We start from the raw sequence: 72,089 nt of genomic DNA, 5'->3' as shown, positions 1-72,089 counted from the left end.
TAATCAAGGTTCGAGCAGTCATGAACAATAATATAATCAAGGTCATAGCATATAAACAATGAAATCACGATAAGGATAAGAAACAATATAATCAGAGCGCGGAAATAAAAGATACCAATGTCTATAATCCAAAAGAAAGAGAGTGAGTGGAAATCACTCCCTTAGTAGCAGCGGAAAGTAGATCAAATCATAGTTAAGGTTATAAATCCAAATCTCAAAGGAGAAATAACGAGATGAATATCTAAACAATTGTTTCCTCATTCTTATACAAAATGTCTTCATAAGTGTAAACATAAGAGACTAGGCACAGCCGCTCCCACACCAGGGTCGAACTAATCCTGGAATGTAACGTAATCACCGTCGGGATCTTCACAGTAATCCTCATGGTAGCCAGTACCCGGAGGGTAGCATGCTTCATCGGGGGTCGTCTCGGAGTAGGTGCCATCAAATCCTTCAGTACATGTGGAATAATCTAACAAAACATTTGCATAGAAAGGAATGAGTTCGAAAGAACTCATCAAGGCAATTATTCCATAATACATAAGTCACATGATCCAAAACATAACATGATGCAAGATGATATGAAACAAATGATGCAAATATGATTCTAACTCTATATATGCTAGTCTCTATGGTAGACATGCTTTAAGTCATAGCACCATACTTTTCTTGGGTAGGTCGGGTCATTCGGCTCCGGTAGGCTGTGGGTCCTGCATCCCTCAGGATAATCCATGGCTGGGGTTTAAGTCACCGCTCTCCCACATAACCATTTGGTATAAGTATTGGCGCATGTCACGGTAAAGCCTAGCCCAATGCAAGTCATCTACTCAATCGTATCAAGTCAGATCCGGATACTTCCATTCCTCGCCCCTGGAGATCCTTTCCGGTATCCTTCACACTAGAGTCAGCATAGTCCCTGACTATGGACTCATCAACTCTATTGGTCATCCACAAATAATAGATGGGAAGCTCTCACGTCCTCTCACGAGTTGGTTACCGGTCTTGAGCGCTCGTGAGCCCAAATCTAGCTATTTGCAACCCTACCAATCAATGGTCTCTAACAAGTATCTGCAATGTGATTTATGTCCTCTCACGGGTTAGTTACCGGTCTTGAGTGCCCACCAAACCACATTACTACCAGGGGTCGTTCGGTCTCAATACCCTTCCGATTCGGGTCTGATACAACAAGGACATCTAGCCAACACCACTAGACAAGTCCTATATATTGTAACAACCCCCGTATTTCTAACCCGAGATCCGTATTGCAGGTCCGAGAACCCGAAGGTCTAGTCGGGTAAATTTGTGGAGTGTCTGGATAGAAGTCCATGATCCATACCCTGAACCCATGGATCTGGATTCTCTGTCTGAAGAGCCTGCCTTGCTTGGTAGTTGGACTTCCGAAAGTCAAGTGATGTCTAGAGATGTTCGGAATGAAGGTAAGATCTCCCCCATCTCTTCTTTAGGGCTAGGTTGTACTTGGACATCAACCCCCTAGCAAAAGCACCCTTGTATGGCAAAATACATGGGGGCGGTTGCTAGTGGCGGTCAATCAAACCAAGAGACCGCCTGGAGCGACTGCCTGGTCTGTTTTCAGGGTTTTGCCCTATTTTTCCTCCTGACTTCTATAAAAGGTAACCCTCGTCCAATTTACGAATATTTTATTCGTGGTTACCGTTTTTGGAGGTTAGACGGCTGCGGAGAAGTGCCGAAAGCAGATCTGAAGTGGTGGTAGTGATCTGGAGACCAACCCTTCCCTGTTTCTGGTATTATGGAGTGAGGTAATGGATTCACCCTTCATCCTTTATCTCCTTTGTCTTTCAATTTCGTGTTAACCCATCCCCTCATCATGGTGGTTACCCTTTTGATCAATCGTAACTCTCTTTCCAATCTTCTTGATGTGATTCATCCGAAAACGAAACCTTGCTTTCGTGAAAAGGATAGATCCAGTCAAGGTGAGAGTTCTGGGTAATCCAATGATGGTAATTGTTAGGTTTCCTTTCACCCATTGGCTATAGGAGTGTTAGATTCGAGATTTAGGCCATGATCACTCGAAATCCGGATTGAAAACGGATGATCAGAAGCTTGAGTTTCGGATTGAAACTCTCTGTTTTTGGGGCGGTCACTAGTGGCGATCGCTCAACCTAAGCGATCGGCTGGTAAATAGTGACCAACTAACTTTTGGTTTTGATTCATTTTGATTCAATTGACTTATACATTATTGTAACCCTGTATATAGGTGTTCTCTGTTTGAAGAGAAAGTTTTATAATAGTTTACGGATTCCGTTTTACAGACAATTTACTTATATGTAGGTAAGGACATTCAATCCTATCTTTATGAATAGACTTAAACATGCTAGTCTAGTGTCTATTAGAATTAGTCTTTCATTATATAAGCTGCTGTAATCATGTTTTACATACTAATCTTGTTGTATTGCTGCTGTTTATCTTGTTTACATATATACTTTGTTGATTATGGATGTGATATACTGATGATGCTTAGTATGAGGTTCTGATGGATGAGGTATTCCTTTGGGATATCTTAGCTTGGGATATCAGAAGACTGTGGAATGGGACACATGCCTGCTGATGTCTCCAGCACTGTCATAACTATTGGATGACATTCTTAGGTAGTCTCTAGAATTGCATGGCTAGGTACCGCACATGCTACTACCCTTTCGGTAGGGGGATTGAAACCGGATGACCCATGATGACAGTGATGTGACGTTGGTCCACTGTTAGTCATGTAAATGGTAGGGTTGCATATGTTAGGGTTGGGCTCATGGACGTCCAAGGAACGGACCGGGTGTCGTGAGGAGTCATGAGAGCATTCCGCCCCAACAATATGTGGATGACCATAGGGTTATGGAATGAAATCCAATAGCGGTAGCCAGTCCGTGAGGATTCTCATTCCTAGGTTGCGAAGGATACTGAACCGAGTTGGTTGGTGCCATAGGGGATGTATTTGGACTTCATGTAGACATGTTATCTGTATGACCTTGCATTGGATTAGAAACCCTGACATGCGCCAGTACTCATTACCAATGGTCGTGGTGAGAGAGTGTTGACTTAACCCCAGTCATGGTTTGAAAGCCAGGTGTGGACTTTCCATTTTGCCCAGGATCCCTACAGAGGTAACCAGTCCTTGCTGGATCAGAGTGACTAGACTTACCCAGAGGAGGGTTGGTGTTATATCTTAAAGCATGTCAGCTATTAGAGACTTGCATAGTTATAATCATAGTATCATTCATACTTTGCACTCATTCATATCCTTTATGCATTTCTGCTTTATTGGATAATTGATGGGAATTGTAATTGTTCTTACTGAGTTCTCTATAACTCACTCCTTTATTTGTATATGTTTTCTTAGCCTACACAGATGGAGGAAATGTGTCGGAAGATGGACTGGTTTCCAATGAAAGAACCTTCCCGTATGAAGAGGATGTGGCACCGGCAATGGGAAATGGAGAAGCCTGTGCGAGAGCTCTTGCGAATGCATGGAGTGCGCTTATCTCACCCATTGATGGACAGAGACGAAAAGTTGCCAGGCAGTTCGCTCAACGTTTAGAGAAGAATTGGAGGACCCCTCATCTTGATAAACTTGAGTCTAAGTTTATAGCTTTAGAGAAGGAAATGGGAAAGAAAATAATATAACTTTTTGATTGCTTCCGCTGAACTCGTATTCATTTTGATTTATTATTCTTTCATTTATTATTTTTATTGGAGTATTTGGACTTCTGTAATCCTTTTAAATTCATTTATTGAATTGTTATTGCTCTTGATTGTCTTTATTATTGTTGATAAACTAAAACCGTGGATCCTGTGACGGATCACTCCCACGGGTTGTCGGGCGGGTAACCGAGACCGGCGTGTGGGGTGTGATATATATAACATCCAATAATCTGGGAAAGCGTCGATGGGCATTTTCGGTAATATCCCATACTATTCCCTCCGATGTCTAAGGACAAAAATGTCAAAAGGACATTCCCCAATCCCAAATCATACTTATTCAATCACATTCTCAATTTCATCATATCATAAATACATGATACTTCATCTTATTGAAAAATAAGTCATAACATCACATGATTAATCCTGCATGTAATTGACAAGAATGAATAGTCATGATAACCAAAGAGTATATAAACATGGTACTACTGTCTTAAAGTACATACATGAGTCATATGATGTTCAAATACAACAAAGAAGATGAATCTACTAAGTTGCCAACATCAATGTGAGATCCACATAGTCTATGTAATATGGTGATAATCGTCCTTACCTTGAGTCGAGATGAAGATAATCCAATGATCAAAAGAGAATGGTCCAAAGATGGTACTTAGACCCTAGACAAACATAAATGAAATATTAGAAAAGAAATCGGGAAAATCTAAGGTCGAACGGGTCCGAGCAAAAACACAATGCAACAATCAATTGCTTGACTGACTTAGTCGACCAAGCAGTCGACCAAGTGAACAGTGCGGGGCTGAATAGTGAATTTCGATTCCAAACTTATCTACCGGGGCTCAAATCACTCTGAAATTTGGAGGGGTTGTTAGGAACAGTATAAGTACACTATCTAGCAAGTAATTAACATAAATCAATGGTCTAATTAGGAATCCCCAATTTGAAACCCTAAGTTCTATGTACTAGAATCATAGTTTTCAAATGAATTCAAATGCAATTGCAAGGAAAGTTAGGGAATCAGCTAGGGGAAAGATAAGTAATAGATTAGAATCAAATGCTAGCATAGAATCAGACTTAGCATACTTTATAATTCAATTTAGGACAAGAAAACAAGTTGCTATGAAGAAAATCATGTAAATGTATAGACAAGAATCAAAATGGGAGCATAGCATAGGTAGAAATGAAAGGGGCTTATGCATTAGCAAGGAAAGTTCACATGAAGTGGTGGTTGCAAGGTTGTAGCACCATCTTCATGGTTTCAACAGCAAGTAAGAGAAGGGATTAGAGTAGAATAGAGAGTGAGAGAGAGAACACATACCTTGGAGATGATTTTGGGGATGAGAGACAATGATTGGCAATGATTGATGCAAGAATCCTTCACCACTACCAAGGGAATGTCTTGGGAAGCTCTCTCCACGTTCTCAAGAGACTAAATGAGTAGAATAGGGTTCTAATCACGAGGTTTACTTAAGTAGAGAGGAGAATATCCAAAAAGCATCAAATTCTCAGATTTGTAAATCCTTTGGTCAACTGGCCCAGTCGACCAAACTAGTACAGCAAGCTTTGGTCAGGGAATTGGAAGTCCAGATTGAGTCAAATTTGATTGGGCTTTCTCCTACAAGTCAATTAACAAGTCTAGATCAGAGTATTACCTTCGAATCAAGTCCGGAAGCACATTAGGTACTTCAACTAAACTTCCCCTCTTCTAGGTGTAGCTTCTCACCGAACACTGATAGTGCATCCAAGTAAGGGGCACCATCGTCAATGTCCATGGGCTCGGAACCAAACACCAAGTCTTCAACTAAAAGGGCCCACAATTCTCTCCTTTTTCCACTCCGGGTCTTTGGACCTACAAACATCCAGGATTCCAGGTCAGGGTCAAGGTTATGATAGGGCTGGATTTCACACAATGTGTGATTTTCATGGGGAGACCACGAGAGTGTCCGCCGAAGCATATGTGTACAACTATAAGGTTACAGAATGTTAACCTAGCACGATGTGTGATTTTAATGGGGAATAACATTCCTAGCTGAGAACAATATGTGGACCAATAAAGCACTAGGCATGAGGGAAGGTATCTGGATCACACGTAGAATGAAATGTAGATGACTTTGCATTAGCCTATGTTTATCCCTAACACACACTAATACTCATTGCCAATGGTGTGGTGAGACAACGATGACCAAATCCCCAACCATGGTGGATGTGATTGAACCCAACATGATGTGTTACTTCCGTGGGGGATCAAAGTGATGAGACCTTCACAGATGAGGCTAGTGTTGCAACATAATGTGTGTCAGTCATAGAGACTGCACTTGTTAGAGCTTAGGAGCATCTTTGCATATTCATACATTTTCTCATTTCATTTACATTTAAATATGTATATTACACATTGTTTCCTGTGTTGGATGCATATATACATATATTTTCTTTGGATTTAGTTGTAGGTTATGAGGACTGTGTTTTTTTAGAGAGTCCGCCGGCGGCGGAGTCCCATGAGGGACTAGCGGGAGAGGATACTGAGACATATGGTGAGTCGTGTCCCTACTCGGACTGCTCTTATGGAGTCCAACCATTTTGAGGACCAAGAGAAACTATATAAGAATGTGGTTGCCTTGATCTCTATTATCTATACACTTCATCGTGTTGTTAGGTGAGGGTGCTATTGTACTCTTAAGTACTTCCTCGATAACTTTGAGACTTCCGCTATTAAAGATTTACCTTTCCTTTGAACTTTGATTATAACTTTGATCATCTTTTGACGATGACTGTAATAACTTTGATAATTTGATACCTTTTTATTCCTTTGCTCTTGGATCATGCTATGTTGTATTGTGTGGTTATAGATTGGCTGTGAACCTAGATCCTTTAATATATATGTATCACCCCCACGGGTATTTGGATAAGTCCAATACCTGCTAGTTGGGGTGTGATAGAAGTAAGTATCAAAGCCTAGGTTCACGTACAATCTTAACTCTAATACTGTATAGCGGGGCACCTTGAGCCACCAATCCATAAGTGACCCAAATAAACTAGAAGTGAATAATAGGTACAAGTTTCTGACTTGAAACCAATAATGTGATAATTGGAGCATAATAAAGCTAACCCGAATAATACACTATAACATTATGAAGCTTAAAGGTCATGCAATGATAGTAATCAAGCAAAGCATAAAACACAATAATGTATACGAAACAACATAAATAAATGCATAGCTCTTAAGTTGTACAACCCAAAATAAAAGTGCAAGAGCATGAATAATCATGCATAATAAGTGCATAAAACATATCCATAACCAAATACAAGCCAAAAATAAATTAGCGATGACTGAGACTAGATGGGACAAAAGCGTCAGAAATCCTGAGGTGGTGGTGGTGGAGGCCTGTACTGACAAAGAAAGTTCTCCCAGTGGATCACTCGGTCTTGCACATCTATCAGCCACTGATACATGTCCCATTGGCAATCCTCAATGTCCACCGCGGCGCTACCTGCCCTCAATCCTCCCTAGAAAAGGAAAGTTTCCCATTGTGAAGGATCTCTTGTAGGTCCAACCAATGACTCTGGAGCCTCTCAATCACTAGAAGAATCACCCTCCTCCATGTGGCCCTTTGGTTGTATCTCCTCCTGTGTTGGTAACTCAGGTAAGTGAGCTACATTCTGAAGACTCATTTGAGAGATAAGTTGTCTCCCAATGTTATCTCCCATACCACCAACGAGCTCCTCAGTGTTACTAAAATCTATCGGAAGTAACGGAAGATTCGGGTTAGGAGACAAACGAATGCAAAGTTTACTACCATGGGTTTCTCGACTTGGTAGATCATTGCCTTTTGTATAATGTAAGAAAGGTCTATAGGATACCCCACATATAAGGGCTAAGGTGACAAAGGCCTGGATAAGTGAGATCTCATCTTGGTGCCTTCCCTGATTGGTCTAGAAGTGTTTGGCTAGGGAAACCCCTATCATATCTAACCCTATCAGAAGGGGAATTGAGACCAAGTGATCCGTGGCAGCAATGGGGATTTGTTGGCGCTCAAGACCGGTAACCAACCCGTGAGAGGACATGAATCACATTGTAGGGGTCATTCATTGGTAGGGTTGCAGTAGTAGACTTGGGCTCATGGGCGCTCAAGATCGGTAACCAACCCTTAAGAGGACATGAGAGCTTCCCGTTTACTATTTGTGGATGACCAATAGGGTTAAGAGTCTATGTAGTCGGGAAGGAGATGATGACTCTAGGGGGAAGGATACCAGAAATGATCATGGGAAGTGAGGAATGGACGTATCTAACCCTAAGTAGATGTGACTCAGTAGATGACTTGCATTGGGCTAAGTTTAACCCTGAACACACGCCAATACTCAGACCAATGGTGATGTTAGAGAGTGGTGACCTAAACCTCAGCCATGGAATGTCTGGGAAGAATGCAAGACCCAATTACCAATGGAGAACCCAAGATAACGGGAAGGTTGAGAGAGTGTGATTTGAGACTTACCCAAAGGAGGATGGTGCTATGACTTAAAGTGTGTTTGCCAATAGAGACCACCATATATAGAGTTAGAAGCATGCTTACATTCATTGTTTCATATCATTGCATTTATGTTTGCTATGGATTGTGTGAAGGTGTTTATTATGATTGAACTACTTGCTAAGTTCTTTTGAGGTTACCCTTCGGGGGACATGTTTTTAGATGCTTTTGCAGGAACGGAAGAGAACCCGTGCTTCGGTATGGAGGACCCTTCCCTACATGGTTCAACTACAAAAATCAATGGAGAAGATCATGACCAGTGGTGCAACCAGCACACAAGTTTGGACTATACTGATGACTCTTATTGACGGCAGCCGGCATCATTTTATTCGCTGATGGGATTGTGAGCTAGAAGCTGACCCGAAGTTACAAGAGCACAATCCTAAGGTGAAGAAGATGAAGACTGAAAAAGAAGAAGAGCCGACAGAAGATTTTGACTAGTTTACTCTTGTTCTTCTAGACTTTTATTTCTATTGTAATAGCTTTAGACTTTGCTTTAGATTTTCGATCTACCTTCCGCGTTTGTTGTGGGGTATATTTCCGCTATACCCTACATTTATCTTTTGATTGGTATCTTGTTATCCGCACTTTGATATTCTTTTGTGATCCTTCTGAGATCCTTTCTTGATTATTATTCTTAATTTATTTCAATACAGTGATTTGTCCTTGCTTTTGATCATATTATCGTGCTATGTGGGATATGATCGCCCTAAACTTGATCTTCGGGGTTGTGGATCACACACTTGGGTATTCCAAATAGGGTATCGACTAGGTCTGACCACTGTGCCTGCAAGACTTGGCCTCGTTTCTGTAACCACTCTTGTTGGCTTCCAGAACCTCCTCCACGGTGACCATCTCATAGCTCAAATTAAGCAGTTCTGCTAGAGTTTTGGGCTTCTTCTGCACAATGGATTGAACTAGACCTTCATTGGTTATTGCCCTTTTGAAGGCAGTGAAGGCCACCTTATCGTTAAGATCCTTTATCAAGATGGATAAATCATTAAAGCGTGCTATGAAGTCTTGGACGGACTCAGAGGAGCCTTGTCTAAAAGCCAAAAGATTGCCTTCGGTCTTTTCTTTCTTGATTCCACTCTTGAACCGAGTAGTAAAGGCATATCCCAGTTTGTTGAAATTGTGGATGAAGTGTTTAGGCAACTGAGAGAACCGAGTGGTTGTTGGGCCGATTAATGAGGCTGGAAAACATCTACACTTGATGGCATCAGCCCCACCACACATAGTCATGATAGAGTTGAGATGATTGATATGCACCATGGGATCTATTGTTCCATAATATACAATAAAAGAAGGGGTTCAAAAACCCGCAAGCAAAGGAGCTACCAAAATTTATCAGACGAAAGGGTCTTGTTAGAGAACCTATTGCATCTTGTCGGAGATTCTCTGGTCTTGCCAGCTCAAACGTTCGTTCTTGGCCTAGATCTGCTAGTAGAGGTTCTCGTCCCTCACGGATGCGGATGGCTTCCCATTATGCTCTTTCAAAACCTTTTTGCTTTTTGGAAGTTGCAGTCTTCCAACTAATGTAACAACCCCTTTAATTCTAACCTGAGATCTGTATTGCAGGTCTGAGTACCCGAAGGTCCAGTCGGAATAAGTTGTGGAGTATCCAGAATGAAGTCCATGATCTATACCCTAAGCCCATGGATCTAGATTCCACCGATGAAGAACTTGCCTTACTGGGAATCCGAAGAAGAACCTGTAGAAACCTTGATGGACTAGGAATGTGGATCACCAGTAAGAGACAAGATGTGATTGAAGATGTATGGAATCAAGGTAAAATCACCCCCACATGTTAGTTAGGGTTAGGTTTGAGTTGGGGATCAACCACTTGAGCAAAGCACCCAACTAGGGGGCGGTTGCGTAAGGCGGTTAATTGACAAATCAACTGCCCCAAGCAACCGCCCATGGTTGTTTGCAGAATTTAAACCCTATTTTTCTCCAGTCCATTATAAATAAGCAACCTCGAGCTTTTTACTCATTATTATATTCGAGATTCTGCTGTGGAAGGTTAGGAGTCAGAGAACACATGGTGGAATGTGAAGGAAGCATGATTTGCAAGGAAGATCCAATCCCTCGTCAGTTTAGCAAATCTTTCAGAGGTAAGTTGATCTCACACCCTCTACATTCTTTCTTTATCTCTTTGAATGGTGTGAATCCATCCTCCTTGATTGGTGGTAAGTTATTTTATGATGATCCTCTTCTCCATCAGTGATCTTGATTGGATCTTATCCAAAAACGGATCCTAGCATCCAAATAAAGGATGGATCTGATTGAAGGAGACGATGAGGATATTAAATCACTATAAAATTTTAGGGTTTTGGTTTGTGCTTGTGTTTAGGCTCCTTAAGGATGAAATTCAGATCTAGATGATCTCAAATCGGACTAAAATTAGGAGATCAAAAGTCAGAATTTAAGACTTGGAAGTTGTCTGGAATAGTGGAGGTTGCTTAGGGCGGTCGCTTGACCAACCAATCGCCCCCAAGCAACCGGCTGGTTCACAGCTAAGTCAGTCCAGTTGTTGCTCTGTTTTGACTCCTGTCTTTAATGTATTTTTACAACCCTATTCTAGGTAGTCTCTGAAGTTCTCTGGACTTTCTAATTGTGAGGTTCGATTGCAATTATAGTAGTTCTTACATTCTGACAGGTAAGGACACATTCTTGTATATATGATGAGATATGATCTATGATGAACTATTTGATTAATTGTATGCATCACTATTCTTATAACTTGTTGTAATGGTATGATGCAATGATTCATAGTTGAGTATATACTATGGATCATGTTTAGATGTATTTCAATTACTTTATAATGTTGAATGATTGATTATGTAATGATGAGTTGTAACTATGGCAGAGGGTATCCATATTGGGTATCCATTGCTTAGGATATCATGAGTTGTGATATGGGACACTGCCTACTGATGCCCCCAACACTATCATGGTTGTTGGATGACATACCTAGAAGGTCTAGAATGCATGGCTAGGTACCCATACATGGTACTACCCTTTCGATAGCGGAACTGAAGTCGAATGACCTGTGATGACGATGATGTGACTCTTTGTCACACCCCACCCAGCCGGATTCGGTCATACTTGAATACTCGTGGGGGTGATACACTGCAAGACCTAGGTTCAATGACAATTCCATATAACACATGATATAACATGAATATCGATAATGTAATTAATGATAATGATATGATATATGAATAATTATGATATTATGCTCCTAACTCTATCATGAGGTCTCTATGGTTGACACGCATTAAGTTTAAACACCAATCTCCTTTGGGCGGTCTCAGTCACTCTCCCTCAACAAGAGACGTCTATTGGGTTCTCTACGATTGTTAGGTAAAGTTCTGTCAAGCCATGGTTGGGGTATAGTCACAACTCTCTCACATCACCGTTTGGTATGAGATTTGGCGCATGTCAAGGATAATTCTAGCCTAATGCAAAGTCATACGGTCTCGTACTACATATGGTCCGGATTTCCCCCCTCATGCTTAGTGCCCTTTTGGTTTGATACCTTCCCACCTATGAATGGAATCCTCAACGGAGGCATCTGTTGGACCCCATTCCTTAACCCAGTGTTCATCCATATATAATGGACATGATGCTCTCCATGTCCTCTCACGAGTTGGTTACCGGTCTTGAGCGCCCAGGAGCCCTTATCTATTATATACAACCATACCTCTCTATGATGATAGTGGGCTTGCTTGACACTTAGGACCCAACCACTAACATCACGAGTTAACCGGCTTCAACACCCCTACCGGAAGGGTAGTAGTACTCATGAGGTCACCTAACCAAACATTTCTAGATTTGCCCTAGGTATGTCAATTAGAAATCAGAGAAAGCACCAAGGGCAACGTAGGAATGTGTCCCATACCACATCCACTGGTGTCCAATGATAAAAATGCCAAAAGGGCATTCTCCATTCCCCAATCAAAATCTAGGCAATCACATAAGGTCACTAGGGCAATGGGTGAACCCACAACCCTAGTTGGTAAATAGATATAAGAGAATATAAGTCTCAAAACCAATCCCACACACATTCTCATATCATCATTCAAACAATATTAAAAATGGAAGCAAACATACCTTCTTACCTTTCATTCGTGCAAAGTCCCACACATAATCACAAGATAATAAATACTAAAGCAAGGCAAGATATCAATAATGAATGTTAAACATGCAAGATAAGGTTAAGTATATTCCTCACCTTTCTAGTTGGTATAAAATGTTAAACATGCAAGATAAGGTTAAATATATTCCTCACCTTTCTGGTTGGTATAAGCTCTCCAAAGTTCCATAAAGTCAGATTCACGAGTTGGTGATTATAATCAAAATAAACCTAATCATGTAAGAAGATCAATAGACATAAATTAAAAGTCAATTGGGTTTTAAAAGAGTTCCCAAAATTATCCAACAAAAGCCTAATCTGCCAACTAGGTTCGAACCTGCCATTCTCAACCTAGTTTAGGCGAAAATCAATATTTCGCCATCGATTTGAAGTTGAATCGAAACAAAACTTTGGGAATGTCTAATTGGCAGCAATAGGGTCCTAACGGTACCTTCAATTTGATCCAATTCATTCTGGATCAAAAAGCCCCAAATTTGGCTCTCGTGAGTGCCCGCGCGGCGCCTCGAGAATCAAAACTCAAAATCGTTTGCAACGATTCGCACAAACCACTCACAAATTAAAGAGAAACATAAATAAAACTATTTGCAAGCATTCATTAGGCTTAACATGCAACAACTACCCAAATCCATCATTTATTGTGAAGAACACCTCATAAAACCAAGCTCAAAGAAGAGGGTTTGAGGATTCTTACCTTTTCTAACGATTCTGCAATGATTCGAGTGTCGGCACACTTCCGAATGATTAGGAATCTTCCCTCCCTTGGTTTCTCCTCCTCCTTTAGCCTCAGCCTCGTACTAGCCTTCTAAAATGCGAGTATGAGAGGATAGGAACTCAAAATAGGGGTTTAAACATAAAAAACCCGATTCTGCCCCAAACTAGGTAGAGGGGGTGGTCGACTGGCTGTTCAATCGGCCCAATCAACCAGCCTTGGTTGAGGGGCCAACCAAGGTCCGATTCAGGTGATTTTTGGCTTGGTGGAAAGGTCTTTTGATGATCTTCGATTTGATATTCTCCATCGCCAATCTACAGACGTTCCAAAATCACCCTTTTTACACCATCATGATTAATCTTCCCTCTTCCTTAAAACTCTAGGAGAGTTGTTGAGTCATCACAAGAGTCATCCACAATCATTGGGTCAATTTTCCATCCTTCGGGCTTGACTTGAATGGCCCACAGTTATTGTCAACTCGAGTTTCAGGTTTGTGGTTTTTTTTAACCATGGGTTAAAGGGTTAGAAATCTGGGGGATTTCACACTCTTTCTCATCCTACAACGGTAGCCAGGGGCCAACCAAGGTCCAATTCAGGTGATTTTTGGCTTGGTGGAAAGGTCTTTTGACGATCTTCGATTTGATACCTTATTCGCATCAATCGAATTCTCCATCGCTAATCTACAGACATTCCAAAATCACCCTTTTTATACCATCGTGATTAATCTTCCCTCTTCTTTAAAACTCTAGGAGAGTTGTTGAGTCATCATAGGAGTCATCTACAATCATTGGATAAATTTCCCATCCTTCGAGCTTGACTTGAATGGCCCACAGTTATCGTCAACTCGAGTTTCGGGTTCATGGTTTTTTTTAACCATGAGTTAAAGGGTTAGAAATTTGGGGGATTTCACACTCTTTCTCATCCTACAACAGTAGCCAGTTTGTGTGGAGATCCAGTGGTCCACTGTTGATCATGTATTGGTAGGGTTGTATATTAAGGTTTGGGCTTATAGACATCCAATGAGCAATTGGAAGTTGTAAGGGGTCATAAGAGCATCTGCCCCAACAATATATGGATGACCATAGGACTAGGGAATGGAGTCCAACAGAGGTAGCCAGTCTGTGAGGATTCTTATTCCTAGGTAGAGAAAGATACTGAACAGAGTTGGTTGGTGCTATAGGGGAAGTATCTGTACTACATGTAGTATGTCACTGTATGACCTTGCATTGGATTAGAAACCCTGGCATTCACTAGTACTCATGCCAATGGTCGTGGTGAGAGAGAGTGGACCTAAACCCCAACCATGGTTGATTGATGAGGACTGAACTCCTTGCCTGGGATCCCAACAGAGGTAACCAATCCGTTAGGGATTAGAGTGACTAGACCTACCCAGTGGAGGGCTAGTGTTATATCTTAAAGCATGTCTGCCATTTAAAGACTTGCATAGTTAGATTCATAGTTGCATCAATATACTTGCATATCAATCTTTATATATTTGTTGATTATCATGATACAATGTTGATATGTATGTGAGATGTGTTTCCTTACTAAGTTCTTAGAACTCATTCCTTTTTTTATGTTGCATTATATTATACAAATGGGTATACTGGATCAAGAGAAATTCGGTATGATTGGAATGACCCCTGTGAAGAGGTTATGGAGGCGCTAATGGGAAATGGATATGTACGTCATGAAGCAACCTGCGGATGCTTGGAGTGCAATTATAGCCCCCATTGATGGCAGGAGGAGGCAGATAGTGTGCCATTTTGTGAAGTTAGTGGAGGAAAGTTGGATGGCTCCCTTTATTGCAAAATTTTGAAGAAAAGATCATTGCCCTCGAGTGAACTAAAAGAATCAAACGGAATTAGTTTAACTTTTGCTTCCATTGAACTCTACAAATTTCGGAACATAATTACTTTATTCCTTTTTCCTGGATTTATTCCTTTGAGTATTGGACTCATGTAATTCCCTTTATTTAATTATTTGGATTATTTTTGCTCTTGATTATTATTGCGAGCATTTATTAACATTGATGGTAAACCGTGGATCTTGTGACTGTGAATTGCACCCACAGGTTGTCGAGCGGGACCAACACTGGCGGGTGGGGTGTGACAGCTAAGGTACTAGGAGAAGAGTGCTCGACTTGCTACATCCCCAACCTGTCTAAGACAGAATGGGGATTTCCTGCTTGTTGAACTCTTCTTTGTTCTTCTCTGATCTTTGCAAAGTTAGTGGGGAGTAAATTTACTCCAACTCCGTGGGCCCTGTCTTGTTGATCGACAAGGGAGGGACCATCGTCTTCAGAAGAGCTGCAGTAGGGTCTGTTGGAGGCATAAGTTGAGTGCACTGGGTCACCATCATCTGGAAAGTGGGCATCATCTCCATCATCTTGTTTTCCAGGGCTTGAGCCCTAACAAAGTCATATGTGGGGGTTGAGGTCTTTCCTTGAAAGGGAAATCCTCCATTGAAAATAGTTGTTTGTTCTTGGACTTCACGGGGTGGTGACAAGCGAACAACTTCCTTAGAAGTACCCCCTTTTGAGTATTTTGTTTATTTTTTCCACCACTTCGTCCACATCCTTGAGACTTTGAACCGTTATTATCAGAAATTTCCCCTACCATCGTCACTATAGGGTAAAAGCACAAGAAAGAGGTAAAAGACATTTCTTTCCCACAGACAAAGCCAAATGTTGTTCCAAAATTTGTCAACCACAGTTTAGCCACGAAGTAATCAAACTTAGTATCTATAGACCACAGAAAACACGTGAGATTGGGCCACCTCTGTGGACAGGAAGTCGCCTCCGATGGAAAATTCAGATTTTGGATAACACAATTCTTCATAGGGAGGAATAAGTGCCTGAAGAGATTAAATTCTCTTGGGTAGGTGCTGGAGTTAATGCCGGATTAACTGGGCTTGTATTTTTTTTTTTACTTAATGTAGCATAGTTTGGCTTAGCTTGCCTTTTTTTCTCCTCTAGAAGAAGGTTTAAATGACCGTTCTTATACTATAGAGAAGGTTCCATGGAGAAGATAGATGATAGTCGTTGGATGGCTTGATCCAATTCCCAAGGGGAGATCCAAGGTGAAAGTTCAGCTTGCTTGTGCTTGAAGCAATTGGATTCAAAAACCGTAAGAATGCTGAAAATATCTTTGACTCCAAATGTGACACTTTTGGCTCTGATCCTTGACAAAATAGTTGGAAGCAATTCCCTAAGAATTTTGGCTAGTAGGCATATTTGTTGATAAGTGTGCATCATTAAATGCATAGGTATGATGCATTAAATGTTGAATTTAATGCCTTAGCATGCGTACAGTTGTATAAGGATATCAACTTATCCAAATAGAATCTTGCTAACAAGTTGTGGCCACGAGATGTGTCAAGCAATGTGTCCAGAATATAACTACCGCCAAGCGGCTGGGCCAGTAACCCTTTTCCGAGGAGTGCTGAGAGCTTAGTCCAGAGTCAAGAGGCTAGTCCGAAAGTTGGATCCCAAGGAGATCTAAAGGGGCCAAACAAAGGACTAGGCCAAACCTGGTTGACCCTAGTTTGTATGGTCTACTCCAATTCGAAAGTCTAAAAAATAGTTTGATATAACCCCCACCAAAGAAAGCGTGAAAGAGCACGTTTAATAGAATGAATCACTGATTGGGGGTAGGAGGAAGCAATTTATCCACTATTCAGTGATGCTATAAATCACTGAACTGATGAGTGTATGTGAATCTTCCTACATAAGAAAGTGACTTTGCCTTCCATGAAGTTAATTGACTTTTAATATGGGAAATTAGCCCAGCATAGTCCGTCAGAGTGGGATGTTTGGAAGTAAGAGGGATTCCAAGATACCGTAGAGGAAAGGTCCTCACATGAAACCCTAGTGTGTTACAAATAGAACATTGAAGTTTAGTAGAAGTATCGGCAAACAAAATGACAGATTTACCTCGGTTATTTAAAACTTTTTTTTGGAGCGGGTAAGTTGATATTATGTGGGGGCGGGAATATTACTAATATAAGTGCTGCAGGATGGGTGCGAACCCAAGACCTCCCCATGGGAGTTTGTATTATTATTTAAGACTTTTTTTTTTTTTTGGAACTTGAGGTTCATCTGGGGATTTAGCTCCTCAGGGGGTGAGCTTTTTTTAAAATTAATGCCGCCGAGTGGGTGCGAACCCAAGACCTCCCCTAGGGAAGTTGAGTCTTTAACCGCTTTAACATACCACCTTTGGCAAATTATTATTTAAGACTTTCTTAGCATAAAACCCATCAAATAATCTCAACCCTTCATTACCTTTAAAGACACGTGTCATTGGCATAGATGTGGAAAAAAGTCCTTAATTTTGTTATTAAAAGGAAAAACAAAAAAAATAGGTCCGTAGCGCGGAGGAGCGAAAAGTTTCTGATTCCCGTTTGTTAGGGCGAAACACAACAGCAGATAATTCACTGCAGTCTACAGAGAGAGTACAAGAGCAATCTTGTTGGTTATTTTCGAAAGATTTCAATCAAACGGTTATAACTCAAAGGAACCATTGAAGAAGGTCTTCACGGATATTTCTAATTTTAAATTTTAAATTATCGACCACGTATCTCGTTCGAAGACTGAGAGGCAAAAACCTTTCGCTTTCGCATAAATATCGTCTCTCGTTAAACCCTCTCTGCCTCCGTCTTCCGTTCTCTTCTCCAGAGAAACCCTAATTTTTTCCCAAGGTTTATCTATAAAGGAGCATTCTTTATTGTATGTTAGGGTTTATCGTGTTACCTGGAGTGCCTGTTCCACTTGCAACAAAGATGAATCACCTGTTCAGGAAGTCATTTGCGATCGTTTCCTTGGGGTCGAAGCACACTCGAACTGGTTTGATCTCAGTAGAGTCAGTGCGTTTCTCTTCAGCTGCAGTAACAACTGGAAGTGTAAAATGTGTCGGTGAAATTCGTTCATCTTCGTGTTCTGAGTTGCCCGTAAAGCAAGAATTTGGTTTGGGTGTTAGAGATTTTCATTTTTCGGCTGCTCCTTTGGCATTTAGAGCTTCAGTAACCGCAAGTGCGCAGCATGCTGCGGTTGAAGATTTCTATGTTGAGGAGAGGTCTACGGGAAAGAAGGTTGGTGGAGAGACCGACGAGGGGCTTGAGATTGCTAAGCTTGGGATTGCTCCTGAGATTGTTTCTGCTCTCGCAAAGAAAGGAATTGCGAAGCTTTTCCCAATTCAGGTCTGTCACTTTTTATTTCTATAAAGTCTTTTACCGTACCTTTTGCGTTCATTGCTCTGAATCTGATTCCGTTTATAATTGATTACAAACAAAACCCTCTTCTTGTTCTCTAACTTGAATATCATTAGTTTTGGAAACATTTTTCTTACATTAACTGGAAATTTGGAAAGAACATTTTACTTCCATTATTTTCGTTTGTCATATTTTCTTTCTATTGCCCTGTATTAATAGTTCTGACGGTTTTCCCTGTTCTTTGAATTTTTCAGTTGTTATTATTATTATTTTATTTATGTTTATATTGATCTTTAAGGCGCTTAGATATCTTGACATTTAATATCATGACTTTGTCTTGACACGGTTGAACTTGTATTTCATTATTAGTATCGTGTAGGAAGATGTTAATGCATCACTTTGAAACTGGACAAATCACAGTTGATTAGTTGCTGTTTGCAAACATTGCTTCCGGAATTGAAAAAGAAAAATTTTAAATATGCAGTGGAACTGAACAAATTCGAACTCACAGATGATCAGATTACCCAATGAAAACCAAATATCAGACTTCTGCCCTTCTCAGACTGTCAGTTGGGTGATCTATGTTTCACATTTATTTGATAATATGATGCTTTTAAGAGATTTAGGTTTAACAATTCACTTTTGGATTCTGTTATGGTGTTTTCGATTTTCCAACTGGCTTATAGTGTGCCGTACAACAAACAACTAAACAAAGCACAGGCTGTTCTTTGGTTCTTGACAGAGGCTATACCATGTGTACACCCCCATTCCCCATACTTGTAAAATTTCAGCCCAGTCTAAATTTATACATGGAAAAAAATTAGGTCAAAAAGGTATAAAAGCCAAAGCTTGATTGTAACCTCTGCTGTGTCCAAAATACATGGTAGCAACGGAGAACACTGCCTGTTGTGTGGCCCTTGTACATACGAGTCCGGTATATTACCCCCCCCCCAATCTGTTGTAAAATCTAATATTCAAACAACATATATGCCTGTTCAACATATATCCCCATGTATGCACTTGGCACCAGCACACAGGGGCCTGTAAAATTACCATTCTGTCCTGTGCAGAAATCAAATATTCAATCCATGAATGTGCCCCTGCGCGCTTTGGTCCCCAGGCGGCTGTAGGGCTATGTGGCAGAGGCTGTTCTCTTGCCCGGAGATAAATTATTACAAGTTGGCTACAGAAATTAAATTTCACTACCAAAGCTGACATGCGGCTGATCCAAGATGTGCCCTAACTAGCCACGTCATTACTGATGTGGTCAAAATCAACTCGGACAAATCATAGTGCCTTGCTAATACCTCTGCTGTTGCTCTTTTGCCTTGATTCTTTAAGCATTAATTATCTACTTTTTTTTTTTTTGGAAAATAAGTTGATGAATCTGATAAGTTGTTTTTCTGAATTCTGCTTATGCTATGGTATGTTTGGCAACTTTTGCCGTGAATGTCTCTTTTAATTCTTAACTTCTTTTCTTTAATCTGTGATAAATCTCTATACCCTACTAGGCGCTAATGCAACTATATAAAATTTTTCCTCGGTTGTTTCATCTAGAAAGCTGTTCTGGAACCAGCGATGCAAGGCCGTGATATGATTGGTCGGGCTAGAACAGGAACAGGGAAGACACTAGCTTTTGGGATTCCTATCATGAATAGAATAATTCAATTCAATGCAAAGCATGGGTACGTTGCGTTCTGCGGTTCTGCCACAAACACATTATTTATATCAGAAGTTCTAGATAAGTTATGCTGATCTGATTAATTATTTAGGGAAAAGTGTTTTTGAACCAATTATTTAATTATCGCACTGTATCATGATACGATACCAAGACATGTCTTTTTTTCTTCGAAGAAAATGGTATTGATCGGTATTAAATTGTATCAGCCACTAATTGATGATACATGACGTACCGATATCCACCATATGATGAAAATATTTAGTATTGGTACGCATCCCATTGGGTTGGCTTTTGGTTTGTTATAGCACATTAAAGGATATGTGACTTTAGAAGTATCTCGTTCCTGAAACCAGAAAGTATCACCAGCACCTGGATAAACAAGCTTCCACCCCAACATCTTCATTCAAATTTCATGCTTTGGGTTTTTAGTCGTTAACAAATAGTATAAAGGAAACAAAACTGCAGTTTGGTTGAATATACAGAACTCCTATATTGCTTATTTATTTCTTTTGCTCAACAACTGTATCTATGTGTGTCCTGACCATATTGATATGTCTACGTAGTGTGCAATACATACCTTCTAGATATGCCTCTTTAAGTCACCCCCATTGACAGTATGCTATACCGATCCTACAAACTTTTCTGTGGACCACCAGAGTAGCCTAATTCCTGTAAAATTGAATATTTGTTAATCCAGTCTCCTTTTTAATATGTAAAAACAATGTGAGAGAACACATGTTAAGCTGGTGTTCTAGGGAACCCTCCCCAAAGTATTTATTAGGTTTTCAGTTTGGGGGGGGGGGGAGACAAGGGAGACAGGTGTGATTTGATTTATGTTCTTCCCCTTGTTATATGCTTATAAGTCAAGAAATTTTCTCTCATCTATTCAGACGTGGAAGAAATCCTTTGGCCTTGGTATTGGCTCCAACTAGAGAACTTGCTAAGCAAGTTGAGAAGGAATTCTATGAATCTGCTCCTAATTTGGATACACTTTGCGTTTATGGAGGTGTGCCAATATCAAACCAAATGAGCACTCTTGATCATGGTGTCGATGTCATTGTTGGCACACCTGGTCGCATTATTGATCTGCTGAAGAGAGGTGCCTTAAATTTATCAGAGGTTCAGTTTGTTGTTCTTGATGAGGCGGATCAGATGCTTGCTGTAGGTTTTGATGAGGATGTTGAGGTAATATTAGAAAAGTTACCCAAGAAGCGTCAAAGCATGATGTTCTCTGCCACCATGCCGAGCTGGATAATAAGGCTTACCCAAAAGTATCTGAAGGACCCACTAACTATTGATCTTGTGAGTATGCATTTTCATTTGCTTCATTCATATATCCTGTTGATAAATAGTGAGGGTGCAATAATTACTGTCGTCATTAATTGTAGAAGCATTGTAGTCTTCATAGTCATCCTTCTCCTCATTATCTTCATTTTCTATTATTTACTACATATCATATCTACGCACGAATATTATGCCATCCTTGCTGTGGCTGATACAAGAAATGTACTTGTAGTTTCTGGAACTGACTGCAGCAAGTTCCTTTTATTCTGTCAGGTTTATAGTTTAATAATTTTGTTGACTTCCTAGCATGAAAGTTTAGTATAGAAATTCACTCTGATTTTCTGAAATATCACTACGGGCCTGTTTGGTTACATGAATCCAGAGATTTCAAATCTCTGGATTCATGAATCTGAGAATTATACCTGTTTGGTTGTAAAAATCTCTAGATTCATGAAATCTAGAGATTCACCTTTTTACACTAAAAACGTGAATCTGTAGATTTATGGGTAAGAGGTGAAATCCAGAGATTTCAAAAAAGCTATACATTTACACATTCACAAAAATCACATCGATCAAATAGTTTTTTAGGATGAATCCACAGATTTCATTCCACAACCAAACATTTAATTTTATAAATTATGACTCCACAGATTTGAAATCTATAGATTTGAAATCTCTAGATATTTGAAATCTCCAGACTCATGTAACCAAACAGGCCCCACAGGAATGCTGAATGAGAGCATGGATATGTAGTCTTGGATAAGGATGCATTCTCCTTTTGTTTTCTGTAAAGTTGGTATAACAAGTCTATTGTTATGTAGTGTAAATAGGTTTATTGAGATTTTTTTCCTTCTCCTATTTATTTTCCATTCCCCCTTGGCTGAGGATCTCAGTGGGAATATCCGTGCTTGTTATGGTTATTACAAATTGATGCGCTTAGAAGTTTAAGTTTTATATCAATAGGGATGTCATTCTTGCTTGGTGTTGGCACTGTTAAATATTGTATAGTAGATGCAGTATCATTCAGTGGATGGTTGCTTGTTGTTTCTTTGTTTTATTTATTTACTTTTTTTTGGTTTGGAGGGGGGGGGGATGTCGCAGGTAATAGGTGAAATTTCAAGTTCCATTGATACTTTGGTTGCAGACTTAGTTGTAATGAGCTGTGTATCACTGTCACTGTAGGTAGGTGATTCTCATCAGAAGTTGGCAGATGGGATAACTCTGTATTCAATTGAGTCAGACATGTATGGAAAGGCGTCAATTATTGCTCCCTTAATAACGGTATGACTCCAGAATTTCTTCCTGTTTCGCAGTTTCATTTTTTTCTTTCCTTGAAGCAGCATCATTGCCTTGGTTGCTTTTCAGGAACATGCAAAAGGAGGAAAATGTATTGTTTTCACACAAACCAAACGTGATGCTGATCGTTTGGCATATTCTATGGCTCGCAGTCTTAAGTGTGAGGCTTTGCATGGGGATATCTCACAAAACCAAAGGGAAAGGACACTTGCAGGTTTTAGGGAGGGGCGGTTTAACATCTTAGTTGCTACCGATGTTGCTGCTCGTGGACTTGATGTACCCAATGTTGACTTGGTAAGGGGTTTTGTCATTCTGGTTTTGTGTTATAATGATATCATGTTATGTTTTGACCCGAATTCTTGTACCCGATATATTTTGGTGGCCAACCTGAATAACCCATTTGCAGAGATCTGTGGTGGAAGCAGATGGCCCAAGCTTGGAGCCCACCATTGATCTTGGTCTGTGGAGGTGGTGTGGGGGCGGAGCCCACCATTGATCTCGGTCTGTGGAGGTGGTGTGGGGGCGGAGCCCCCAAGGTACGGTACAACCCGACCCGTTTACCCGATTGGAGTCTCTCATATTTGCCTACGACATTATTGAGAGATTTGGATTTTCGATTAGGGTTTTGGGTGAGAGTTTTTGTAACGCCGTCCTTGGCAATTGGTTATGAGATTTCCTTCTGTTCTTCTTCTTCTACATGGTGAAAAACTCCTCTTCTTCGCTTGTGGACGTAGCATATCACATTGATGTGTAAACCACGTTAAATCTCTGTGGTTTTTTGTTTTTGTTTCTATTTTGATTTGCTATTTCGTGGTGTTTTATTTTTAAGATATCACTATGGCTTCTTCGTAACCTTATATGGTTGGAGAGAGATAGTGGGGTCCAGACATATTCAAGTTTCTAGACTTGCTTGATTTTTGAGTATACTGATGAGTGATAAAAACTAATGGAAATTAATGGCTTTTGATGGAGTTGCTACCATATGAATATGTATAGCATCACCGGACGAGTTAATCCTATGATAGAATTCTTAGCATTTCTTTGCCATATGACCATGCGGATACGCAATTTGGTGCATGTTGTTTTCAGAAATTCTAGTCCTTTTTTCTAGTCTTGGATGCTCAGTATATGCTCTAACTATTTGTGGTGGTTTTTAGTGTGACCAAGAGGTGTCTTCACTGTGGGATTTTTGTTTTGATGGCATCCTATGGTTGAATACATTGAAAGATATTCCCTTGCCTTCTGCAAAGGGAAGCTAATTGGAGGCTTATGCGCCATTTATGTAAAATCTAGGAAGCAAAATTGAAGCCAAAAGTGAAGAAGCTAGCCCTTTTTTTGGTTTCTTCTTTGTTTTTTGTTTTCCTTTTTATTTATTTATTTATTATTATTTTTTTGGATGCATGTAATGAGGCAGGCAATAGGACATAGTTCATGGGTTTGGAGCCTGTGCAGTGAAGATGTAGTTTGATGAGTTGTATGCATATACTGTTGTTCAACTAGTTATGTGTTGGGAGATATTCCGTAGTTTAAAGGCTCCTAGCTTGCTATGATCCCATCCCTCTTCTCCCAAAAGCGGCCATTCTGTATCCCTCTGTTAATGCACCGCATAGTTTGGCATGTTGCTGGTGCCTGTCGGGACTCCCTTCCCCTACCCCTCAAAACAAAAGGAAAGGGAAAAAAAAAGAGAGGCTTGTTTCAGTATCATGTGTTCTGGAGTCCTAGTTCTAGTTGTTTTTGTGTTGGTGGGTTTCTTTCTCTTCCAGTCTCTCGCACAAATGCACACATGTAATAGTTGCCTCTATTTTTCCTCCTAAATCTTGCCCATTTTGCAGTCTCGTTTTAAGCTTCAAATTCAATTTTGCTGACTTGTTTTAATTTCAGGTGGTACATTATGAGCTTCCAAATAGTTCGGAGATTTTTGTTCACAGATCTGGTCGAACTGGACGTGCTGGAAAGAAGGGAAGCGCTATTCTAATTCATACCGGTCAGCAGCTAAGGGCAGTCAAAGGAATAGAGCGAGATGTGGGATGCAAGTTTAAAGAGGTTTGTGCTAAATTCACCTCCATACGTGTATGCAATCACACCAACACTGAAAATAGCTAGACTTTTCACAGGGAAGCATCTCTATTGATTTGCCATCCTCAAAAAGTGATGGTGCTAAATTCTTCTTTTTTCTCTCTTTGTTTTCCCTCCTTTTTGCGGGGGTGGGTGGGTGTGGGGGTTGAGGCACTTCAAATGGGGGTATTATTTTTTTGTATGAATAAAAATTAAAAAAAAAATAATATCCCCACTTCAAGCAGGGGTACACATAGGAACTCTTTGGATTTTCACATATGCATACTTGTGAATATGTAATATATCTGACGATGACACCTCATCTTTTGTCTACAGCTTCCCAGGATTGCTGTTGAGGCTGGGGAGAGAGAGAGATTCAGTGAGATGGGTGGTGGTCGATTTGGTGACTCTGGGTTTGGTCGTTCCGGTGGTTCTGGGTTCAGCCGTTCTAATAGCTTTGGTGGTTCGTCATCTGGTCGTTTTGGTTCCTTTGGTGGATCAGGTTCAGGTCGATCTGGTGGTGGGGATGGTAGTTACGGTTCGGACCGCTATAGTGGTTCTGGTCGTTCTAGCAATTTTGGTGGATCAGGTCGTTCAAGTGGATTTGGGGAGTCTAGTCGTTCAGGTGGATATGGCGGATCTGGCGGATCTGGTGGATCTGGCTTTAGACGCTTTGGAGGCATGAGTTCTGATACTCATGATGAGTGATCAGCTGCAAAGAATTCATTTTAACTCATTGGAGGTTAGTTCATCCTTGCTTCCTACACGATATTATGAAAATGGTTCTGATTTCACTCTTTGCGAAGAGAGTGCAGGGAGGGGGACCCCTTGATGAGGAACTAAATGACTTTCGTTTGCCTGTTGTTTTTTGCACTTGATTTTGGTTATCAGTTATCATTTTTTATCAGTGCATTGGAAGCAGTTAAGTGGTGGTTCTTGGATGTTTTTCTAGGTCTTGTTTGAATAATGATAGATTGTTATGCTGCATGCGCTGTGTAACGCCAGAGATCATGATGCCTTGAGCACATGCATGCCATCCAGTAGTTGGACCTCGTGTGCCACTCCTGCTGGATTCAGGCTCTCAACTTTGAACGACAATTATTTAGACCTGGCTGGAGTTGGTCTCTCAAGATTCTTCGGAAGTCCAATTCCTTGATCCAGCTCTTGCTTGTATCTTCTTTATTTGTTACTAAATATTCTTAGATACATGTACCAGGATGGGCATCGTGCCCTAGTTAGTTGACAGCTCCACCATAATTAATATGTTATATCCATGTGGTGATGGAACTGGTTATGGTATTTATGTCATTTGTGTCCCAGATATGATTATGTAGGAGTTCCAATGGGTGATTCTCATGGTGGTAGGAGGTTGCATGTTGTAGCTATGACTCTGGAGGATCATCATATTATTTGTTGTTAGAAATTTAACTTAAATCAACCAAAACAGTGCAATAACAAGAAGAACTTAGAAGGAGAAAAAGAAATAAGAATTGATAGGAATCATCACATAAGCTTGCGATTCTAGTTTAGAACTCCTAGAATCGTAGCCGCTTATTTATATATATCTGTAGTCTAGATTATAACTTGATAAACAAACCATCTTGCCCTCTATAAAAGGAAATAAAGAGTACAACTTAAAGTACAAAATTTTTTAGTCTTCTTATTCTTAAAATCTGACCAAAACAAAAAGTTCTAAAAAGGGAAAGTTCTGAAATTAGTAACTAATAAAAAATAGAAACTATGCTTTCTAGAAACTCCCAAAACTTATGTAGCTAGGTTCTTAGATTAGAAATATTAAGTAGAGTTGCAACATTGTACACATTATTGTTCACATGAACAGTAAAACAACCCAAAACTTGCCTATACTTCAAACATTTGTCACTAATAATGAAAAATATATGGTTTTGGTGATCTTTGAAATTCTACCCTGAAAAGGGTAATCAGATAGTGCTGTTTATCTTCTTTTTCCATTGGAAACACTGACAATTAATGCCTTTTCTTCATGCTCTATTTTGTCTTCAGTGATCATTCCATTTGAATCAATTGAGCAGCAGCAGTGCACCAAAACTCTTGTCTTCTGTTGGTTTTTAATTTGTGCTTTGTCTTCATGATACAGATTCTTTATGGCTTTGAGTTGAAAGGAAGATGATTCCCCCCCCCCCCCCCCCCCCCCCCCCACAAAAAAAAAAAAAAAAAAGAATTGAATGGAAGATGTAGAGAGAGAGAGAAATGGGGCAAGTTAACACCTGCAAGATTTTTGTGGCGAACTCGGCTTGAAGTTTGATTACAAGAGTTTGTTGGCGATATCTTGTTCTCATCCTCTATCAAGGGAAGGCAAGTGACTAGAGTAAGAAGTACAAGGTTTTGGATAATTATTTGGTAATCTTAAATTCTTATGTAGGAGAGATTATTGATTATTGTATTCTATTACAGTTCTCAAAGTGTCTAAATTTTGAAAATGCGAATCACATCCCTTGTAAATTACATTGCTTCTACAGCATTATATTGCATAATATTTCTTGGGCTTGTTATCCTGTCTTTACCGTCTATGATATTTGTAGTTCCATATGGTTTGAGTGAAGTGTATGATGATCAATAGTTGATCAAGAGTTAATAGAAATTCACCTGCCCAAAACCCTAAGGTTGCATTTGTTTGCTGGAATAATGGTGGGGGTTGGAAAATTTTTGGATTTTTTTTTTTTTGGTCAACAAATAAAAGTCATAACATTAAGAAAAAGAGTGTAAGCCAGAAACATGGACGCCAGCAAAGAGACATCAACCATGAATAAAGGTGGGATATTCCATCAAGATCGAGAGAGGGAAAGACAACGTGCCCCCCTAGCAAGAAAATCAGCAAAAACATTGCTAGTCCTAGGAATAAAATTAAACAGAACCACAATAAAGTCTATGACAATCTTAAAAATTTCAGAAACTAAACTAAGACTAGACCAATCTAAAGAAGAGCTAAAGCCTTGGAGAGCCAAAACGACTGGTAGGCAATCAGAGTTTACTTGTATGTGAGATATTCCTAAAGATAGTGCAAGAAGTAGGCCATCTCTCACAGTTAGAAGTTCCGTTAAAGAAGCAGAAGGTCCAAAGTCACGGTTGCATTGAGCAGCAAGAGAATGCAGCTTCTTCCTCCCTTTCTAGTGTTGCACTCCCACGAACCATCCACAAAAAGTTGAAAACATATAGCATCTCCTAGGTGGTTTGCAACAATGAGCTACTCATGGAGATCTGGGACCTGAGGAATGTTCAAGAAGTTTTGGATATCTGCCAATAAAGAGGAGAAGTGATTCATAGTGCAATATATGGAAGTATCAATACCACGAAAAATAATTGCATTTCTAGTATTCCAAATACACCAAATTAAAGCATTCCAAATTTGGTTAACTCTATCCATATCCCCACGTCCCTTAAACTTTGATTGGATAAATTTCATCCATTCATGAAAATGTTCACATTTGAAATCATCCATATTAATACGGAGAGGGGAAAGTCCCCAACAACGTCTTGCATGAGAATAAAAGAAAAGAGCATGACCAACATTCTCAAGACAATGACCACAAATCAAACATAAAGCTCTTGCTCTCCTATTTTATCTTTAAATATTAAAAGTGTATATTGTTTGGTTGTTTGGAGTGTTTTTTAAAATTAAGAAATTTTTTCACCCCAAGACTTTTCAAAACCTGACAAAATGTGGTATTTTGTGGAAAAGTGCGGGACTCACAATTAACGTTTTTTCACATTTTCCTTTCCTTTCCTTTCTTTCTCCTTCATCCCACTCAAAAAAGCTTGGATCCTGCGCATTAAATGTGCAGGATCATCAAGCCGAAATTTCAATCGTAGGATCTGAAATTTCGGTCGAGATTTCGAAATTTCGACCGAAATTCCAATCCCACCGCCCAAAATGAATGGCTTGATGGTCCTACGCATTTATCGCGCAGGACCCAAGCAAGGTCCCATTCCACTATACATGGGTTTAAATGTTATTTTTTCCATATCTTTTTCGTCACACCACCTTTACAAACAAACACAGCTTAAATCACAGGATGTCCTCACTGGTCAAATCTACTGGATTGTTAATTTTTTTATTTTTTTTATTTGATTTGTCCTTATGGAATCAAAATGGAGTGAATTTTTGCAAGATAGCATTAGAGGTTACAGATGCTTGTTCTGATAATATCCCAAATCCCAATCATGTTGTTCGAAATCCTGTTGAACTCATTTATTAGGATTTGTAGACGACACTGAAACCTTATTTCTTCTGTTCGGGTGTACTTGTAGAAGAAATACTTGCTTTTCGTTACCTGGCTCTGCTTGTTCCCTCTGTTTGGAACAGATTAAGAACTTAAATTCCTATTTAAAGCATTGCACTAACAAAAAGAAATCATTGGAAATTATCAGTTGGTTTCTTAATACTAATTTGAAATTATCATTATCTGTGAAGAGTAAGAGAAATTAGCTTCCACGTAGAGGGATGGACATGCTTGGTTTCAAATTCCGAAAGAAATGCTAAAACACACGTTGAGCTGTAAATTTGGTTTTTCAGTTTCAACTTTTCTTCCTTTTTTCTCTCCAATCCACTCCTGATAGACCAAATTCTTCATTCAATCCCTTAACCCAGAATCTTGGATAATTCAAAAACGTGTTACAATTTCTACTCTTAGATTCTGTTCTTCCCTTCACCGTAAATTTTGGAAAATCTTTTACCTGGTTATATACGTATCTCTTCGTGTCAGAAGAAACTTAAAAACTGGAAAAATCGGAGACAGAAGAGAACCTCAGCCACCAACTTCACGTAAATAACTCATTGGATTACAGTGTAGACCACAGTTCAACCCTTTTCTCCTTGCTCGCTCTCATCTTACCTTCTCTTTTGGCATCTGTTCTTCCTTCTTTCCTCTGCTCCATTTCTCCTTCTTGGTGCGAAATCAAATCCCAGAGCAGTTATTGATGCAGGAGTGGAAAGAGAGAAGTGAAAGTGGTGGATATAGTCACAACGGAGTTGCAGAGAAGGAAAGATGTCTAAAGAAACCAGTTTAGCTGCAAATTTTTCGAGAGTAAATGGATCGATTTCGGCAACAAACAAGTCAAAAGAAGCAATGGTGTGTTACTCACCGAACATGATCACCACGAGTGGTGTCTGGCAAGGCGACAACCCTCTCGAGTTTTCACTTCCTCTCTTCATCTTGCAGCTCACCCTCATCGTTCTTACCACTCGTTGTCTTGGATTCATCCTCAAACCCTTGCGCCAACCTCGCATGATCGCAGAAATTGTTGTAGGTGTTAATTGCTCTTGGGTTCCTCTTTTAATTGTTCAAGCTATTTGGTATATCTGGAGACTTAAATGGAACTTAAATTCATTCAAGAACCCTGAGTTTTCCAATGTTGAATGAAATTCAATTTGAAGAACATAGAACAGGAAATGAAGACTACCCAAGTACTTATATTCCAAGTTTTCTTTTCCTGATAGTTTCTTGGTTGAATTTGGTCTTCAGGGTGGTGTGATTTTGGGTCCTTCAGTGTTGGGCAGGAGCACACGTTTTTCAGATACCTTCTTCCCCCTGAGAAGTGTGATGGTGTTGGAGACTATGGCCAATGTGGGTCTCCTCTACTTCTTGTTCCTTGTTGGTGTTGAAATGGATCTAACGGTGATTAAGCGAACAGGAAAGAAAGCATTTGCAATTGCCATTGCCGGCTTGATCTTGCCATTCATAATTGGTGCTTCCTATGGATTAGTCCTTATGCATATGGAGAAGGTTGATGGAACTAATAACAAATCTGTGGAACAAAATACTATCTTCTTACTCTTCTCTGGGGTGACCCTCTCTGTCACAGCATTCCCGGTGCTCGCCCGTATTCTTGCAGAGCTAAAGCTCCTTAGCACAGAGCTAGGGAGGGTGGCCATGTCAACTGCTCTTGTCAATGACATCTTGGCTTGGATATTCCTTGGGTTGGGTATTGCATTTGCAGAGAACAACAGCCCATCATTAGCCTCCCTTGCAGTTATCCTGGCCACAATTACTTTTGTTGCGTTTTGTTTCTTCGTGATCAGACCTGCCATTGGATGGATTATAAGAAGAACTCCGGAAGGCGAAAACTTCAATGAGTTCTACTTAAGTTTGATCCTCACAGGGGTCATGGTGTGTGGTTTCATTACAGACACCATTGGTACACACTCCATCTTTGGTGCATTTGTGTTTGGTCTTGTCATACCAAATGGTGCACTTGGGACTGCACTCATAGAGAAGCTTGAGGATTTTGTGTCTGGCTTGCTGCTTCCTCTCTTCTTTGCCATGAGTGGGCTAAGAACCGATGTTTCAAAAGTTGAAGGGGCGCAATGGGGTTATGCTTTCTTCACATTGACCTTGGCCAGTCTAGGCAAGGTTGGTGGCACTTTGCTCATCTGCCTCTACTATAAAATGCAAATGAGTGAAGGACTCACTTTAGGACTACTCCTCAACGCCAAAGGACTCATTGAGATGATTGTTCTTAATATTGGGCGTGACCAACTGGTAGGGTAATCCCTTTTCATTCTTACCTAAATTATATGTGTTCTTGATAATTCTTGTGTGATATAATTAGGTTATAAGCGAAGGTGCATTTGCAGTATTGGTGTTGATGATAGTGTTGATGACGAGTATCATTATGCCGGTCGTAAATGAATTTTATCGACCATCGAGGCGTTTCATGCCTTACAAGCGCCGAACTCTGCAAACATCAAACCATCACTCAGAGCTCCGGATCTTGGCTTGCATTCACACTCCTCGCAACGTTCCCACCATCATCAACCTCTTAGAGGCTTCTCATCCCACTAAGAAATCTCCCATCACTGTCTATGCCCTCCATCTAGTAGAGCTCACTGGCCGGGCCTCGGCCATGCTTATCGTCCACAACACTCGAAAATCAGGTCGACCTGCTCAGAATCGAACTCAAGCTCAATCAGATCACATCATCAATGCTTTTGAGAATTATGAGCAACATGTCGGTGGGGTCACGGTGCAACCACTCACTGCTATTTCTCCTTACTCTACCATGCATGAAGACATCTGCAACCTTGCTGAAGATAAGCGTGTGGCCTTCATTCTTCTCCCTTTCCATAAGCAACAAACAGTTGATGGTGGCATGGAAGCCACCAACCCAGCATTTAGAACTGTAAACCAGAATGTCTTGGCACATGCCCCTTGCTCGGTTGGCATCCTTGTTGATCGAGGCCTTGGTGGGACTGCTCGTGTGGCGTCAGGCCACACCACCCACCATATTGCAGTCCTCTTCTTTGGAGGGCCTGATGATCGAGAAGCATTATCTTATGCAACAAGGATGGCAGATCACCCGGAGGTGAATCTCACTGTGCTTCGTTTCTTACCTGGGGAGAATGCAATGGAGCCTACATTACCAGATGGTGACACAAATGAGATCAGAATCTTGAATGTTCTCACAGACAATGAAAGAGAGAGGAAACGAGATGATGAGTTCATTAGTCAGTTTCGTCTGAAAACAGTGAACACTGATGCAATTGTGTACACTGAGAAGGTGGTGAACAATGGTGAGGAGACAGTATCAGTGATACGTTCAATGGAGAACGTCTATGATCTATACGTTGTTGGTAGGGGACAAGGGATGATATCACCATTGACGGCTGGATTGACAGATTGGAGTGAATGCCCAGAATTGGGAGCCATTGGAGATCTGTTATCATCATCAGATTTTGCAGCAACTATATCTGTGCTAGTGGTGCAACAATATACTAGTGGTGATGAACTGGGGTCGTCGTTGCTTGACAGCCCCATGCCACAGCTAGATGATCGGGTCAGTATACAAAACCCAAATAGATTGCCACAAAGGGTTCAAGGACCTACCGGCCTTAGTGGAGGAGAACATCTAGGGAACACGCACCCAAGAGGCATGGGAAATGGGTGGTGACCTAACTTTTTTTTTTTTTTTGGGTGAAGGGTGGTGACCTAACTTGGTTGCTCTTGGCGTATCTTCATTTAGCCCCCCCTCTCTCTTATACACACACACAAACAGCTTTGTAAGATGACATAAGGAAACTGTTTTTGGATTTAATTCCCTCTCTCTCTCTCTCTCTCTCTCTCTCTCTCTCTCTCTCAAAAGCACACACACTCACTCTCGGTTAGGTTCTTCTACTAGGACTAACTTCTTCTTCTTTTGGCGAAAGAACTATTCTATCATATGGGTTGAAATTACAAGAAAATCAGAACCGTACCATTCAGAATTTACACTGTACAGTTCGGTTTCGATATTTACAAAAGCGGTTCGGTATAGTTTCAGTATTAAATTAGTGCAGGAAAACGATTTAAATACGGTATTTAGTGCAATACATTATAATATGTACCGATGCCACTTTTGTTATTAGTTTATTAAGATCCTAATGAAATTGCGATCAAACAATCGATAGAATATGATATTAACAGAAACAAAACAAGTAAATCTAAGAAGAGGAGTGTTAACGAAACGAAAAACTAAAATAGAGAATTAGGGATAGGGTAAAGGTAAAATGTTTTAATTGTAAAATTACATTATATTCCTTAATTTGGTACGGTATCAATTCGATACGATTTCGGTACATACCGACGATATGAATACCTAAAACCTGAACCGTACCGAAGAAATTCAGTTTCAGTATGTATCATACTGAATTTTGAATGGTGCAATACGATACGGTTAAACAGTTTCAGTACACAATTGACACCCTCTCCTTTCAAATACTAAAAAAGTAGACCTTCTCGAATATGATTCGTAATGAACTGATTTCCCTTACCAACCAAAATCAGTTTGTGGCGTATGCTACTAATTAAAATGTCATTTTTATTGCCATTTCGCTCGCTATTGTTGACTCTCTAAGGGCCAAAGGTTTCCTTCACACCATGATCTTCGAAAACTCACTTGCAGAGAATATAATAATCGACTCACGAGGTCACATACTCACAGCATTCATTTGGACAGAAATTTTCTTTTCATATTGCTCAAGAAAGTTCATTTGTCATTAAAAAAAAATTTGTATAATATTTAATGGGCTGCAAGCCATTTTAGAAAAATTCTTCTTACGTATCATTGTCTCACAGTTGATCAGATACCAAGACTCTTGAGTTAATAGAAGTTTTCAACTTAGATTGGGTCATCAGCTATAATAAACTATGTCTAATAAAAGCTTCAAAATAAGTCAAATTCAGTTTTTTTTTAAAAAACTATGTAACAGTTGTAACTTGTAAGAAACAATATATATAAATATATACACAGAAGAAAAGGGTTGGCATCTCCCACCTGATATGACTCCAATGTCATTGTGTATACATCGATTCAGATTATTTATATTCCAAACATATTAATAAGAATGCACCTAGCTATAATCACATTTTATGATATTTCATGACCATTTCTCTACTAATTAAGCTTATTGATATATTTCAGTATCAAATATAAATTTGAGTAATAAGCAAAATATTTTGTATATAGAGCTGAATGGGGGGTGATGATCGTATTTTCAACCATTGGATTAGAATAAAGAATTGTATGTTACATATGATCATGTCCATCCAATGGTTGAGAAGTATCATGACAATGTACATTTATGACCATGTATAAAAACCTTTCCTATAACAATATACTACATTTTATGTTATATCTTGTTGGGTTTAGTGATGAAAATCACTTTATCTTTTGTTTGAATTCAAATTTTGAATTTGGTGGGTCTCACTTAGTGTTTAACATGGGTAGGTGTTTGGTATCATTAAGAGGGCCTTGGGAGAGGTAAATGGAGAGAGAAAAAATGAGTTTCTAGTGACTTCTAAAGGGGTTTTTGTCCAAAAACGGGATTGGCTTTAGTGAGTCTTCTTCTTCTTGTGGTATTACAAGAAAAGGGTTTCTTCTCTCTTGTATTCTCTCCATCGCAACTCCATTGAAGCTTGAGCTTGGATTGAAGGGTTTCTTCAAGAGCTTAAGGTGGAAGGGTATTCTAAGGAGGTTTGAGAGGTTATGTGACCGGTTGAGATAACATTGTATCACACTCAAATCTTGTACTATTTTTTAAGATTAAAATAGTGAAATCCCTCCCCGTGGATGTAGCTAATCTCGAATATTTCGGGTTAGTGAACCACGTAAAATTCTTGTGTGTTGTTTGCATTTCCCTTTTCATTCTTGTGGTGATTTGTTGTTTATTTGTTTTGTATTGTCTTTCAATTTATATTGCACAAGATCCTTGGTTTATTTTGTTCATTTGGGTGATTTGTTTAATCATCCGGTTCCGTGGATTGGGTATTGTCTTCTACAATTGGCATCAGAGCATAGGTTTTGTGCATTTATTTTGAAGACAATGAGTGCTCATACATTTAGGGTGGAGCCATTTGATGGAAAAACAAATTTTGAATTATGGAAAATGAAAATGAAAGATTTGTTGATTCAAAATGGTTGTCACAAAGCATTGTTGGGAAAAGATAAAAAATCGGAGGGAATGAAAGATGATGATTGGGAAGAGATGGATCTCAAAGCCATGTCTACTATTCGGTTGAGTTTGTCCAATGAAGTTTTATTTAATATTGCACATGAAAAATCGGCAGCGGATTTGTGGTCAAAGTTGGAAAGCATCTACCAAACAAAGTCTCTCACAAATAGAATTTTCTTGAAGAGAAAATTATTTTCTTTAAGAATGAAGGATGCTTCAAATATTTCTAATCATTTGAATGAGTTCAACAATATACTTTGTCAATTGGAAAGTGTTGAAGACAAGATGAAGGATGAAGACAAGGCGGTGATTTAATTTACTTTGCACTCTACCGGAATCTTATGATCATTTAGTAACGACCCTATGTTGTAGTAAGGGGGATTCTCTTGACTTTGATTCGGTTTGTAGTACATTACTTGCCGATGAACTCCGGAAAAAAGCTTCGTTGGGAAGTTCTATGGAGGTGGGTTCAGAAGCTAATATGATAAGGGGTAGAAGCAAAGAACGTCATGATTCTTCAAAGAGTTCTTCAAGAAGCAAGTCAAGACATCGTTCTAAATCCAAGGGGCATGATGGCAAGTATAATTGTTGGTTTTGTGGAGAGAGTGGACATCTTAAAAAGAATTGTTTCAAAAGAAAGAAAAATGGTTTTAATTCCGAAAATGAGAATGGTAAAGAGATTGTTGGTGAATATTCTAAGGAGGCAAATCAAGTTGTGGCTACCACATCTAGTGTTATCGAAGATGAAGTGTTGATAGTGGGTTGCAATTCGGAATTTCACCAAAATTGGGTTCTTGACACCGGTGCTACACATCATATGTGCCCACACAAATCTTGATTTAGCACATATGAGCCATGTGAAGGAGGATTGGTGAAGATAGGAAATAACTCATCTAGTAGAACACTTGGCATTGGATCGGTACACTTGAAGATGTTTGATGGTATTGTTCGCACACTTGAAAATGTTAGACATGTTTCGGATATGACAAAATGTTTGATTTCTTTATCTACTTTGGAGAAGGAAGGTTGTAAATTTTCCGGAGGAGATGGAGTACTCAAAGTTTCAAGAGGTGCTCTTGTTATCATGAAGGGAATCCAGGTTGGTCTCTTGTACAAGTTGTTGGGTAGTTCTATTGTTGATGATGTTGCAAATGTGGCGGTTGACAAATGAGATGTTCCTCTTAGGTTGTGGCATCGAAGACTTGGGCACATGAATGAAAAATGTATGAAAATTTTAATGGAAAAGAAATTTATCCCAAATCTGAATTTTTTAGAGAAAGAATTTTGTGAGCATTGTGTCAATGGGAAGCATCATAAAAGGGCTTTTAAAGCGGGTATGCACACAAGTAAAGGGATTGTTGATTATATTCACTCGGATGTTTGGGGTCCATCACCGGATATGTCTTATGGTGGTGCTCAATACTTTGTTACTTTCATTGATGATTTTTCAAGGAAACTATGGGTGACAATTCTCAAGTCAAAGAGTGATGTGTTAATGGCATTCAAGAACTTCAAGGTTGAGGTTGAGAAAACAACCGGTAGGAGCATCAAATTTTTGAGGACGGATAATAGAATGGAATATGCAAAGAATGAATTTGGTAATTTTTGCAAGGAAATAGGAATTGTATGGCATCATACGGTTGTGCATACTCCACAACAAAATGGAGTGGCGGAACGCATGAATAGAACATTGATGGAGAGGGTTCGGGCTATGCTTAGCAATGCAAACTTTGAGAAAGAATTGTGGGCCAAAGCGGTGTTGATGGCATGCTATCTTGTGAATAGGTCTCCTTCAATGACTTTGGGTGGAAAGACTCCAAATGAGGTTTGGCATGGAACTCCTTGTGATTATTCGGATTTAAAATTTTTTGGATGTGATGCATATGCTTTGATTCCAAGTTGTCAAAGGAGCAAACTTGATCCAAAATCCAAGAAGTGCATTTTTGTAGGATATGCTAAGAATGTGAAGGGGTATCGATTATGGGATCCTAGTACTCATAAGATCATTATAAGTCGTAATGTACATTTTGATGAATCCTCTATGTTGATTAAGGGGGTGGAAAAGAAATGTGATGAAGAAAAATCAATTGTTGATGATACCCATGAATTTCACATGCAACCTACAAGTTCTTCAAATGAGGATGCTCATGATGAAAATGTTATAGATCTTGATAATCAAGATGTACAAGGAGAAATTCAAGAAGAAACACCGGTTGGTGTTGAAGAAGAAATTGTGGTACCTTTGGGAGGAAGGCCAACAAGACAAACTCGTTTGCCAGAAAGGTACAAGGATTGTGTTGATCCAAATACTCTTAGAGCTTTGGTGGCTTTAAATGAAGAACCAAGTACATTTCTTGATGCCATCAATGCGGATGATGCAAAGCATTGGAATGATGCAATGAATGAAGAGTTTCAAGCACTTCAAAAGAACAAGACATGGGATTTGGTGGAATTGCCAAAGGGAAGAAAAGCCATTGGTTGTAAATGGGTGTACAAACTCAAGAGAGGGGTGAATGGCAGGGTGAAAAGGTATAGGGCAAGGCTTGTTGCCCAAGGCTTTGCACAAAAGGAAGGTATTGATTTCTTTGAAGTCTTTTCCCCGGTTGTGAAGTTGGTGACTATTAAATTGGTGCTTGGACTTGTTGCTATGCATAACTTGGAGCTTGAACAAATGGATGTAAAAACAGCATTTTTACATGGTGATCTTCTTGAAGAGGTGTACATGAGGCAAACGGAAGGATTTGTTGAGAAAAGCAAAGGGAAGCTCGTGTGCAAATTGAGGAAGTCCTTATATGGATTTAAACAAGCTTCAAGACAATGGTACAAAACTTTTGACTCATTTATTTTAAGTCTTGGTTACAAAAGAAGTGAATATGATCATTGTTTATACATTAAGTTCTTTGATGATGGATCATATGTGATTTTAGTTTTATATGTAGATGACATGCTCTTGGTGTCCAAGGATAAAGCTAAAATTGAAGAGCTCAAAAGAAATTTGAGCAAGAGGTTTGAAATGAAGGATCTTGGTCAAGCCAAACAAATTCTTGGAGTTGAGATTCAAAGAGATAGAATGAATGAGACTTTATCACTTTCACAAAAGTCTTTTGTGAAGAAAATTCTTGGGAAGTTTGGCAAGTGTAAAGAAAAGGCGGTTTCAACTCCATTGGAATCACATTTCAAATTATCTTCCAATGATAGCCCAAATACGGAAGATGAAAAGACCAAGATGTCAAGATACCCTTATGCAAGTTTAGTTGGGAGCTTGATGTTTCTAATGGTGTGCACTAGGCCGGATATTGCTCATGCGATTGGTGTGTTGAGTAGGTTTATGGCAAATCCCGGAAAGAAGCATTGGGAGGCGGCAAAATGGGTGCTTAGATATTTAAGAGGTACTCTATCACATTTAGCAAAGGTGGAGAGCAAATTGAAGGTCATGTGGATGCTAGTTATTGTGATGATCGTGATAAGGGGCGATCTACAATGGGGTTTGTTTTCAAGTATGGAAATGGTCCAATAAGTTGGATGTCTAAGCTTCAAGTGACGGTGGCATTATCAACTACCGAAGAGGAATACATGGCGGCAACCGAAGCTTGTAAAGAAGCGGTGTGGCTTCAAGGTTTGATGGGTGAGATTGGCATTGAGTCAAAAGATATGCATTTGTTTTCTAATAATATGAGTGCAATTTACTTGGCCAAGAACCCGGTACATCACAATAGGACAAAGCATATATTGGTACAATATCATTACATTCGAGAAGTCATTGAAGACGGAAGGATCCAATTGTTAAAAGTTGGAACAAATGAGAATGTAGCGGATATGCTTACCAATGTTGTCCAAGGAGAGAATTTGAATTGGAGTCTATCTTCTCTTGGCTTCAAGAAACATGATTCAACAAGTAAGTGATTTCCATCAAAGTGGAGATTGTTGGGTTTAGTGATGAAAATCACTTTATCTTTTGTTTGAATTCAAATTTTGAATTTGGTGGGTCCCACTTAGTGTTTAACATGGGTAGGTGTTTGGTATCATTAAGAGGGCCTTGGGAGAGGTAAATGGAGAGAGAAAAAATGAGTTTCTAGTGACTTCTAAAGGGGTTTTTGTCCAAAAACGGGATTGGCTTTAGTGAGTCTTCTTCTTCTTGTGGTTTTACAAGAAAATGGTTTCTTCTCTCTTGTATTCTTTCCATTGCAACTCCATTGAAGCTTGAGCTTGGATTGAAAGGTTTCTTCAAGAGCTTAAGGTGGAAGGGTATTCTAAGGAGGTTTGAAAAGTTATGTGACCGGTTGAGGTAACATTGTATCACACTCAAATCTTGTACTATTTTTTAAGATTAAAATAGTGAAATCCCTCCCCGTTGATGTAGCTAATCTCGAATATTTCGGGTTAGTGAACCACGTAAAATTCTTGTGTGTTGTTTGCATTTTCCTTTTCATTCTTGTGGTGGTTTGTTATTTATTTGCTTTGTATTGTCTTTCAATTTATATTGCACAAGATCCTTGGTTTATTTTGTTCATTTGGGTGATTTGTTTAATCATCCGGTTCCGTAGATTGGATATTGTCTTCTACATAGCTGACCTACCTTTAATAGATGCTATTTTATGATTTTTGCAAGCTTAGGTCACCAAGTGACGCTAATGAAAAAAATTCTTGTCCTAGTCACTTGTATCTTTTCATACAACCAAAAAAAAACCACCTAGAAGATTTTAACAATTAAGAAAAGAAAAAATTGAGCTGGTGAAAAAATGCCTTCCTTTGCCCTGTGTTTAAAAAATAATAATAATAACATAAAATAAAATAAAGTTAAAAAATAAAAAGTAAAAAAGAAAGAAAGAAAGAAAGAAAAGAAGAAGAAGAAGAAGCAAAATAAAGTCTTTTAATCATTGACATTCGATTTTATTTTTGAAAAGTACATACATTTATTGGTATAGTTGTAAAGCCCATTATACCCTTATGTTCAAGTTTTATCAAATGCACGGCGGATGACGAACATCTATCATGATCTAATCCTAGGGTTTAGCATCTTTTTCAACCTTAACCATGGAGTGTTCTCTCATCCTTCTAATCTATTCTCTCTTCCATCTCAGGTCTTATCTCCTTGGCATACTCTCCTCAGCCTTTTTCATATTCGGCTCGGGCAGCTAGTGCAGGAAAAACATAGATGAATTTCCTAATCCTACAATATACTTGTATATTAGTACCCCTTCCAACACTGCCTTTTTCATTTTGTTTCAGTTGTGCATATGTTAGTTTCTTAGATTGATTCTCTTCCTTTCTAATTAAATTTTTTTTTATTGACATTATTTTTTTTTTGTCCTTTCTTTCATTCCACCTATTATGTCCCTATTTTTTGAGGAGATTGAGGATGCCTACAATTCAATATCTACTTCAAGAAGTATTGTTTACATGTATGAACTCAATAGTGACTCAGATCATTGTTGAAATGTCTTTCTTCAAATCTATGTAGAACTTGTTCTCTGTTACCTTTGGAAATTTGTCACTTACCTTGGCAATCATCTGCTTTGGAGATCTAACATTGCTGTAGATCTAACATTTGATCTGTACATAATTGATCTCTATTACCCTTGGAGATCTACTGTGGCAAATTTTTCCTTTGGAGACCTAAGACTACTACATATATGAAATTTTATTTTTTTTAATGTTGTACCCTAGCAGTTTTTACCCCTTAAAATATATTTGCCCTCAAACCTTTGTAGAAATTGGTCTTCTCAATAGTTGAAGATTCTACCTTTTTCTTTGGCATACTTCCTTGGAGATCTAAAGTTGCGACGAAGATGAGGACAAAGCAAGTGAAATCTATATATATATTTTATCAAAAAAATTTGAGAGGTGGACATAATCTATTTGCCATTAACAAAGTTTGAAGATCAAGTTGCAGACATTTACTTAGACATATGTTTTTATCCTATTTTGACCAAGTTGGATATATGTGATATCTAAGGGTGTCAATGGTGCTGTTTGGGCTTAATGGTTTCTAAATGAAAAACACCAAGTCCAAACACAGCTCAAATAACGGTTTCGGTTCGGTTTTGGTTTGGTGTGGTTTGGGTTTGGGTCGGCAAACGGTTTATGCTAACGGTTTTGATTTGGGTTGTGACAGTTTTGTGACCATTACAAATATTGTTACTCACTCTCAACAATAAATTGTGAGTAGAAAATAGAAAACATTTGAAGCAAAATATATTTTGATGGCACTCAATATAAGTTAAACTTGAAATATATTAGAGAACTGAAGCTCGAATTGAACCTATGGATTTTTCATAATTTTGGATGCTATTGAATAGAAAACTCTATCCGTAAAACTATGTCTTAGCAGAAAACTAAGACCTCTCTAGGGAAAAAAGAAATAAAAACTAATGAGGTTAGTAGAACTAAGTCCACTAAAACCCTCCAAAACTATATTTTAGTAGAACTAACGGGCTAATGGGCCGCATATGGACTGGCCTAAACCAGCCCAAACTGTTCGTGTTTTGCGCCCTTAGCCCAAACACAACCCATTAAGGTTTGGTTTGGGCTAGATCGGGCTGTAATTGGCCTATTCAGTTAGGTTTTAATAGTTTGGGTTGCAAATTGACACCCCTAGTGATATCCATGCCTCAATTTGAGGAGGAGTGTTTGAAGTATGATTGAGGCTAATACAATTCCTCTTTCATTTTTTAGAATAAAATATCAACTTTATTAAAAGAGGAAGAAAAATATTATAGAACTCCCAAGGAACCAAATGTACTCAAACCTGCAATAGTAGTTGCACCCAATACAACCCACACTCACGAGTTCCCTGGCAAGCTGCAACTTAGTCGAAAAAACACTTCCCAACCAAGGTCCCTCTTAAAAAAAATTGATTAGAAGAAACTCTCAATAGACAAAAAACTGCTAGCTAGGAGCTCAAAAGCTTACAACGAAAAAATTAAGCAAACCAAAAACGTGGTTGCTATGTTACATCTAGACCAAACTTCAATGGATGTAAGGTGGCCATTCCAAAACTTTATCTGAAACACTTTCTTTTGCTATTAACTTAGCTAAAAATCTGCTATTGGATTAGTCTCATGATAACAATGGGTTATCTGGACAGGTAGTATAGAGGCAGTGGAAAGGGTTATTGTGCATTGGGCATCTATGTGTGCACCTAAATGGAGGGAGATTTGGGTATTTGCAGATTAAGATATGTCAATTTTACATCCTTATGCAAATTGGCATGGACAATTAAACACAAAAAGTCACCTTTGGCTCACTTCTTCAGGGGAAAACGGGCGGACTCTAAAGGTAATTTAAAACTTTCTATGCAATAGTCATCTTTGATGTTGGGCTCAAGGAAGGTTTGGAGCTTTGTTAGGGCAAATGAACAATGGTCAATTGGAGAAGGCCAACATATTAATTTTTGGTTGGACCGATTGTTGGAGAATTTTACCATTGCTCACTACATAGTTATTCCTCCTAAGTTAGCGCGACAATTGCAATTAAAGGTTTCAGATTTTCTTATGCAAGGCGAATGATGTCTAGCGGAGGTGGGTACCTCTAAATTCCAAGAGGTGATTTCTCTTATTCAATTATCCCCTACTCCTAGTGTTGGTTTTGCAGATGTATGTCATTGGTAGGGATCAATGGAAGGAGAGTTTATTAGATTTGCATGGGAGCTTTATTGTCGAAAAGGGGAGCAAGTGGAGTGGGCAAAATTTCTTTGGAATACTTCTCTGTAGCCTAAACAATAGGTTGTTTGTTTGAAAAATTTCCATGTTAGGCTCTCAATTGATGCTATGCTGGCAAGTAAGGGGATTATGTTGGTTTCTTGCTATAATCTCTGTGGTAAAGCTTTAGAGGATGTGGAGCATCTCTTTCTTCATTGCCCTTCTTTATGGATGTGGAGAAGTCTTAGCGGCAAAATTTGGGTTCATATGGATGGTTAAAACTTTGATTGTTGAGTCGTTCAAAGAGTGGAAACAACAGGCTTCATCTTCTCCTTTACGAATTGCTTGGTTAAATGGATGCCTTTTGCTTTTGTATTTCCTCTAGATGGTGCACAATAAAATCACGTTTCAAATTTTAAATTTCAGCATGGACGAGGTAATGCACTTAATTTCTCAGATTCGTTGCATATTGGTTTTGTCATGGATGGTAGAAGAGTTACTCCAACCATTTTTTCAGAGGCAAGGAGATTGGGACTTAAATTTTCACTCATTGGTGCAAACCACGTCAAGAGGTTTTTTGGTGTCCTCCTGTTTTAGGATTGGAAAAACTTAACATTGATGGATCTTCCTTGGAAAATCCGAGTAAGGTTGGCGGGGCAAAGTGTTTTGGAATGAAGTTGTTGTTGTGCTCTTCAATTTCAAAGTTTTTTTAGATATTAAAACAAAATTTGAGGCAGAATTGGAGGCTTTTATTCATGGTTTGAAATGGGCAAGGCATCTACAAATTCATTAGCTTTGGGTGGAATGTGACTCAGTGACAATGGTGTTTTAATTCAGCAAAAAAAAAAAAATGGTATATTCTACAACATTGGAGAGACTTACAATTCTATTTGATGGCAATAGAATGGAAAGTGTCACATTCTTATAGAGAAGCTAATATGGTGGTAGATTTATTGGCGAACTCAGCGGCAAGGCTAGGAACCTCTTCTTCTATTAATACTCCTTGGTCAGCTACAATTCTTAAAGAGCTAGGTTTGGATGCCTTTAGATGTCCTAAATATTGATTCTAATCTATTCAAGTGTTTTCACATGTGAGTAGGAACCGGTGATGAAGGGTGTATTGGGGGCAGCTATTGTTGTGGTTTTTTGAGTTTGGCTCATTTTGGGGTTCTAATTGTTGTTCTTTTCGTGATGATTTTTTCTATTTCACATAATAAAATGATCCTTTAAGCAACAAAAAAAAAAATGACAATGTGTTATATCGTTCAATTTACTTTTCCCTTAATCATTTAGCTAGCTAGGAGTATTCTAGACTTTTTAAAACTCAAGCTCAATCCTATGTCTTGAGTCATTAGAGAGTGAAGAGACATTCAAAGGCATGCGTTGGTTTGGGGAAGGGTTAGAACAACATATAATTCTTGACTTTAATTGAATTTAATTTAGGGTTTGGAGTTTCTAAATCTTGAGTTACTCACAAGACTATGAAACTTAAAGCCACACTCTATTTGAGCTCACAATCAGTTAATATACATTTGAATCAACATGACCAGACTCAAACTGCTACATTTTTTAGTCTACTTACTTTTGATACGATTCTAATGCTCTATTTTTTTTTTCCTTTAAAAACTTAAAGTAGTGAAGCATAATACTAACACATTGGCTATATACTTTGTTAAATTATTAGATTATTATACTCTAAATATGATGGTGAACTCTCCCACTTATCTTTTTCTCTATTTTCATCTAAAGAAACTAAAACTTAATATTCTTAAATATTCTACCTTTTGGATGAAGAAAACCTATAACCATTATTTAACTATTATTGGGAGATAGAGAAATGCAATTATACTATAAACTTCAACTTAGAAGTTGGAACATTTATTATTTGTTTTTTTTTTTTTTATCTATTTATAGAGAGACATCTTTGGTTAGTAAAATAAATTAATAAGTAAATTATGGGTAGTCTTAGAAAGAGTAGTGATAATAACTTGTCATCATCATGTGGTACATAAGAGACAACATACCACTCTAGTGAAGAACTACAAATTCTAACAAAAAATTAATAATAATAATAAGACGATGAAGATAAACATTCTTAATGAGTTAAACCTTATGTATTATAAAGTGCCTTTATTTATAAGTTTCCAAATCAAATAATTTAGTTCCAAACCCATAATCATCGGGGGAAAAAAATAGCATGAACAATAAGTTATTTAAAGAAATATCCAAACATATCTATTTTAGATTGTCTATTATCTTGTTCCTAGGTGTTCATTAAACTAAAAGGGTACAAGGATTTCAAAGATAATTTAAAAGCAAATTATTTTTATGTTATTATCTTATATTGGCATTGCCTACAATTGTAAGTATACATATAAAATGATAATTATAATTGTCAAAATAAAACAATAAAAATTAAAAAAGAAGAAAAAGAAAGATTTGTTATACTAGTAGTAGGGGTGTCAATGGTGCAGTTTGGGGGCGGCTTTAGCTAAAAAACACACAACCCAAACACGACTCATTAGCAAAATAACGGTTTTAGGCCGGTGTGGTTTGGGTTCGGGCTGTCTAATGGTTTAGACTTAGGATGACTAATGGTTTGGGATAATAGTTTATGATATGCAGAAAAAAAAAATTGAAGATCTTACAACAAAAGCCAAAATTCTATGCAAAGCAAAATTGCTACTGATCAATTTCCATTAAAAAAAAATTAAAAGTCATTCCATGTTGTAGAATAACCCCACCTTGTAGAAATCAAGAACCCAAATAGTAAGTAGTAACATAAAGACCGCAAGCTCATTCCTTAAGCCCCCCCTGGGGGCCCCCCAAAAAAAAAAACCAAAAAAAAAAACCCCCTAAAATACCTTTTTGTGTTATTTTTTTTTTTTTTAAAAAAATTTCTATCTAATATAAAAAAAATAATTTCCCCTCATAAAAAAACCCCCCTTTTTTTTTTTTTTTTTATTAAAAATAAAAAAAAAAAAAACATCTCCACCTCTAAAAAAATAAATAAAATAAAAAAAAAAAAATAATATATTTTTTTTTTTTTTTTTCCCTCCCCCTCCCCCCTCCTCTTTTCCCCCCCCCCCAACCCTTGGGTTTCTTCCCTTATAAAATAAATTTTTTTTTTTTTTTTATCCACAATATTTAAGACAAATACGAGATAATCATGAGCAAGAATATTCAATAACTAAATTAAATGAATTACAGAAGCCCAAAATGCTCCAATAACAAAGGAAAGAAAATAAAGAATAATGAATAAGTCAAAAATGAGGGCAGCGGAATAAAAGTGTTTAAATCAGTTTCTTTCCAGTTTGTTTCTCTAAGTCAATGAACTTAGATTCCAGTTTAATGAGGTGAGGGGTTCTCCAATTCTTCTCCAGTCTCAGTGCGAACTGCCTGACCACCTTTCGCCTCTGACCATCAACCGGTGCGATAAGCGCACTCCATGCACCCGCAGGAACTCCCACACATGCTATTTCCATCTCCCACTTTGGCGGTGCCACATCTTCTTCAAACGGAATGGTTCCTTCATAGGGAACCAGCCCATCTTCGAATACAAATCCTTCTTTCGTATAGGCTAAAAACATACAAAGAATAAAGGAATGAGTTCTAAAGAACTCAGTAAGAAACAATCATATATCTCATCCATCATCCAAAAATGCCATGATACAACAGTAATATGAATGAATGCAAAACATGAATGATGCTATGATTTCTAACTATGCAAGTCTCTAATAGCTGACATGCTTTAAGATAAACACCAGCCCTCCTCTGGGTAAGTCTCATCACTCTGATCCGGCAAGGACTGGTTACCTCTGTAGGGATCCAGGGAAAAAGGGAAAGTCCACACCTGGCTCACAAACCATGGTTAGGGGTTAAGTCCACACTCTCTCACCACGACCATTGGTAATGTGTATTGGCGCATGTCTGGGTTTCTAATCCAATGCAAGGTCATAATGGTTACATGTCTACATGAAGTCCAGATACATCCCCTATGGCACCGACCAACTCGGTTCAGTATCCTTCGCAACCTAGGAGTAAGAATCCTCACGGACTGGCTACCTCTGTTGGACTCTACTCCATAACCCTATGGTCATCCACATATCATTGGGGCGGATGCTCTCATGATTCCTCCCGACACCCGGTCCGGTCCTTGGACATCCATGAGCCCAACCCTAACATATGCAACCCTACCATTTCATGACCAACAGTGGACCACCAAGTCACATCACTGTCATCACGGGTCACTCGGTTTCAATTCCCCTACCGAAAGGGTAGTAGCATGTGGGGTACCTAGCCATGCAATCTAGACTCATCCTAACAATGTCATCAATTAATCATGATAGTCTTTGAAGGCATCGGCAGGCATGTGTCCCATTCCATGACCTCCGATAACATCGGCCAAGATATCCCAAAAGGAATACCCCAACTATCATAATCATATACCAACTATCACCATCTCATAACAATCACCAACCATAAAGTAAATATGAAATCAAAGTAAACAGCAGTAGTATAATGACATTATATATGAAACTACAACGGTTTATATTGGTGCAGATTAAGAATAACAATTACTAAATCAACATGCTTTGAAGTATACATAAATAGATAAGATAGGTTGTCCTTACTTGCATATCTTGAAACGTCAAGTAAAATGGAATCCAGTAATTATTAGTAGACTTTTCTTTTTAAACGGTAATCACCTAAACACGGGGTTATTAGAATATATAAGTCACATAAACCAAATTGAATCAAAACCGAAATCTATTTGGTCACTTTGTTTACCGCCGGTCGCTTGTGCCGGTCGCTTAGGTTAAGCGACCGCCACTAGTGACCGCCCCAAAATGAGTGAGTTTCAATCCGAAACTCAGGCTTCTGATTACTCGATTTCAATCCGGTTTTCGAGTAATCTCATCCTAAGTCTCGAATTAAACACTCCCTAAGCCAAAAGGGTAAGAGAAAACAATCCACTATCATCGGTGGATTACCCCTAACCCTCTCCTTGATTGGATTTACCATCTCACGGAAGCGGGGGTTCCGTTTATGGTTATTCCATCTCATGTAGATTAAAAAAAAAGGGTAAAGAATAACCAAGGGGTAATCACAGTGACGAGGGAAAAAGGGTAAAACCAAACTAACGGAGATAAGAGAGTAGAGAACGAAGGGTTAGTTCAATACCTCACACCAGAAAGCCAGAGAAGAAGAGAACTAATCTTCCAAACCACTGTCGGTACTCGGAGACTCTTTCGGATCTTCCCCGCAGCCGTCTTAACTCCCAAATAAGAAATAACGAATAAAGTAATCGTTAATGAGACGGAGGTTGCCTTTTATAGAAGTGCAGGGGGCAAAATAGGGCAAAATCCCCGAAAGCAGACCGGGCGGTCGCTTGGGCCGGTCGCTTAGGTTAGCGACCGCCACTAGTAACCGCCCCCATGTAATTTGCCATACAAGGGTGCTTTTACTAGGGGGTTGATACCCAAGGTCAACCTAGCCCTAAATAAGAGATGGGGGAGATCTTACCTTCATTCGGACATCTCCGAACGACACTTGACTTCTAGAATTTCCCCACTCCAGCCAAGGCGGGCTTTTCGGACATAGGATCCGGATCCATGGGTCACGGGTATGGATCATGGGCTTCAATCCGGATACTCCACAAGTTCACCCGACTAGACCTTCGGGTTCTCGGACTGGAATACGGATCTCGGGTTAGAAATACGGGGGTATTACATTCCTCCCCTCCTTAAAAGAAATTTCGTCCCCGAAATTACAACGTACTGAAGGTCCAAAAGGTGAGGATACTTGGACCGCATCTCATCTTCTTTCTCCCAAGATGCTTCCTCAAAAGAGTGATTCTTCCATCTGATCTTCACCAAAGGTATAGTCCGATTTCTCAACTGCTTGTCTTTTCGGTCCAAAATCTCAGCCGGTTCTTCATCATACGTTAAATCCGCACTCAACCCTTCCGGTTCATCTTTGAAGCGGCTGTTTGCGCACTTATCAAGCATTGCCTTAGCATAGATACATGGAATACATCATGCACACCAGCAAGAGGCGGGGGCAAAGCCAACCGATAAGCTCTTTGGTCCAACCTTCTCAATAATGTCAAAGGGACCAATATACCTAGGGCTGAGTTTTCCTTTAACATTGAAACGCATGACTCCTTTCATCGGCGAAACTTTCAAAAACGCACGCTCACCAACTTGAAACTCAAGGTCAGACCTTCTTTTATCCGCATAGGACTTCTGTCGAGACTGAGCAGTTTTGATCCTTTCTCTAATCATATCCACCATAGTGCCGGTGATTTCGATTAGATCAGGGCCAAGAACACGCCTTTCCCCAACTTCATCCCAATACGGAGGAGTTCGCAAGTCTTCCCATACGGAGCTTTAAACGGGGCCATTCCAATAGTAGGCGATAGCTGTTGTTATAAGCAAACTCCACCAAGGCTAGGTGGTCATCCCGATTACCACTCATATCTATGACACACGCTCTAAGCATATCTTCCAAAATCTGTATGGTCCTTTCCGATTGGCCATCGGTGCGAGGATGATGAGCGGTACTCAAATTCAGCTGAGTACCTAGAGCTTTTCTGAGACTATTCCCGAAACGCGACGTAAACCTCGGGTCTCTATCGACACAATGCTAACCGGAACACCATGCAATCTCACCACATTATCAACATAGAGTCGGGCCAACTTATCCATGGAATAGGTGATCTTCATCGAAATGAAGTGTGCTGATTTGGTTAATCGGTCCACTACCACCCACACCGAGTCATTCCCTTTTCCGGATCGGGGCGGACCGGTGACAAAATCCATAGCAATGTCTTCCCATTTCCAACTAGGTCTTTGGAAGAGGTTGCGAGAGAAGGCAGACGAAGGCTGCCGGACAACTTTCACACGTTGACAAGTCCCACATTTAGCAATGAAATCTTCCACATCGTTCTTCATGCCGGACCACCAAAAATACCCTTTCATATCATGGTACATCTTCACGCTTCCGGGATGAATAGTAAAGATGGACTGATGAGCATCGATCAAGATTTCGCTTATGAGGTCTTCCTTGCTGGGAACACAAACTCTTCCTCTAAAAACAAGAGCACCATCAAAAGCTAGGGAGAAATCTTCCACGTCCTTAGTCTTTGAAGTGATCAAGTCAATCTTTTTCTTCAATTCTGGATCAGCCAATTTGTAGAGCAACAATTCGGTCCCTCAAACTTGGTCGGGCGATACATTTGCCAAAACGACACCAGAACTTTACGGCAAAATCTCAAGTCCAAATCTTACTATGGAGAACAATAAGGGCTTCTTGAGACATGTCGAGAACCACACTTCCTCGATTACTCTTTCTACTTAAGGCATCGGCAACCACATTAGCTTTTCTGGATGATATTGAATATCACAATCATAGTCCTTCACCAGTTCTAGCCATCTTCTCTGTCTCATATTCAACTCCTTAGAGTAAAGAAATACTTGAGACTCTTGTGGTCGGTGAAAATAGATATCTTTTCACCATAAAGATAGTGACGCCAAATCTTCGGAGCAAAAACCACATTTGCCAATTCCAAGTCATGAGTAGGATAATTATGCTCGTAGTTCTTCAAGCGCCTAGAAGCATAAGCTACCACCTTCCCATCTTGCATCAAAACGCAACCCAAACCAACTTTAGAGGCATCGGTATACACTTTGTCAAACCTCCGGAGTCATCCGGTATCGTCAACACGGGAGTGTTAGTTAACCTCTTCTTGAGTTCTTGAAAACTCTCTTCACGAGGCTTCGTTCCACTCAAACTTGACTCCTTTTAAGTAAGCTTTGTCATAGGTCTTGAGATTCGGAGAAATTCTCAATGAAGCGCCTATAATAACTCTGCCATACCAAGAAAACTTGAATTTCCGTGGTGACTTAGGTTGGTCCCAATCATTCACGACTTGAACTTTTGCGGGATCGACTTTAATTCCGTCGGTGAAACGATGTGACCTAGGAACATAACTTTAGGTAACCAAAAGTCACATTTCTTTGAACTTGGCAAACAACTTCTTCTCTCTCAACTTTTGCAAGGCAAAACTCGGATGTCCAACGTGTTCTTCTTCGTCCTTTGAATAGATCAGAATGTCATCGATAAATACAATGATAAATTTATCTAAGACATCCTGAAATACTCGGTTCATCGAGATCCATGAACGCTGCCGGTGCATTAGTAAGACCAAAAGGCATAACTCGGAATTCATAATGCCCATATCTAGTCCTAAATGCGATCCTGCACACATCATTGGACTTAACTCTTAAGCGATGGTACCCGGATCTCGGATCGATCTTCGAGAACACAGAGGCACCCTTCAAGCTGATCAAACAAGTCGTCGATCCTAGGGAGAGGATATTTATTTTTATCGTCAACTTGTTTAATTCCCGATAATCTATGCACATTCGCATACTACCGTCCTTCTTCTTCACAAACAAAACCGGGGCTCCCCACGGTGAAACACGGTTGGATAAACCCTTTGCTTGACAAATCATTTAAGCGAGTCGAAGTTCCTTCAACTCGGTCGGAGCCATCCGATGCGGAGCTTTCGACACGGGGAGGCTGCTCAGGGAATTAGATCAATTGAAAATTCTAACTCCCTCTCGGAGGCAAACCGGACAAATCATCGGGGAAAACATCGGGAAAGTCCACGACAACTCGATATCAGACAACCGTTTCACACCTTCCGAGACATCTACGAGAAGAGGAAAGAAGTCCAACATTCTTAGTCCTTTGCACGACTTTCGCGATAGCAGCCACTATCTTCTTACTCAACTTCTCTTGACTACATTCATACTCAAACGGACTATCATTCGTAGGATGAAAGCAGTACCTTCCTTTCCGAACAAAGGATAACTGCACCATACTTAGATAGCCAATCAATTCCAAATATTACATCAAAATCAGACATGTCTAACTTGATCAGACGGGCTTCAAGGGTTCTACCGGCAATAACCCTTGGACAAGATTCAACCACTTCATCTAATCTAACAACAGATCTAGTTGGAGTACTAATTACTAGTCCTCTATCCAACTTCGCAAGTGTAACGAGAATACGACTCACAAAAGAAGATGCTATGAATGAATGCGATGCACCGGTATCAAATAATACGAAGAGAGGTAGATGATCTTTGAAATGATACTGTCACAACATCGTGATCTGTCTCGGACTCGGAACCAACAACAACTGTAAACTTTACCGGGATGGAACACTCGAAACAGGCTTCAAGGCGACACGAGGATTCGGCACGAGTGCGATTGCGAGAATAATGACCCTGCTTCCCACGGTTAAAGCGAGATCAAATCCCTACCACCCACGGGAGCTCTTTGAAGAAGGATATGCGGGCCTGCGGTTATTAGCTGCTTTGGACGAGGGTTAGCATAGATCGGTCCAGTACCACGACTACCAGCAACGGGACGCGCCGGTGCACCACTAGAACCATAGCTCGAAGCGAGAGGTGGCCGGAACTAGCTCCTCGAGGCTGAAACGAAAGGGCGGTATAAGGAGCGAGCCTAGAAAATCTCCGGTTACGGTCACCCGAATGATTCTGTTCGAGACGAAACAGTTGGAGCGAGATAATTCTCTCTCTCATTCTCTTCTACCTTCTTAGCATTCTGTACCATCTTGGCATAATCCACAATAGGATGAATTGCCGGGTAAGTCTTCGATGACGGCCTCAAACCCTTGAAGAACTTCTTTGCCTTCTCACGGTCACCTTTGAAAGCATCGGGGGCAAAGTAGAACAACTCTTCAAACTTCTTCGGTACTCGAGCAGTACTAGGTCCTTGAGTGAGTGCCATGAACTCCGCTTCCTTAGCATCTCTCACAGACTCGGGAAAATAATTCTTGCAAAATGCATCCTTGAAAATTTCCCAAGTAAGAACCGGGTGCGAAGCTTCCAAAATAGGTGCAGTAGCATTCCACCACGCATCGACTTCATGCTGCGATCTACCTTTCTGCACAAAGAATCTTCTGAGCTTCATTGCAACGGAGGTTGCGAAAAGCTTTCTCCAACTCTCGGATCCACTTGTTCGGGAACAATGCATCCGATGAAATACCGATAAAAGGCTGGGATCGAAGCTTCAAGAAATGCTCCATCAATCTTGCATGCGGACCGGGGGGCAAAACCGTCCACAACATTACCAGCTGCGAAGTACCAGCTCCATTAGGATTAAAAGCTGCACGGGCATTCTCTTGAGTAGTCGCAAAACCTTGCATCATAGCGATGGCGATTATGCTGCTGATGCATCATATTTCCCAGAATGTTCATCACATCTGAATAGAGACTACTTGCGGTGCCGGTGGAGGATTCCCACTGGTGGAAGGAATTTCAACACGGGGAGGCTCGGTTTCGGTGTTTTCTGCGGGGTATCTCAACACGATTCGATTCTCACCACCTTCTTCTCCATCTTGACCATGAACAACACGATTCCTTAATTGAACCATTCTGCGAAAGAATTCCGAGGAGATTAGCAACGCTCAAAGATTAAATCCGGAAAAGATTCCACAAGTCAAGATTATTCCACAACGGTACCAACATTCACAAACGAGAAGAAGCGACAAGCACAAATTCCAAAAATCAACAAAACAGAGCCAAAAATCCAAAATTATGTGCAACGATGGCTTGGACCGGTCGCTTGAGCCGGTCGCTTAAGATAGCGACCGCCACTAGTGACCGCCCCAAAATACGCGCGACAGCAACGCTTCAAATACGATTTTTGGGTCATATTTCATTCTTACACTTCTCAAAACGCAATTTGGGCTCGCGGGGATTTCGTGCAAAGGGTTAGGAAGGTATTTTGGAGACTCCGTTGGCTTCGGATCTACTTCCCACGCGACGCATACACGCTACACGAGGTAATCATCTCATGAAAACCTTCATTTCTATGGTTTGCATGATAGAACTACAATGTGTAACTGTTTTTAGGTTTTCTTTTGTGCAAAAATGTTTCTTTTACATCCCATAACATGTCTAGGCATAGATCTACTGTCCACTACGCATTCTTACACAAATATGTAATTATTAGACATCTCATGGCTTCTCATTTTGCATTTTTTTCGCCTAAAAACAGATTTTCTCACTAGATGGCTGCCCGCGGAGGTAGGAGAGTACCCATTCGCGGCCGAGGTCGTGGTCGAGGTAGAGGTGACGCACATGACCTAGTCCATCCGGACTACTTTAGATCCTGGAGGCACGGGAGCTATACTTTGGCCACTTCAGTCATCGTGCGATCGAATATGGTCGACCGGTAGTGACTCCGGAGGTAGCACGGTTCCGGATCGAGAGTAGATTTGAGGCTGTGGGTTGGAGAGGTACCTTGTTTTTGAACGAGGACGCCTATCCCAAGCTAGTCGGGTTATTCTACAGCAACTTTGACCTTCCACGAGAGAGATGGATGGAGAGCATGACACTAGGCTAGTGATAGAGAGCCGGGTGAAGACCACGGACATACGCTTCACCACGGAGGAGCTGGCTCACATCCTAGAAGTGCCATACATCCACGGCGACGGGGAGATGGTTCGAGCCGGGGGCTGAGTCGGACGATGTCATTCACCGGGAGGAGAGAGCTCTCATCTACTCGAGCATTTGCCCACGGGAGTGCAGCGGGGTAGAGTCGGTGGCGAGCTGTATCCCTCATGCGGGATCATCTCCGGGATCATAGCACGGAACTTGCTTGCCTAAGGCGGGTCATCGTAGTGAGATTTCACTCATGCGGGCTATGATGACCTTTTCAGTGTACACTCGCTACTAGGTAGACTTGGCTTACATAATCCAAAATGCCATGATCTACCGAGTGACACATCCGAGGGGAGCAAACCTTGGATACGGGCGGCTTCTGACACGGATCTTTGAGCACTTCGGGGTCGACTTCGAGGGAGAGGAGACTATCCCAGTTGGGCATAGCGGTACCATAGGATACAGATTGGTCGCTCGGATGCACTTAACGGGCGGACCAAACTCACCGAGAGATGCCGGCCCGAAGGCGGAGGACATGGATGTAGAGGCGATGATGAGGATCATGCGGACTCGCCACCACCTTCCCGGTTCGAGACAGGGAGGCACATCCGGGACTCGGGGATACTTCGGAGGTTGCACCACCTTGGGCTAGGGGTCTGTTCACTCGGATGGACCAGTTCGAGCGAGGGGGAGGTAGAGATGAGGGGCCGGATAGTAGAGTGCCTTGACATACTCCGCCGGATGAGACTAGCTCCACCACCACCACCACGGCGGTAGATAGGTCTAGGTTTTGATTCACTATGATTCGATGCTGACCTTAGGGTTTAGATATGTTTATTGTAGTTTTTATTCAACACATGTTCCTTCCCTAACATTTTGTAAAGCGTAGAGTACGCTCCAAGTTATGTAAGGCTTTATCTTATTAATGAAACACAATTATGTTTATTGCACTTGTATTATTGTCTCTTATGCATTTTCTTGATAATTCTTGTGTGAGAATATATTTCACTTGACTTATTGTAAGTTATTCAAAATAGGATCCACTTACTTTATCGGTTTGTTTCTAACAAAAGATGTTCTATTACTCACTCTAATTCTTTTGAGTCACTTACGGATCTATGACTCGGATTGCTCGTCTAATACTTGTATTAATTATTATTGACTTCGTAAAACCATGGCTCTGATACCACTCTGTCACACCCCACCCGTCGGTCTCGGTTACCCGCCCGACAACCCGTGGGTGCGATCCGTCACAAGATCCAAGGTTTTAGTCTATCAACAATATTTAAGACAAATACGAGATAATCATGAGCAAGAATATTCAATAACTAAATTAAATGAATTACGAAGCCCAAAATGCTCCAATAACAAAGGAAAGAAAATAAAGAATAATGAATAAGTCAAAAATGAGGGCAGCGGAATAAAAGTGTTTAAATCAGTTTCTTTCCAGTTTGTTTCTCTAAGTCAATGAACTTAGATTCCAGTTTAATGAGGTGAGGGGTTCTCCAATTCTTCTCCGATCTCGGTCTGAACTCGCCCGACCACCTTTCGCCTCGACCATCAACCGGTGCGATAAGCGCACTCCATGCACCCGCGAGAACTCCCACACATGCTATTTCCATCTCCCCTTTGGCGGTGCCACATCTTCTTCAAACGGAATGGTTCCTTCATAGGGAACCAGCCCATCTTCGAATACAAATCCTTCTTACCGTATAGGCTAAAAACATACAAAGAATAAAGGAATGAGTTCTAAAGAACTCAGTAAGAAACAATCATATATCTCATCCATCATCCAAAAATGCCATGATACAACGATAATATGAATGAATGCAAAACATGAATGATGCTATGATTTCTAACTATGCAAGTCTCTAATAGTGACATGCTTTAAGATAAACACCAGCCCTCCTCTGGGTAAGTCTCATCACTCCGATCCGGCAAGGACTGGTTACCTCTGTAGGGATCCGGGGAAAAAGGGAAAGTCCACACGGCTCACAAACCATGGTTAGGGGTTAAGTCCACACTCTCTCACCAAGACCATTGGTAATGAGTATTGGCGCATGTCTGGGTTTCTAATCCAATGCAAGGTCATAATGGTTACATGTCTACATGAAGTCCAGATACATCCCCTTTGGCACCGACCAACTCGGTTCAGTATCCTTCGCAACCTAGGAGTAAGAATCCTCACGGACTGGCTACCTCTGTTGGACTCTACTCCATAACCCTATGGTCATCCACATATCATTGGGGCGGATGCTCTCATGATTCCTCCCGACACCCGGTCCGGTCCTTGGACATCCATGAGCTCAACCCTAACATATGCAACCCTACCATTTCATGACCAACAGTGGACCACCAAGTCACATCACTGTCATCACGGGTCACTCGGTTTCAATTCCCCTACCAAAAGGGTAGTAGCATGTGGGGTACCTAGCCATGCAATCTAGACTCATCCTAACAATGTCATCAATTAATCATGACAGTCTTTGAAGGCATCAGCGGGCATGTGTCCCATTCCATGACCTCCCCGATAACATCAGCCAAGATATCCCAAAAGGAATACCCCAACTATCATAATCATATACCAACTATCACCATCTCATAACAATCACCAACCATAAAGTAAATATGAAATCAAAGTAAACAGCAGTAGTATAACAGCATTATATATGAAACTACAACAGTTTATATTGGTACAGATTAAGAATAACAATTACTAAATCAATATGCTTTGAAGTATACATAAATAGATAAGATAGACTTGTCCTTACTTGCATATACTTGAAACGTCAGTAAAATGGAATCCGGTAATTATTAGTAGACTTTTCTTTTAAACGGTAATCACCTAAACACGGGGTTATTAGAATATATAAGTCACATAAACCAAATTGAATCAAAACCGAAATCTATTTGGTCACTTTGTTTACCGACCGGTCGCTTGTGCCGGTCGCTTAGGTTAAGCGACCGCCACTAGTGACCGCCCCAAAAACAGTGAGTTTCAATCCGAAACTCAGGCTTCTGATTACTCGATTTCAATCCGGTTTTCGAGTAATCTCATCCTAAGTCTCGAATTAAACACTCCCTAAGCCAAAAGGGTAAGAGAAAACAATCCACTATCATCAGTGGATTACCCCTAACCCTCTCCTTGATTGGATTTACCATCTCACGAAGCGAGGGTTCCGTTTATGGTTATTCCATCTCATGTAGATTAAAAAAAAAGGGTAAAGAATAACCAAGGGGTAATCACGGTGTGAGGGAAAAAGGGTAAAACCAAACTAACGGAGATAAGAGAGTAGAGAACGAAGGGTTAGTTCAATACCTCACACCAGAAAGCCAGAGAAGAAGAGAACTAATCTTCCAAACCACTGTCAGTACTCCAGAGACTCTTTCGGATCTTCCCCGCAGCCGTCTTAACTCCCAAATAAGAAATAACGAATAAAGTAATCGTTAATGAGACGGAGGTTGCCTTTTATAGAAGTGCGGGGGCAAAATAGGGCAAAATCCCCGAAAGCAGACCGGGCGGTCGCTTGGGCGATCGCTTGGGCGGTCGCTTAGGTTAAGCGACCGCCACTAGTAACCGCCCCCATGTAATTTGCCATACAAGGGTGCTTTTACTAGGGGGTTGATACCCAAGGTCAACCTAGCCCTAAATAAGAGATGGGGGAGATCTTACCTTCATTCCGGACATCTCTGAACGACACTTGACTTCCAGAATTTCCCACGCCAGCCAAGGCAGGCTTTTCAGACATAGGATCCAGATCCATGGGTCCTGGGTATGGATCATGGGCTTCAATCCGGATACTCCACAAGTTCACCCGACTAGACCTTCGGGTTCTCGGGGGGGAAAGGGGGGGGGGGGAGAGAGAAGGGGGGGGGAAAAAAAAATGGTTTTTTTTGGGAGGAAAAAAAATTTATTTTTTGAATATTTGTAAATTTTTGATTGTGGATTGTAAAAACCAAGGGGTAGAAGAAAGAAAAAAAAAAAAAATATTTAATGTAAAATTATAAAATGGATTGTAAAACAAATTATAACGGGTGGCCCTTCGATTTCAGGCTGATGTAGGTTGTACTCAGCTCAAACACAACCCATTAAGATACAGTTAGGTATGTTCGTGCTATAACTGGCCGGTGTGATTCAGTTTTAATGGTGTGGGTTGCAAATTGATACCCCTAACTAGCAAAAGAAGAAGGAAAAAAAAAAAAAAAAGATACAAATCATTTGATACTAGTATGAAAGGTCACAATAAAAGAAATTGTATTGGGTTTGTTTTGTGAAAAGGGAAGTAAAATGAAGGGAAGTCAAATTTTCCTGAACAAAAAAAAAAGAAACTTTTAAAATCATGACCCCATGTGATTGGATAAGTTGCATAAATTTCGTACCATATTTAGTTAGGATATATTTTACATGTAATCTTTATAGACCTTTTTTTTTTTTTGGATATGAGGTTCATCCGGGCCAGCTTGCGCGTACCACGATTTACATCCTCAAGGGAGCTTTTTTTTATGTAATCTTTATAGACTTGTTAACATGAAAGGAACACAGATGCAAGAGTAAAGTAAAATTTGATGACCACATATGGAACAATTTAGAGTTGGTCACATAAATGATGAACATAGATTATTACAAAAGTTTCTATCTTAAGTATGAAAATGTGCATTTTCCTTTTATTTAGTTCCTCTTGCAATCAAATGAAACTTAAGGGAAAAAAAATATTGGTGAAAAAATAACTTGTAACTATATTCTTTTGGACCCTTAAATTTAACAAGTATCTTTAATGAATATAAAATTATGTCACTTTAATTATGTGCTTTAGTAAATCAGCTCTCATGAGAAAAACATAATGATGAGTAATTGTTTAGTTATTCTAAATACTTGTGGTCACTTGTATGTAATTTTTTTTTTTTATATGAATGATAGAATGAGCAATTAGAAAAAGAATAACATTAATTTCTTAATTCCTACTTGTTTTTTCTTTTCAATGAGAGTATAGATTAAACATCTTTTAAAACCATGAAATGACAAACGTATAAAATACAAAGCACAAAGCACACACTTGATGACGTACTAAACCAACACACACCTAACACACGTAATACTCAATAGCTAAGTCTTCACTTGAATTGCAACATAAATGCATAATCTATGCATAATATACTTCCCTATTAATATATGTTAAAGTCTCGTGCCAATACTACTATAAAACTTGCTCAACCTACTAATTTATGAAAAAAAGGAAAAAAGAAAAAAGTACTCTGAAAAACGTAACCTACACTAGCACAACATGTAGTTGGGATCACATCCCTTCACCCCCACCCTCTCCACCACAGCTGGGTAGGACTGCCACCTCTAAAAGTTGATATGGTCGGAACCCTCACTGATTGAAGTGGTGGAAGTTAGAGGCAATATTTTCCCCCCTTTGGAACTGAGGTTCACCCGAGCCAACTTATGTGCACCTTGACTACTCCTTGGGGGTAGCTGTTACATATAATTTAAATATAAGGTGGGGCTTTGCCCCTGGCCCCAAGGGGATTTGAACTCTGACCTCCTATGTGGGAGGTAATGTTATACTATGTCATCAAGGGGTGCAAAGTTGGCACCTCTAAAAGCTAACAAGGTGGGACCTCTCCCAAATTGTATGGTGGTAGGGATGAGAGATAATGTTATACCGTACCCTCAAGGAGAGCAGAAATCTCAACTCTAAAAATTAACATGATGGGATTCCTTCCTCATTGTATGGTGGTAGGAGAGGGGGATAGTGTTATACACTACTCTCAAGGAAGTAGATCCCCCCTCCCACCTCTAATAGTTGACAAGATGGGCTCCTCCCTAATTATATGGTGATGACAGAGGAGGAGGTAAGGGATAGTGTTATACACTATTCTCGAGGGGAGCAAATCCCACCTCTAAAAACTGACAAGGTGGAATTCCTCCTTGACTATATGGTGGTAAGTATTAGGAGAGTATTATACACTATCCTCAAAGGTAGCAAAACCCTCATCTCTAAAAGCCGACAAGGGGAGATCCCTCCTTAGTTGTATGGTGGTGGAGATTTTGGTTTGAGAGGAGGGGTATATAAAGTTATACACTACCCTTAAAGGAAACAACACTGAACTCTATCTCATGATTTCACAACAAAAGAGAACTTTACCTCATGAATTTGTTTTCCTCTTATCAATATGAAAATAGACAAGTCTCTCTTGTTTTAAGGAGATATAGGTTCATAGACATGGTCATTCTAACACTCTAGAACAAAAACTATTTCTCATATTTCTAAAAAACGGCACTAATTTTATGAAAAAATTGTGTTCCATGATGTAAATGTGAATATCAAATGAGGAGGGGAGAAAACAACTTCATGAAGAAATCCACATATTGATAAAGAAAGAAACCCATGTGAGAGAGCATATTGTTTTATTATCATTTTAGTATTGTTGGAATCTTTTGCCCTAAAATTTTTTTGCAAAATTTAGTGGCAAGGATAAGTGGTTGTGAGTTATTGAGTTTTCACTCCACGTAGATAATAATCCATTAGTTGAAGGACGATCCATATAGTTTATGGAAAGGCAACTTCATTTTTCTTTGTCTTTTAAAGAGGGTTTAATTGCTTATTTGTTGTTGAAGAAACAATGAAAGACGTGAAGAATAAAATAATAATAATAATACTAATAAAGAAGAATATAGTGATTCCTGTTTTTGAGAGGTTTTATCCAGTTGTAACCAACTCCTTCATCGGTGATTATTTGGTGTCCGATCAAGTTGATTTTTTGCCAGCAAGTTCATGATTTCTTGTTCTTCAAAACCAATTGTTGGTTTAGGCATTTGAGCTCTCAAAGTCAGTGCAATTGGGACGTCACTTGTGCCGCCTCTATGTTGGTGAGATCTATTTGAGTTTTCTTAATTTGTTCATTTCAACGTTAATATAATTGATAGTGTATGACAAGAATTATTATTCTTGATGAATGTTGATGTTTGCCTCTATTGAGAACTTGTTGAGGAATCTGCACGAATAATTGTAGGACTATTGTAATCACGAACTATGACAGAGCTGAAATGTACAAAAAGTAATTTCAATAAGGTATTTAGACACCTTGATTTATGCAACACAAGTTCTAAGTGTGTTTTCACCCCCAAGATCAGTCAGACTAGGATTCAGGTTTGGTTCGCATCACACACGGGTTCGCACCATACTATGTGAATGCGATCCTTAACCCCAAAGATACATAACATAGGTCATTACTATATATAAACCAAATAACTAGCTCCTTTCTGTGCGATGTGGAGCTAAAGTTCCTATCACAAAAATCATAAGATAAAACGATATAAATAAAACATATATTTATATTAAAATAATATACATGAGTTTTAAATATTTTTCAACAGCCTCTAGTTTTATCGAAAAACTTTCATTCTCATTTACTTAGTGATTAGTAGATTTTTGGATGGACTGTTGTTTTGTGATTTTTCCTCTTTACACTGGAGATGTTTTCCATGTTGAAATTATTTGTATTAAGTGGGTATAAATTTCTGGACGTGTTTGAGATCCAATACGCAACCAAGTTGTGAGCAACATATATTGCCCACTTGGTGTTTGATAAATTATCCAAAAGAATATTAATTTATTTATTTCCTAATAGGTTCAGTACTCTAGAAGAGGAAGATTAATTTTTCTTTCCCCTGTTGTTGTCAACAATTTCTCTTTCCACTTTTGTTGTCAACCATAAATGCAACTATTAATAGGTTGGGTGGTGGTTGGTGAAAGCAACGAGACTTTTGAGTATATATGGGTTTGAAAACCGTTTGATTAATAAGTATCTAGACTTTAAGAAACCTATGATCTTCTTCTTGGTACCATCCAAACACCTTTTTACGTGATTTTTGTAAATTAATCATAGTAGTTGTTAGAACAAACACCACGAAATAGCAAATCAAAAAATAAACAAAAACAAAAACACACAGAGATTTAACATGCTTCACACACTGATGTAGTATGCTATGTCCACGAGTGAAGAAAAAAAAATCTTTTCTACTATGTAGAAGAAGAACAAAAAGAGATCTCACAACCAATCGCCAAGAACAACGTTACAAGAACTTTTGCCCAAAACCGTAATCGAAAATTTCAAAATTTTCAATAATGTGGTAGGCTAACATAGGATACATATATATAGATTCCAATCGAGTAAATGGGTCATACCATACATCTGCTTCCACCACAGATCTCTGCAAACGGGTCATTCGGGTCAGTCGTCCACCAAAATATATCGCCCAAATCGGGTACAAGAATTCGAATCAAAATATAACAGTAGTATTATTGTCATTTCATATTTACCAAGCTATATATGTATATATGATCATGAACGTACAGCTCTTAAGCCAAACACCTCACCTCATTCTAGAGAGGGAATAAGCTTATTGCCCTTAACACTCTCATGCCCAAATTTGTATTGAAAACTTATTCATCTTTTCAACATTTTAATCAATTGTGTGCTAGAATGAACCTTTCACCAAGTGGAGATATTTGTTGTTATATTAATTATGATTTTTCTTACACTCCACAGCGATCAAAGATTCACACTTTGCAAATTCTTTTTCATGTTGTTGACTGTTTATTTTCCTTTTTTGACAAAAAGACCGTTTCCTAGATCCATGGGAATAAAATTAATTATCATTAGAGCACAAGTTTAAAAATCATTTATCTTATTATTAATTTTCCTATCTTGTAAACTTATGATAAAAGATATGATCATCATACAGTAGATAACTATAATTTGAAAAACGAAATGGGAGGAGAAGGATAGGTCTTGGAAATCTTCAAATGACATTAACTTTAAACCCAAGCTCAAGAGCCTTTCAAGCATTTGTACTTAACTAAAACTTGTTTGGTAGAATATCTATTTCAATTTTTATGAATAATTTTTGTTGCATGGATTCTCTGGTCTGATTTTTGTACTTTATTTCAAAGAATATAAATCAAGTGTAATATAAAAATTTAAATAGCTAAAAACCTACTATGTTTTTCCTATGTTTCATTTTATTTTTTGAATTATATTGATTTCATTTGTTCAAAGAAGGAAGTTCAACATTCTAATAGACTCCTCTTAATTAGGAAGGTTATAGGTTCAAAACCTTAAAAAAAAGCTTAAAGAATGTTAGATCACACAGTTCTTGCCTAAGCTAAAAAATATACGAAATTATCAATTTACTTCGATAAGTATTAAAACTTGTTAGCGAATCAACCTGGAGCGTTTCCTCAACGGGGAAACTACAATCAAATTTTTAATATCAATATTTCTTCCACAAATGACAAATGTGTTTCAGTGATCTCCTCAATGAGGCAATTCACAGCCAAATTAGCAGCCAAAGCATTGATGAAACAAAACCAATCAATTACAATAGAATCCTTAACATAGTGGAGATTTCTTTGGAAATTATCAATCCACCCAAAATTTAAATCTTTCTTTTGGTGCTTACTGAATTCAGGATTACCAGTGAAAGCAATCCTTTCACAATGACTGGCGGTGAACCCAAGATGCGGGCTTTGTGGAAACACAAATGAAACCATATGGCATCTGTTTATTTCTTGCGAATGGACCAGAGGATCTGGGCAGCTAGACGACTGGGACTTAGAACTGAATCAATAGCAAAAAGCTCAATTACGAATTGGGGCATTACGATCTTAAATAATGATCAATTGGATTGCACAACAAAATGGTGGTGTCTTTCCATTTTCATTAGTACTTGCTACGTTTTATGGGTAGAAAGAAATAACTTAGTTTTCAAAAAAACAATCACCAAATCCATACAAAATCCTCACAAACATCAACACATGGATACATAGCTTACAATTGGATGGCTCTGTGGACTTAGTAGCTAAATCAAATCAGGAACACTATTACTTCTCTCCAAAGACCACTAATAAAGTAAATGTCACTTGTAATACTGATATGGAGAAATTATGATCAGACCGGGTTCATACCTGGTTCGACCCTCGACCCCGGTCGAGACAGAGGGAACCGACTCTCTTCCGGGCGAACCGGATCTAGAAGATGGCTTGCTGAGGAAGAAAACTTATTCAGCTACAAGCACGCCCTAATCCTACTTATGAATTAGGTTAATTACCCTAATGATAGCAGACTCGAATTGACGGCTGCGGCTAATCATTATCGAAGGGATAATCACCGCATAACCGAAAGGTTATCTCAAGAGTCCTCTACTAGTCCAAACTAGTAGAAGTCTATTGCTCAACGGATCTAACTGTTAAGATCCAACGACTACCCGAAGAAGGCTCAAGTGCATCCAACGAAGGAGATTCGAAGGTACACTCTATATAAACCTCACATCGCCATACGAGGTGAAACACACAATCCGAGACTCGGACTCGATTTCGATACATACTGATAGACGTTAACTATCAGCGGCTTACGATCTAGATCACCTTTCCCAGTTCTTTATTCCTTAGCTCTGTGCTTCTAGCAGAGCCGTTTGTGATTAAATTCATCAACTGACTTAGCCTTCGGAGGTGGACTCCCGACCCCCGCGGTCGGGCCACATTTGACGCTTTCGTTATGCAAGTCATCACGAGGAGATCTAAGGGCTGAGCAGATTTTGGACGCATCATTTGGCGTCGTCTGTGGGAAACGACTTGAAAAGCCATGGTGACTAGATCAGCAGCAGCCGCAGCAGCTGCTGCATAGCGCGATTCCGGTGTTCAGATCCCTGGAGTGAATAATCCAGATATTCCCCAGGGAAGCCAAAATCCTATCGAGGTAGATGGTGGTCAGGGAGGACGTAATCCTCCTGATACATTCCAAGATCAATTGAATCAGGTAAAGATTCAACTTTTGGAGGTAAGCCAAGCACTCCGCATGCTCACCAGACGAGTGATTTTACCACAAGAACCTGATCAACGCGATTCAGGGAGACGTGCGTTGCCACGTGATCAAAGATTGGCTGAAGACCGGAATATCGGTCAGAATTTTCGTGAAGGAGACCGAGAACCTAGGAGGATTGACGATCAACCTAGGCGAGACAATCGGTTTGACAGACCGCAAGAGAGTACAACTGATTCAAATACAAGGTTGGATACAGGGGTAAGAACTCACTCACCAACTGTCAGAAGAACCGTTCGTGATGATCGAGCAATTCGCGTCGAGCGGAATGTTCGGGAAGGACGGGCTATTCGTGATGATCGAATAGCACGGGATGATCGTGTTAATCGAGGTCGTGATCATATCGCTGAAGATCACCCGACCCAGATTGGTCAAGAATTGGCCAACATCAATGAGAAATTAGGGCAGTTGGCTAAGGGAAGGATAACCGAGGATATTTACTCGGTCATTCGGAAGACCCCCTTTGCCGAGCCAATTGCGGGATATCAGTTTCCCCATAACTTTCGTTTGCCTACCTTTTCTACATTCGATGGCTCCGGAGATCCAACAGCTCACATTGGCTATTACCAACAGACCATGGCGCTTCGAGTAATTTCGATGAAATTTTATGCGGGTTTTTGGTTCATCTTTAATCGGAGCAAGCACAAAAGTGGTTTTCGAACCTCCCCTCTGGAAGGATCGTAAACTTTGATGAATTGGCGCACAAATATATAGGGCGATTCCAGAGTGGAATACAGGTCAAAAAGACAGAGGAAACTTTGTTTACTGTCAGACAAGGAAAAAACGAATCAATCAGAGAGTTTCTGAAAAGATTCAACAAAGTAACGATGGAGATAGAAATTTGGATGAGCAAGTAGCCAAAATTGCTCTATTCACGGGACTCACTAATCGGAAACTCCTGGAGCTATTGCTATAGGATATGCCTGCGACTTATGCTGAGTTGGTACAGAGATGCCAGAAGCATGCTGAAGTCATGGAGATTCTAGATGCGCGCCAAGGAGATAATAAAGTCTCCAATAAGGGAATGTAAGGCTCCCGAGCGAAGCGAAGCCAAAGAAAAATGTCCGTGATCGGGTTGGAAAATCTCAGGCTTGGCGCCAAAGGTCTCCCGGTAAAAGTGAGTACACTCCATTGAATGTTCCTCGGGCTGATATTTTAAATATCATCAAAAGAAAAAATATCTTGAAGTGGCCGCCTAAAATTCTTTTGAAACCCGGAGAGTAGCAGGATCGAGAAAAGTATTGCCGATTCCACAAGTACTATGGTCATTATACAAATGACTGTTGTCATCTGAAAACAGATATTGAGAGATTAATATCTCAGGGACACTTGTCCAATTTTGTTAGCAGAAAGAGGGAGGAGCCACGTGAGCCACGCGCGGCTGCTCCTAAAAGGGATCGTTCAGTTAGTTCAGAACGATCAAGGGAGGCTCCGAAGTCTAAGAAGGGCAAGGAGGTGATTGAAGCTACTCGATCCACGGATCCTTACCATCTTCGGGGGACCAGAGCCCGAATCACTCCGAAGTTTGAAAACAAAATCCAAATTTGTCGGAACCGGAGAGACGGAAGCGTAAAAAAAGCTGAATGGTGAAGATTCTATCACCTTTGGCGAGGAGGACGAAAGAGGTGTTTGTTTACCTCATGATGACGCCATAGTCATCAAGGTAGAGATTGCACGTCGGGAAGTGCATAGAGTTTTGGTTGATACAGGGTTTGCAGCTGACCTAATTTCTTATGAAGTGTATCAAAAATTGAAGGTGGATCAGGACTTGATGGAACCTTCATCCACACATCTATATGGTTTTGCAGGGTCATCTGCGGTGGCGGAAGGATCTGTCCAGTTGGACTTATCTATTGGAAGTTTTCCTAAGGAAACAACCGTCCGAATCAATTTTTTGGCGGTTCAGGAACTGCCAGCTTACAATGTTATCCTCGGGCAACCATCTTTATCCAAGATAGGTGCTATTTTTTCGACAAAACACCTGAAGATAAAATTCCCGACTGATATGGGAATTGGTCAAGTCTCCTCTGACCAGAGGATCTCTCGGCAATGTTACGTTGCCTATTTAAAAGACAAGGAGGGCCCGAGGAAGGTAACTGCCCTACCTATAGAAGTTCGAGACGATCGGGAAGAAGCAGAGATGCAAAGACCCGAACCAGTGGTGAAGCTGGAACAAATCCAGCTGTGTACCGAGGATGAGAAAAAGATTACTTATATCGGGTCTGAACAGCTGGAGAAATTTAAAGATAAGTTGAAGTTATTTCTTCAACAGAATAAAGACGTATTTGCATGGTCTGCTAAAGACATGCCAGGAATCAATCGGGCTGTCGCAGAGCATAAACTCTGGATAGATCCTAAGGTGAAACCAGTGATACAGAAAAGGAGAAATTTCTCCATTGAAAAGTATGAAGCCGTTCGTAGTGAAGTTGAAAAACTCAAGAATTCTGGTTTCATAGAACCAATTGAATGCCCAGCTTGGTTGGCCAACGTGGTAATGGTAAAAAAAGCGAATGGGAAGTGGAGGATGTGTACAGACTACACAGATCTTAACAATGCTTGCCCTAAAGATTGCTATCCGTTGCCTCGGATTGACCTCTTGATAGATGCGACTGCAGGATATGAAACTCTAAGTTTCATGGATGCCTATTCAGGGTATAATCAGATCCTTATGAATAAGGAGGACGAGAAGTTTACAGCTTTCATGACTGATCGTGAAAGCGATTATTATAAGGTCATGCCTTTTGGCCCGAAAAATGCGGGAGCCACATATCGAGGGGCCGTCAACAAGATTTTCAAAGATTTGATAGGGAAGAATGTTGAAGCTTATGTTGACGACATGCTTGTAAAGAGCTTTACAAAAGTAAATCATATTGCAGATTTGACCGAGGTATTCTCGATCTGCGAAAGTATCAAATGAAGTCGAACCCGGAAAAGTGCGCTTTTGGAGTTTCTTCGGGGAAAATTTTTGGGCTTCATGGTGTCACGAGAGAGGAATTGAGGCTAATCCTGCCAAAATACAAGCTCTGGTTGATATGGAAGCTCCCAAAACTGTTAGTGATGTGCGGTGTTTAACAGGAGAGTTGCTTGCTTTGAATCGATTCATCTCCAAGTCTGGAGAAAAATGTTTGCCTTTCTTCAAGGCACTCAAAGATTTGAGGGGCAGGAAGGAAGTAAAATGGACCGAAGAGTGCCAGAAAGCTTTCGAGGAGTTAAAAGAAGCACTCGGACAACCACCGATCTTGTCCAGACCGAGAGAAGGGGGAAATATTACAGCTATATCTAGCGATGTCCCTTTCAGCGGTCAGTGCAGTACTTGTTCGTGAAAAAGATAAAAAACAGTGGCCGATTTACTATGTAAGCCACGTGTTGCTAGATGCGGAGACAAGATATTCGCAGATTGAGAAGCGAGCTCGGCTCTCATGATGGCCGCCAGGAAGCTAAGGCCATACTTTCAGGCTCATCCAATTGAGGTATTTACAACTTTTCCTCTTAGTAAAGTTCTTAATAAACCTGATTTATCTGGAAGGATGGTGTCCTAGTCGGTCGAACTTAGCGAGTTCCAAGTGAGCTTTAAGCCCAGAACCGCAATCAAGGCTCAGGCGTTAGCCGATTTTGTAGTAGAAACTATCTGCACCGGTGGAATCCACCATCGAGGATCCCATTATACCAACCACTTGGGAGGTATACATAGATGGTTCGAGTAATAAAGATGGAGCAGGAGCTGGAATTCTATTAAAAAGTCCAGCAGGATTTATTATTCGATATGCTTTAAGATTTGCATTTGAAGCAAGTAATAACGAAGCAGAATATGAGGCTCTGATAGCTGGACTTCGGTTGTCAAAAGCATTGTCTATTGTAGATGTTACTATATATAGTGACTCTCAACTTATAGTCAACCAAGTCCAGGGGGAGTATGGTATTAAAGAACCACGCTTGCAGAAATATCAAGAGATAGTGCAGGCATTTCAAAACCAATTTTGGAATTTGAAGATATCTCAGATTCCGAGGACTGAAAATACAGTGGCAGATGAGCTATCCCGATTAGCCAATGCCAAAGAAAAAAATCTAGACCCTTCGGTCTACATTGAAGAGATAACATTTCCAAGTTATCATGAGAAAGAAATTTCTTATATTGAAGCATAGCGTTGCTGGATGGATCCGATAATCGAGTATCTGAGAGATGACAAATTACCTGAGGATCCTAAAGAGGCAAGATTGATCAAGAAACGATGGGCGAGATTTGTCATTCAGAATGGGAGACTATACAAAAGATCTTATTCTGGACCCCTTATGAGATGTATAGGCCCCGAAGGAGCAAAATCAGCTTTGGCTGAGGTTCATGAAGGAATTTGTGGAGTTCACATAGGTGGACGAGCCCTGGCCCACAAAATTCTAAGACGGGTTATATTGGCCTAAGATCCAAGGCTGCTATGGAATATGTTCATCGGTGTGGTAACTATCAAATTCATGCTACAGTATCGAAGCGCCCGGCGGAAACCATGACTTCAATTCTAGATCCCATTCCCTTTGCGATGTGGGGAATTGATATCATGGGCAAATTCACCAAGGCGTCAGGCGGACGGGAATATCTGATAGTAGCAATTGATTACTTCACGAAATGGGTTGAAGCCAGTGCACTGGCAGCAATTACTGAGAAAAAAGTGGAGAAATTCGTGCTTGAGTCAATCATATATCGCTTTGGGATTCCAAAGATTATCGTCACTGACCATGGTACTCAGTTCGACTGTCCGCAATTTGAGCAATTTTGCGGAACATATATGATCGAGCATCGTATGTCCTCAGTGGCATACCCCCAGAGCAATGGACAGGTAGAGGTTACTAACCGAACGCTACTGGAAGGAATAAAGAGAAGACTCGAAGCTGACAAGGCTTCTTGGGTCAAAGAACTTCATAATGTACTGTGGGCCTATAGAACTACAGTTCGAACACCCACAGGAGAAACTCCATTCAGGTTGGCATATGGATCCGAACCATTGGCACCAGTGGAGATAATGGCGGGAACATTACGGGATCGAGAGTTCGAGGAAAAAGCAAATGAGCAAGGACTGCTTGATAATCTTGATCTGTTGGACGAAGTTCGGGCAAAGGCAATAGCACGAACTTAACATTATCAAAGAAGGATAGTGTCTCATTATAATACTCAAGTGAAGAATCGTCGGTACTTAGCCGGAGATTTGTTGTTGAGAAACACCTTAGCTTCCAACCCGCGTCACCAAAGAAAATTGGACCCTTCCTGGGAAGGACCTTATATGGTTGTAAAACCAGTTGGTTCAGAGCTTACGGAGCTGAAGAACATCAACACCCATAAAGAGTTGGATCGTTCGTGGAATGCCAGGCATCTCAAAAAGTTTTATCCTTGATGATGATTTCAATTTTGTTCATTTTCAACTCAATCAATGCAATTTTTGGCTTTCAACAAATTATCTTTTGATTGGAGGGCATCATACACCACATTCAAGAACAAGATCCAACTATAAGGCATCGGTTTAAAACCCGAGTGAGTTCCTTCTCAGACTTATTGTATTTCTCCAGAAATCTTTAAGTAAAGGCATTGTTTCAAACAACTAAGACCTAATGCAACAGCGATTCAAGTGGCTACCAAAGTTCAAGATGAAGTTAATTTCTTATTTCTTCAAAAGATCGAAAGAGGCCAGTATCAAAACATAAGATTACAAGAGCTGGATACAATCTTCGGTCAAAAAAGAAAGTCATCATCGGTGATTATTAAGAAGTCATACAAGATCGGCACAATTTTGCTAGAACAAACATATGAGTCAACCATTGGTGTGGATTCAAGGAAAAGAAGAGGAGAAATGAGGATTACAAAAAATATCTCGGTATGCATAAGATCCTCCGCAATTTCATACTCTTTGTCCAGCTTGTCCAGGAGAAGTATGGTCCTCAACCAAACTTGCATTCAAGACGAGCTCGTCATAATTGACTCCTTCCAGGGGAGAATAAACACGGAGAATCTTCCGGATAATGCATAATATCTGGATCGGAAGGTGGAGGATCAATCTTATCTTTGGTCCGGTCCGGAGGAGGAATACCCGAGTCGGTAAATACTTCGGGATGGCAAACAAAGACTTTGTAGGGAGTCGTATCAAAATGAGGATCCTTCCTTAATATTGATTCCCATACTTCGTTCTCACCATCCCGGTACGCCTGCAAGTTATAAGCATTCAGCATATCAACAAAGGGCTTACTGTGTAAATACTTGAAGACGCAGGCTCTACGAACATCAGTTGGAAGGGATTCGGGCAAAGGAATGACAGCTTGCCTTTGGGGTAACATTTCAGATCCTTTGGCTCCTGACTTTCCAACTCCTCGTTCCAGTTGCCGGATCTTCTCCCTGGCATCATCCTAGTCCGACTGAAGACGACCGATCATCGAATTCTTTTCTCCTACAACCTCCCAAGCTAGTTTCCTAAGGCGAGCAATCTCAGCATCTTTAGCTTCAGAGATTTCCCGAAGCCTGGAAACTTCATTGCTCAACCTATTGAGCCTAGAGGCTGCTTCCACTTGGTTGTGGAAGTTACCAAGAAGACTCCTACAAACAACTTCCGAGTTAAAAAGGAGTAGAAGAGTAATTTTTCAGAATCAAAAGATAATGAAGAAAGACTTACATCACCAATGACTTCATAAAGACTTCATCTGGAAGTTTGGAAAGAACTGCGCTCTCAGAAGTCATTCGAGCAGCAGTACACCATTCCAACGCTCTGTCAAACTCGTTTGACACTAATTCGGGTGAAGCATGAGAAGGATGAGTTACATCAAGAGAAGGATGAGCTGCATCATTTGTCACCCGACGGCGTTTCCTAGTGGCAAAATCCTCCAACTCCAAAGGAGAGGAGGAGGATGCCAAACAAGCACTAGAATTGGAAATAGGAGCAGCACCTGCTAGGACCACACCTTCATCAGACGCCAACATAGTTGCCTTAGATGCCCGAAGAGTCTCCTTCGGGGGTGCACCAAAGGTCTCTGCAGCAGGGGC

The 72,089-nt window shown here is 39.9% G+C and overlaps 2 protein-coding genes across 2 annotated transcripts; both read left to right on the top strand.

Moving 5' to 3' along the window:
* The first annotated feature begins 17,659 nt into the window (after positions 1–17,659).
* LOC149005577 (DEAD-box ATP-dependent RNA helicase 53, mitochondrial-like) lies at positions 17,660–26,767 on the top strand. The gene is made up of 8 exons (XM_089168414.1): positions 17,660–18,271; positions 19,841–19,968; positions 20,855–21,266; positions 22,431–22,529; positions 22,614–22,838; positions 24,426–24,587; positions 24,936–25,341; positions 26,716–26,767. The coding sequence occupies exons 1-7, from the start codon at positions 17,804–17,806 to the stop codon at positions 25,305–25,307; spliced, it is 1,866 nt and encodes a 621-aa protein (XP_089024540.1). The 5' UTR covers positions 17,660–17,803; the 3' UTR covers positions 25,308–25,341; positions 26,716–26,767.
* Positions 26,768–29,692: 2,925 nt separating this feature from the next.
* Positions 29,693–32,525, top strand: LOC149005576 (cation/H(+) antiporter 15-like). Its single transcript, XM_089135943.1, has 3 exons — positions 29,693–29,881; positions 30,101–31,117; positions 31,188–32,525. The coding sequence occupies exons 1-3, from the start codon at positions 29,705–29,707 to the stop codon at positions 32,523–32,525; spliced, it is 2,532 nt and encodes an 843-aa protein (XP_088992069.1). The 5' UTR covers positions 29,693–29,704.
* Positions 32,526–72,089: the final 39,564 nt, after the last annotated feature.

Source organism: Hakea prostrata, chromosome 9 (genome assembly GCF_041222555.1).
Source record: "Hakea prostrata isolate BN-2017 chromosome 9, UWA_Hpros_2, whole genome shotgun sequence".
Classification (NCBI taxonomy): Eukaryota; Viridiplantae; Streptophyta; class Magnoliopsida; order Proteales; family Proteaceae; genus Hakea; species Hakea prostrata.
Note: the sequence above shows the minus strand (reverse complement) of the source record. Positions and strands in the feature narration are given on the sequence as shown.

Coding starts and splice junctions, on each gene's coding strand:
- LOC149005577 (XM_089168414.1), top strand. CDS start 17,804: ATGTTAGGGTTTATCGTGTTACCTGGAGTGCCTGTTCCACTTGCAACA. Junction 18,272..19,840: donor CGAAGCTTTTCCCAATTCAG/GTCTGTCACTTT, acceptor TGTTTCATCTAG/AAAGCTGTTCTGGAACCAGC. Junction 24,588..24,935: donor TGGGATGCAAGTTTAAAGAG/GTTTGTGCTAAA, acceptor TTTTGTCTACAG/CTTCCCAGGATTGCTGTTGA.
- LOC149005576 (XM_089135943.1), top strand. CDS start 29,705: ATGGTGTGTTACTCACCGAACATGATCACCACGAGTGGTGTCTGGCAA. Junction 29,882..30,100: donor GCATGATCGCAGAAATTGTT/GTAGGTGTTAAT, acceptor TTTGGTCTTCAG/GGTGGTGTGATTTTGGGTCC. Junction 31,118..31,187: donor ATATTGGGCGTGACCAACTG/GTAGGGTAATCC, acceptor TGATATAATTAG/GTTATAAGCGAAGGTGCATT.